This window comes from Impatiens glandulifera, chromosome 7, assembly GCF_907164915.1.
Source record: "Impatiens glandulifera chromosome 7, dImpGla2.1, whole genome shotgun sequence".
In the NCBI taxonomy this organism is placed as follows: domain Eukaryota; kingdom Viridiplantae; phylum Streptophyta; class Magnoliopsida; order Ericales; family Balsaminaceae; genus Impatiens; species Impatiens glandulifera.
In genome coordinates this window covers 50,353,673-50,421,254 of record NC_061868.1, presented here as the reverse complement: position 1 = coordinate 50,421,254, position 67,582 = coordinate 50,353,673, and the positions used below count along the sequence as shown (strand labels likewise).

The 67,582-nt window shown below is 34.6% G+C and overlaps 14 protein-coding genes and 1 pseudogene across 18 annotated transcripts; 10 read left to right on the top strand and 5 right to left on the bottom strand.

Annotated features, from left to right (window-relative positions):
• Nucleotides 1-581: 581 nt before the first annotated feature.
• LOC124944902 (caffeoyl-CoA O-methyltransferase 5-like) lies at nt 582-1,730 on the top strand. The gene is made up of 4 exons (XM_047485252.1): nt 582-743; nt 852-931; nt 1,013-1,157; nt 1,246-1,730. The coding sequence occupies exons 1-4, from the start codon at nt 666-668 to the stop codon at nt 1,669-1,671; spliced, it is 729 nt and encodes a 242-aa protein (XP_047341208.1). The 5' UTR covers nt 582-665; the 3' UTR covers nt 1,672-1,730.
• Nucleotides 1,731-3,614: 1,884 nt separating this feature from the next.
• Nucleotides 3,615-6,316, bottom strand: LOC124946060 (probable WRKY transcription factor 2). Of its 3 annotated transcripts, XM_047486619.1 has the most exons (6): nt 6,109-6,315; nt 5,850-5,922; nt 5,506-5,747; nt 5,240-5,422; nt 4,532-5,136; nt 3,615-4,445 (listed from the first exon to the last, which is right to left on the bottom strand). In XM_047486619.1, the coding sequence occupies exons 2-6, from the start codon at nt 5,857-5,859 to the stop codon at nt 3,707-3,709; spliced, it is 1,779 nt and encodes a 592-aa protein (XP_047342575.1). In that variant the 5' UTR covers nt 5,860-5,922; nt 6,109-6,315; the 3' UTR covers nt 3,615-3,706. The 3 variants fall into 3 exon arrangements, with proteins under 3 accessions (XP_047342575.1, XP_047342574.1, XP_047342573.1); XM_047486618.1 differs by having other exon boundaries at nt 4,532-5,103; nt 5,506-5,922; nt 6,109-6,316; XM_047486617.1 differs by having other exon boundaries at nt 5,506-5,922.
• A 1,854-nt stretch (nt 6,317-8,170) lies between these two features.
• LOC124945625 (40S ribosomal protein S16-like) lies at nt 8,171-8,922 on the top strand. The gene has a single exon (XM_047486089.1). The coding sequence runs from the start codon at nt 8,240-8,242 to the stop codon at nt 8,681-8,683; it is 444 nt and encodes a 147-aa protein (XP_047342045.1). The 5' UTR covers nt 8,171-8,239; the 3' UTR covers nt 8,684-8,922.
• Nucleotides 8,923-18,331: 9,409 nt separating this feature from the next.
• Nucleotides 18,332-20,758, top strand: LOC124910765 (wax ester synthase/diacylglycerol acyltransferase 5-like). Its single transcript, XM_047451442.1, has 6 exons — nt 18,332-19,331; nt 19,490-19,562; nt 19,698-19,765; nt 19,853-20,065; nt 20,142-20,279; nt 20,367-20,758. The coding sequence occupies exons 1-6, from the start codon at nt 18,576-18,578 to the stop codon at nt 20,517-20,519; spliced, it is 1,401 nt and encodes a 466-aa protein (XP_047307398.1). The 5' UTR covers nt 18,332-18,575; the 3' UTR covers nt 20,520-20,758.
• An 817-nt stretch (nt 20,759-21,575) lies between these two features.
• Nucleotides 21,576-23,636, top strand: LOC124945380 (CBS domain-containing protein CBSX1, chloroplastic-like). Its single transcript, XM_047485807.1, has 8 exons — nt 21,576-21,889; nt 21,949-22,036; nt 22,131-22,195; nt 22,417-22,465; nt 22,573-22,628; nt 22,930-23,045; nt 23,118-23,175; nt 23,254-23,636. The coding sequence occupies exons 1-8, from the start codon at nt 21,671-21,673 to the stop codon at nt 23,347-23,349; spliced, it is 747 nt and encodes a 248-aa protein (XP_047341763.1). The 5' UTR covers nt 21,576-21,670; the 3' UTR covers nt 23,350-23,636.
• A 6,733-nt stretch (nt 23,637-30,369) lies between these two features.
• On the top strand, nt 30,370-31,595 carry LOC124945385 (protein IRX15-LIKE-like). Its single transcript, XM_047485813.1, has one exon. It carries the CDS (start codon nt 30,443-30,445, stop codon nt 31,367-31,369), a length of 927 nt encoding a protein of 308 aa, XP_047341769.1. The 5' UTR covers nt 30,370-30,442; the 3' UTR covers nt 31,370-31,595.
• Nucleotides 31,596-34,511: 2,916 nt separating this feature from the next.
• On the bottom strand, nt 34,512-35,945 carry LOC124910626 (annotated as a pseudogene).
• Nucleotides 35,946-39,079: 3,134 nt separating this feature from the next.
• On the top strand, nt 39,080-45,585 carry LOC124945214 (phosphatidylinositol 3,4,5-trisphosphate 3-phosphatase and protein-tyrosine-phosphatase PTEN2A-like). The gene is given in 15 exon segments (XM_047485605.1): nt 39,080-39,195; nt 39,753-39,793; nt 39,851-40,203; nt 40,682-40,783; nt 40,869-40,925; nt 41,676-41,741; nt 42,413-42,589; nt 42,697-42,783; nt 42,869-42,933; nt 43,086-43,162; nt 43,919-43,965; nt 44,302-44,310; nt 44,312-44,433; nt 44,509-44,578; nt 44,672-45,585. Coding segments are annotated over 14 exon segments (1,575 nt in total). The 5' UTR covers nt 39,080-39,195; nt 39,753-39,774; the 3' UTR covers nt 44,996-45,585.
• Nucleotides 45,586-46,385: 800 nt separating this feature from the next.
• On the top strand, nt 46,386-48,084 carry LOC124910391 (toll-interacting protein-like). The gene is made up of 5 exons (XM_047451024.1): nt 46,386-46,721; nt 46,820-46,924; nt 47,001-47,127; nt 47,201-47,272; nt 47,375-48,084. Exons 1-5 carry the CDS (start codon nt 46,640-46,642, stop codon nt 47,775-47,777), a joined length of 789 nt encoding a protein of 262 aa, XP_047306980.1. The 5' UTR covers nt 46,386-46,639; the 3' UTR covers nt 47,778-48,084.
• An 843-nt stretch (nt 48,085-48,927) lies between these two features.
• LOC124910326 (cyclin-D3-2-like) lies at nt 48,928-50,622 on the top strand. Of its 2 annotated transcripts, none has more exons than XM_047450959.1 (4): nt 48,928-49,637; nt 49,714-49,903; nt 49,977-50,110; nt 50,173-50,622. In XM_047450959.1, the coding sequence occupies exons 1-4, from the start codon at nt 49,101-49,103 to the stop codon at nt 50,467-50,469; spliced, it is 1,158 nt and encodes a 385-aa protein (XP_047306915.1). In that variant the 5' UTR covers nt 48,928-49,100; the 3' UTR covers nt 50,470-50,622. The 2 variants fall into 2 exon arrangements, with proteins under 2 accessions (XP_047306915.1, XP_047306914.1); XM_047450958.1 differs by having other exon boundaries at nt 48,928-49,646.
• Nucleotides 50,623-52,685: 2,063 nt separating this feature from the next.
• Nucleotides 52,686-54,123, top strand: LOC124945482 (leucine-rich repeat receptor-like serine/threonine-protein kinase BAM2). The gene has a single exon (XM_047485928.1). The coding sequence runs from the start codon at nt 52,855-52,857 to the stop codon at nt 54,016-54,018; it is 1,164 nt and encodes a 387-aa protein (XP_047341884.1). The 5' UTR covers nt 52,686-52,854; the 3' UTR covers nt 54,019-54,123.
• On the bottom strand, nt 54,123-55,095 carry LOC124945483 (stress enhanced protein 1, chloroplastic). The gene is made up of 4 exons (XM_047485929.1): nt 54,944-55,095; nt 54,773-54,865; nt 54,461-54,636; nt 54,123-54,386 (listed from the first exon to the last, which is right to left on the bottom strand). Exons 1-4 carry the CDS (start codon nt 54,981-54,983, stop codon nt 54,282-54,284), a joined length of 414 nt encoding a protein of 137 aa, XP_047341885.1. The 5' UTR covers nt 54,984-55,095; the 3' UTR covers nt 54,123-54,281.
• A 63-nt stretch (nt 55,096-55,158) lies between these two features.
• LOC124945481 (sodium/proton antiporter 1-like) lies at nt 55,159-58,529 on the top strand. Of its 2 annotated transcripts, none has more exons than XM_047485926.1 (10): nt 55,159-55,538; nt 56,003-56,179; nt 56,256-56,384; nt 56,472-56,648; nt 56,726-56,832; nt 56,907-57,027; nt 57,241-57,302; nt 57,394-57,696; nt 57,785-58,079; nt 58,166-58,529. In XM_047485926.1, exons 1-10 carry the CDS (start codon nt 55,314-55,316, stop codon nt 58,286-58,288), a joined length of 1,719 nt encoding a protein of 572 aa, XP_047341882.1. In that variant the 5' UTR covers nt 55,159-55,313; the 3' UTR covers nt 58,289-58,529. The 2 variants fall into 2 exon arrangements, with proteins under 2 accessions (XP_047341882.1, XP_047341883.1); XM_047485927.1 differs by lacking the exon at nt 55,159-55,538 and adding an exon at nt 55,569-55,586.
• Nucleotides 58,487-61,799, bottom strand: LOC124945480 (probable LRR receptor-like serine/threonine-protein kinase At4g37250). Its single transcript, XM_047485925.1, has 2 exons — nt 59,828-61,799; nt 58,487-59,367 (listed from the first exon to the last, which is right to left on the bottom strand). The coding sequence occupies exons 1-2, from the start codon at nt 61,467-61,469 to the stop codon at nt 58,709-58,711; spliced, it is 2,301 nt and encodes a 766-aa protein (XP_047341881.1). The 5' UTR covers nt 61,470-61,799; the 3' UTR covers nt 58,487-58,708.
• A 1,674-nt stretch (nt 61,800-63,473) lies between these two features.
• LOC124945579 (PRKR-interacting protein 1) lies at nt 63,474-64,638 on the bottom strand. Its single transcript, XM_047486036.1, has 2 exons — nt 64,351-64,638; nt 63,474-63,893 (listed from the first exon to the last, which is right to left on the bottom strand). Exons 1-2 carry the CDS (start codon nt 64,606-64,608, stop codon nt 63,615-63,617), a joined length of 537 nt encoding a protein of 178 aa, XP_047341992.1. The 5' UTR covers nt 64,609-64,638; the 3' UTR covers nt 63,474-63,614.
• Nucleotides 64,639-67,582: the final 2,944 nt, after the last annotated feature.

The following is a 67,582-nucleotide window of genomic DNA, read 5'->3' as shown; positions in this document are numbered from 1 at the left end:
ATATTTAGGTACCATATGTATCTCTCTCTTTAACAAACATGTGTAGTAAATTAATCATATCATTTGTATACCAATTGCAATAATATGATAATTTCAAATACAACACATCAACATGGATAAGTGGCCACCAACTCCACTCCCATTTTCTCAACAAAAACAAATCATTTCACCAACTTTTCTTTCTATTTTATTACCCACTTCTTTTTCTCATTCCACCAACTAATTAGCATTTACCTACTATTTTCTCTCATAATATATATTTATCATAATTTAAATATATATATATATATATTTAGAAATAACAAAAAAATAAAATTTAAATTCCAAATTGAATTTGAAATCTGTTATTAATTATGTATAATAATAATAATAATAAAAACAAAAATGAAAAAGGATCCGACGGGCCCACATCCCACTATTGACGTCAATGATACATGGTCTCACCAACCGCAAGCCGGTCTCGGTGTGCGGGCGGGGGTCGGGAGGCTCACCAACTTTCAAAACCCGGTTCGAACCGGATCGTTCTTTCCCCCATATATACCCCCATCATCTTCGTCTTCATCAAATTGAACTCAGCATCTTTTCATTTCATATAGAGCTAAAAATACACAAAATTAATCAGCAGAGAAGAAGAGAGATCTTCATTCAATTCAGTAACATCAGATATGGCAGACAATGGCGAAAACATGAGGCACCAAGAAGTTGGCCACAAGAGCCTTCTTCAGAGCGATGCTCTCTACCAGGTTTATATCATCTCATGATTTTCTGAAATATATATATATATATAATCAATCTGGTGGTCTATGTCTATTAATCTTTCTGAGCACCATCTTCGTCTTTACCCTTTACAGTACATACTCGATACCAGCGTTTACCCTAGAGAGCCAGAAGCCATGAAAGAGCTCAGGGAGGTCACTGCTAAGCATCCATGGTAGTTTGATTGCCTTTTTTGATCAATATTGGATTTTGCATTTTGTGCTGAAAATTTAAACGAAAAACAATTAATTAACAGGAACCTAATGACAACCTCTGCCGACGAGGGTCAGTTTCTGAGCATGCTTTTGAAGCTGATCAATGCCAAGAACACCATGGAAATCGGCGTTTACACCGGCTATTCTCTTCTCGCCACCGCCCTCGCCATTCCCGACGATGGAAAGGTAATCAATCAATCGATCGATCGATCAATCAGATCTGGTTTGATTTGATTTGATGATGGGTTAATAATAAAATATTAAATGAATGCAGATTCTGGCAATGGACATAAACAGAGAGAACTACGAGTTGGGTCTGCCAGTTATTGAGAAAGCCGGCGTGGCACACAAGATTAATTTCAAAGAGGGACCGGCTTTGCCTGTTCTTGATGAGATGTTGAAAGATGAGAAGAATCACGGCAGCTTCGATTTCATTTTCGTAGATGCCGACAAGGACAACTACATCAATTACCACAAGAGGTTGATCGATCTTGTCAAGATAGGGGGAGTAATCGGCTACGACAACACCCTCTGGAGCGGCTCCGTCGTGGCGCCGCCTGATGCTCCCTTGAGGAAGTACATCAGGTACTACAGGGATTTCGTTCTTGAGCTCAACAAAGCCCTAGCTGATGATCCAAGGATCGAGATCTGCATGCTCCCCGTTGGTGATGGTGTTACCCTGTGCCGCCGCATCACCTGATTCTTTCTTTCTTTCCATTTCTTCTCTATTATTATTATTATTATTATTATTATTATTATTATTATTATTATTATTATTATTGCTGCTGTATCTTAATAAAATCATATGCCTACAGCTTCCCATTTAACTTTTTTTTTTACCTGCAATATAAATCATTAATTAATTAATATATTCACCTTACTTAAATATAATGAATTAATGGTTTTTAAGTTGTACAATATCAAGATCTATGAAAATATTTAATATTTACATCATATTGAAGATCTTATTTTGATGATTATTAATTAGTAATATATTAGCTATTTTCAAAAGACAAAAGAAAGGTAAGCTTTTTATTTTTTATTTATAAACTTCAAATTATATATATTTTATTATTATTTATAATAAGATTTAATGTAAAAAACATCCTTCAAGTTTCTAAAGATAAAGTTGAAAGAATCACTACTCTTCACTATTTCAGAGTCCTGGATCATGACAATTCCTTTATGGGCCATGTAAAGCCAAATTTCAAAAGACTAATAATTAAGTTATATATATTTACCTTTTAAAATAAAATAAATAAAGTGTACTCTATGATAAAAATAAATTTTATACAAATTGAGCTGAAATTATAAAATCTAATTCTTATAAATTATTTTTTATTTGATAATATATTTATAATATTTATACAAATTTTTATCATACATATATAAATATTAATTTAAAAATAATTTGTACACAGTGTATTTCAATTGTTAGATGTATAAATTATTTATTTAAGACATTATTAATCTAATCTAGTGACTTTGTTATCCGAATTAGGTATAAAAAAAGATTAAACATTATCCAAATTAGGTATAAAAAAAGATTAAACATTATCAAAAGTCTATCCCATAATAAAATTTTATTTTTTATAGGATGCAAATAAGTCAATGTTTAAAACAAAACGTTATACGTTTAACAAAACATTGATAATTTCAATATGTACATAGTTATAAATGATACATATATGAAAAAATGTTATATTATAGATAATCTTATTTGTCATTAAGAAGTTAAATCGGTAATTTATTTATTTTATTTTTTTCTATAGGTCACTAATATTTGGAATTTTTTTTTGAATATTTTGTGGAGGATTACTAAAAAAAAATTAATAAGGTGATATCTGAATTTTGTTGATATTTCATAATAGATTTGGTTAATGCTGCTTATATATAAATAATCAAAATTATTTAATTTAAATAACAAAATATTTTGTATCAGAGCTATTCAGATTGAATCCTGATACAGATTCACTCTGTGCCACATAATTTTTTATTTATTTTTATAATGATTATCACTCCATGTAAAACTAATTTATTTATTTATTTATTTATTTCAGAGTTATTGCTCATACCTAGGGATGTGTGAACGGATTTGACTGGGAATTGGATTTATTATTTTAATTATTTTTTTACTGCCATTCAATTTTGAGAATCTAGCTTAATATTATACTTTATTCTTAAGCTAATAAAAGTTTCCATGATAAAATTATCTTGATTATTTTTTACACATTTAATGTAGTTTAGTGTAATAAAATTTTAGATTATTAATAAGTTTAGTAGAGATTTGTGTAGAGAGGATTCATGACGGTGACACAAAGGCTGTCTAAAACTTAAACTTGAGAAAAAAATCGCTCCAAATTTGAGAAGGTTCTGGTTGGCTTTTTGGCACCAAACTTTATGTTTTTGTACCGTTCAAAACCAAGTCGACCCTACAATTCGCTAGAAGCCAATTTTGGGAATGATGGGAGTAGAACATCTTATGTTTTTTTTATAGAATTATTATGGGATATTATATATGAAGTTTAAGGAGTATGTTTCCCTGCCATTTTCTCCATAAAAGCAAGGGTAAGGTGGGTAGTGAAGAAACCAAAGTAGAACAGGATCAGTATCATGGCATAAAATATATGGGAGTGTTTCAAATTAAATCCAAAACCACTACAGCATCACAACATCAAGTATAATAATAATAATATGTTTTAAGCTTTTACATTAAAAAATCATGAAAGGAAGATTTACATTTGCGGTAGCCTATTCATGATCTGATGATAAACAGATGATCCATTATTATCTATATTATTATTATTATTATTATTATTATTATTATTATTGATATTGATGGGTTCCAGTTTGGGCACCTCTCCCTTGGGCATCATCATCATCAAGCCCATTTGATTCTGCCGTCCCCCCATATAAGCAGCAGCAGCAGCAGCCACTCCTTGGCTGTTGTTTCCCATGCCGCTGCCGCTGCCGCCTAAGCTCCCAATCCCTGTAGTCTGGTTCATACCATAACCATACCCACCATATGAGCCGAGATGGGTTGATGCTGCTGCTGCTGGTCTATTATCGAACCTGGACATTTCATTTTGAACCAGAGGGTACTCTGTCCTGTGAAGAAGATGATGATGATGATGAAGGGAACCACCAGCAGTTGATGAGGTGGCAGAGTTGTTAAGGTGGCTGCTGTTTCTAGCTGCGGGGACATCGTGGTTGTGCTTTCCCTCGTATGTTGTGATTACCGATCGAAGATCATGTGATGCCCTTTCAACATGTTTCCTGACAGTACAGCTGGGACTTGTGCACTTATAGTAACTCCTAGGGTTTGGATTTCCTTTCACCACTTTCTGTCCATACTTGCGCCAACGGTACCCATCGTCTAGGATATCAACTTCACTTGTGGTCTGGACTACAACTCTCGGCTCTCTAATAGCTCTTGTAGGACCAGTCAGTTCACTTGCATAAGCTTCCACTTTCCTGTTCTCAAAAACCAACACAGACAGGTTTTATTTGGGTCAAAACTTGAAAGAAAAAAAAGAAAAAAAAGAAAAAAGAAGGCAAACCTCCTCTTTGAGGTCTCAGATTCTTCTTGTTGGTCGTCTTCATCCTCGTCGTTAGTAGAGAAAGTAGAGGACCCATCAACCGCAATGCTTGAATCGAGGAGTGGCGCGCCTTTCTGAGCCTGCAAAGAGTTGTTATTGACTTCAAGATTATCAGGGCCTCCTCCATTTTGGGCGGTTGACCAGGGGGAGTCACCATCACGAACAGACTGCATCGAATTTTGATCATCCGATCCTACCGCCGACCTGCGGGCTGGAACAGTTACTACGGGTTCAGGGTGATTGTGGGATCCTTTGTATATAATCTCCGTAATAATGCCTTCATGAGATCTTTCAACCTTCTTCTTGACCCAACAGTTAGGATGTGTACACTTGTAGTAACTCCGAGGATATTCGCTGCCCTTCACTTGTTTCTGTCCATATTTTCTCCAATTGTAACCGTCGTCCTCACCATTTCTTACCTCCTCCACATCCCCGTCTTCTTTCGCACCTCCACTAGCTGCACCAATACTACTTGTTTCTGGCATCATAGAATTACTAAACTGAGGAACGTGAGGTGCAGTTCCATTTTCAGGCTGCAAAGAATTTTCAATACTCAATGGCTCTAACTGCACAAGTTAAAAGAAGAATAAAAAATCTCAACCGGCTATGAGTGACGACTATTTTGATCTTCAACCATGAGCAATCCATGTAAAAATAAAGTACCCTTACACTGTTTTCGTCACCATCAAAGACAGCAGAACCAGGATCCGCAACAGGTTTGAATGAAAATGGCTGAGAACCAGAATCTTCAAAGAATTGATCTTTGTTATTGTCAGAACCAAATGAACAGTTTTTGTTGTTACTACCAGTCGGGGCAAATAAGAACTTTCCTGTAGTCGGAGAAGGCTGAACCTGCAGAATCGTGAAGCAGGAGTTAAGAAAAAAACAATGATCAATAAACAGAATCAAGAACATGGTCTTGAATCAAAGCTCACCAGTGAATTTGAGAGGAAAACAGGCGACTCTAAAAGAGTGGTTGGACTCAAACCGGGAGGAATCGTCAAATAAGGAGACCGAACAACTTGGGATATAGAAAGATCAGACGGCCTCATACTTTCTGTATTCAATCTCAAAGCATTGAATCCAGCTCTGGCTGCTAGTCCTCCTCTTCCTCGTCGTGTCTTGGGCAAATCATCAGCACCATTATTCAAGTCTTCGCGGTTGCTATCAATATTTTCTATAAGAACATCGTCATTCAGAACAGGAGAGAAAAATATAGGACTTGAACTTGGAGATATCCAATCTTCAACTATAGAACCATGGTGGTGATCAAACTCACCCATCATCATTAGCACACAAATCTTCTTCTATCTGTAAACTGTATTTTTTTTTCCTTCAGCTTTCAAGAAGACCTGATTAAAGAATGAAATGAAATGAAACGAAAGCCATCTTATAGCTGCAGAACTCAATACCTGATATTCTTACAAATTGAAATGGAATCCCATAAAATCCAAAACCCAGTTTTAAAAGACCATCAATTTAGAAACAGCTAAAATTGGGGATTTACAAAGATTATAATTGTCTACATAATCAAATACCTATCATCTGTCATTTAGCGAAGCCAAAAGTAAATAAAGATCTAGGGATTTCGATGTGGGTTCGAAACCCACCAAAAATCTTGTCCGCCCTTCCGTCTCTTCCTTCCTTCCTTCCTTTCGCTCTTTCCTTCGTTTCGAGAGCTGCCCGCCTGCCCGGCCCTCTCTCTCTCTCTCTCTCTCTCTCTTGCAGAGCTTGAGCAAAGAAATCGGGTCTGTGTCCTCTTTCACTCCGCCCCTTTTACTTTCAGTTCCTCTCTTCTTTTCCTTTTTAACCGTCCATTTGTTTTTCACTTTTTCAAAAAAAAAAAATAAAGCAGGCCTGTTTGGAATTCGGGCTGGGCTTTCACAATTTAAAATGATTTCTCCTATTATTTAACCTAATCAAATTGAAATTAAACTCTTAACGAAATTTAATATTATTGAAATCTAACGAAATTTATTTAGATTTTCTATATACTTTTATAAATTTTGTGTTTTTTTAATAAATTTAAAGTTTCAATGAGAGTGGATATAGAAAATATAAGATATTCCTGAAATATTTTTTAAACTCTTTGAAGATCTAAGGAAAGAAACATCAAATATAAAGAGAAGCATGTTAATACATCATTATTATGAATTTAAAAACAAGAGTTATATAAATTACATCAGATATAATCCTTCCTTTTTATGTTTTTATTTGTTTAATATAGATAGAAATTCTTAAATTTGTTTGACTGGAAGAAAATAGTGAAGTAGTATTACAAAGTATTATTTATTACAAAATGAGAAACTAAACTAACAATTATTACAATTTATTATTATTATTATTATTTATAACATTATATAATTGTTTTTATGCATATAAATACTAATTAAAAATATATAATATTATAACATTGAGATAATTAAATTTTAATTAATATATAATACTTTTTCTAATAAATTGCAAGATAATAACACATGCAAGGTATAAAAAGTAGTAAATTATCAATAGTAATCAACAATTTTAGTTAGGAAGCAAAATTTATACGAAAACTATATAATATTATGAAAAAATTAAAAAAATAACGAAATTATGTTGCAAATATAAAAGTCACTTATCAGGAGACGAGTTAATTTATATATAGTATAAACAGATATATTTTATAAGAATATAGTAAAAATCAAAAATATTGTATAGTGTATACATAAAGTGATTATAAGAATAACAATAAATATTGATATGAAAACTAGGTAAGATAAAAATAAAAAACAAAAATATTGTATAGTGTATACTATTTTTTTTTCTTTTATTTGTCTATTACAAATTTATACTGATCTATTAATTTATTTTAGTGGTAATATAAAGATTTAGAGAGATACTTTCCAAATTTTGAAATAATTATTAAGAAATAAATAAATTTAAAGACTTTTATGATAAATAAATAATCATTTTAATTTAAACTGTTTTTAACTAGAATAGTCTCCTATTCATAATTGTTTTGTAGCAACAAATATTCTTATTCTCTCTAAATCAACCATCAATATTAATTAATGATTTTTTTTTTGTGGGAGGAGTAAAATGATCATTCACAATATTTACTTATAATATAATAGGATCAAAATAATACGGTAAACAAACTATTATATTATATATTTGAACTAATAAAAGTTAAATCTTATTGTTTGTAATGAGGTTAAATGAAAGAATAAACCAACATTTTTTGATATGATTTGTTATTTGTAGAGATTATACCTATTTGAATATTTTAGTCTGTTTTTTTATAATTAGTTCTATATATTTATAATATGGAAGAAATATATATATATATTATATTAAAAACAAATAAAATTACTAAAACCTTTTGTTTGAAAAAATGTTTTCTCTTAATCATTATTTTTTTTTATAATTGGTGTAATGTAGTAGAATATAATTAATTTTAGAAAATATTTACTAATTTCATATAATAAAATATTTTTAAATACTTCATTATACATTACATACCATATAAAAACTTTGGGTCGTATGGGCCATATCATAAAGCCCATTAAAGCCCAATACAATATTATATATAACTTTTTCTCCTAATGTAGTTTTAGGGTTTATTTGCAGAAGAGAAGCTAGGGCTTGTTTGCAGAGGCGAACAAGTGAGCAGAAAATCATCCTCAAAAGATGGCGTCGGCGGCTCCAGTTGTTGAATCTGTACAGTGTTTTGGGCGCAAGAAGACTGCGGTAGCGGTTACTCACTGTAAGCGCGGCCGTGGTTTGATTAAGATCAATGGTTCCCCGATCGAACTGATCGAGCCTGAGATCCTTCGATACAAGGCATACGAACCTGTTCTCCTCCTAGGTCGTCACCGATTCGCTGGCGTGGATATGCGTATCCGCGTGAAGGGAGGCGGTCACACCTCGCAGATTTACGCAATTCGTCAGAGTATTGCGAAAGCCCTGGTTGCTTTCTATCAGAAGTTCGTTGACGAGCAGTCGAAGAAGGAGATCAAGGATATCCTGATGAGGTACGATCGGACTCTACTTGTTGCTGATCCCAGGCGTTGCGAGCCTAAGAAGTTTGGTGGTCGTGGTGCCAGATCTAGATTCCAGAAATCATACCGTTAAGGAGGTACAAGAAATGTCATGCCAGCAAAAATGCTCCAATTTTCAGTTTTTATTATTTTTACTGTTTGAATTAATCTTCTTTCTATGTTATGATGTTTTCTGGAGACTTTGATAATCTTATGTTTTGTTATCTATGCTGGTTGATCTGAGAACTTGTTTTTAGTTTCATAATATCTGCTTCTAATTATGGACAAAGCATTTTTGATCTTATACAATTCGTATCAATTTTGTTTCTACAATGTGTTTGTTATGATCCTTCTATTGTGCATTTGAATATCCTTGATAGAAACATTGGTTCTTAGTCTTGAGTCATATGTTAACCATTTTATTTCTAATAGATTTGTTCATGTCCTAGTTATTGAAAATCTTGTAAAGTTCAGCACAAATGTTAGGTTTCATATGATGAACCCAAGGAAATCTGAGATGAACACGAATTCTTAAAATTCCTAAGAAGACAATCTAAGTTAAACACAAATTCATAAGCTTCCCAAGAGGGTATTCTATTAGGTAGGAGTTTCCTCCAAACTTTATGTTAGTCATTTTTCGTGATCACTCTAGATGGTTTTCTTGATGACATCAAACCATTCAAATTACTAGGTTAATTAATATAAAGAATTTGGAGAAAAAAATTATATGTTTAATATCTCTTTGAAATAAAATACAAGAGAAAAAATTGGAGACAATTTGCTCAATATTTTGGACAACAAGTTGGTGATTGGATGGATGTTCCGTTGAGGACATTCTTTAATTATGGTTTCTTTATAAGTTATTATATCCCTTATACTTGAAATGAAATAACAAGAGGTATTCTATACGGCTACTGATGTAATTTTAAATACAATTCAAACTAATTCCAGTTCTACAAGTTTTTGATTTAGAATAAGTGATAAGGAGATTAGGCTTTTCTTCACAACATCCTTATGCACCTATTTCCCTTGTTAGTCTTAAACACTATGTTTTTTGGTCATAGAGTATTATAAACAATTTTTATACATTTTTTTGGCTTAACTTAGAAGAAAAAAACAATCATATATTTTTAATATCTTTTTCATATATAGAAGATTACTATCCAAATCACAAAATTAATAAAAATATGTATATTGTTGGCTAAACGAAAACGAGCATTGGTTGACTAGTATTGTATATTGTATCTGAAAATTGTGGATTGATGGATGAAAGCTATGCTTTAAAAGATTGAGACAAAATAAAACTATTGTTTTACACTGCAACATATTGTTACATATTTCCTTTTTATAATATGCATGATAGATAATAATAATAAAAAAAAATGGGATTAATATTATATTAAGTTAGATATATTTAATATGACCAGTAAAACACACTAAAAGTAGAATGATTGAACTAATTACAATTCTGATATTAAAATTTTGCATACATTATTACAATCATGCAGGTTATTCAAAATTTCTTAGATCATCTCCAACATATAAACTCATTTCCAAATCCAAAATGCAATAAATGTCACTTCAAACAATAATTCATCTTCAACTCAAAAACTCATATCCAAATTCAAAAAAATATTCTTAAAATATTTATTTCTTACACTAACTTTTTAACTTTATTAATATTATTAATATATTTATCAATTTTACATATTTAACCTAATCTTTTCTCATTTATTTAATAAAATTAAAATTAATTATATATTAATAATTCATGCATAACAAAATAATACATTTTAAAATTATAAATTATAAATTCATAAAATTTAAGTTATAAAATATTATATAAAAATATAAAATAAATTATATATAAAAAAACTAAATATATAAAATTAATACACATAGATAATACTTTTTACATTAAATATCCTAAATAAAATAAATGCAAATTAAAAAAATGTTTATTCATATATCAAAAGTTACGGGACTTATTTATAATTTTGAAAAAAAAAATGGGTTTGTAAATAGTAAATAAGAGAGATAAAATGACAGTTTTTAGCGCAAAATAGATTTGAGTTTGAGTGTAGGTCGGGAGATGACGATAACTGGGGAAATTTGATGGAATAACCCTCATAAGAGGGTTATTTCCACTTTTAACATGTCATTAATAATTTTATCATTTTTGACCTTTTGCCAAGGCAAAAGGTCAGTTTTACCCTTTATTAAAAAAAAATAAAAAAAAAAATTGATTTTCATTCTCCCCCGTCGTTCCTTTCCCCAGTTCTCCTTTCACTCCCTCTCTCTCGTTTCTAACTTCCCGAAGACGACTGATCAACCCCGAAGACGACGACGACGACGAAAATCCTCCGAAACATCGACGACGTCCTCTCCCTCGAACCCTCCCTCGAACCCCGACGAGCTCCGACGACAAACAAGAGCCCCCGACGAGAATCTCAACTCCAGAACGTCGAAGGTGAGTTTATCTTCCCCGTTTCTATCCTAGTTCTCCGTTTTATATCCATGCATGCTATAATGGAGGAATGGTTTAGGGTATTGTTTAGGTTTAGGTATGTGTTTAGGTTTAGGTAGTGTTTATTGTTTAGGTTTATTGTTTAGGTTTAGTTTTGGGTTTAAAATGCTTCTGTCGAAGGCTGTTGCAGGGTTTTGGGTTTATTGTCGATGGCGACGATGCATTTTCGCAGGCGACAGTGCATCTGTCGCAGACGATGATGTCATATTTCCTTTAAATTAGTGGTATTTATTTTCATTATTCTGACTTATTGATTTTTTGCAGATGGCACCAACCAAATGCAAAAACAAAACTGTAATTGAGAACTTTCCTGGACGTGTTTCATGGAAATCTACTTGCACCTGCTTGTTAAAGACCAATGACAAGTTTAATCACTTTGGTCTTATGGAAAGGGATATGAAGAGTCAATTTCAGTATCTATTCAAAGCCCCGACTGTCATTTTCTCAGGAACAATAATCCACCAGATGTTGATCAGGAAAAGCAGCTCCAATTCGAAGGGAATAAGTTTCTTAGTCAATGGTCAGCAGCTTTACTGGGGCATGAAGGAATATGCCTGGGTAACAGGCCTAAATTTTGGAAGATTTCCTGTGATTGAAAACTGGCACGCTGAAAAATGTCCATCCCTAGTCCATAAATACTTTGGTGGCAAAACAGTTGTTAAAGTGACAGAAGTTCAAAGTGTTTTCCTCAACTGCTCTGAGAAGGAGGATGCATGGAAGCTTGGGCTCATCAACCTTATCTACTAGTGTCTCTTTGGATCTGATAATAGGAAGAGGGTATGTTTGAAGATCTTCAGCATGGTGGAGGATATGGAAATGTTCCTTCAATTTCCATGGGGAAAGGTGTCATTCAATTCAACTTTGAAGGGTATTGACAAGGACATGAAACATCTTCGGCAGCTATATGTGGAGAAGAAGGAAACTTGCAAGGGGAACTGTGATGTTGCTTATACTATTAGTGGCTTCGCCATAGCCTTCCAAGTTTGGACATATTTGGTTATGAAGACATTTGTCCCCAAATTTGCGGATATGATCGAGGAAAAACATACATGCCCAAGGATATTATTTTTTACAGCCTCCAGAAGCAACACCAACACTAGCCAAGAGGTATCCAATGCCCTTTTCAAATGCAATGTCTTTAACAAGATTCATGAGTCTGAGGAAGAGAAGAGGAACTACTGTGGGGATGACTTTGAAGAAATGGGAGATTACATTTATGATGATTTATTTGAGGTGGATGGTAGGAAGAGAAAGAATGAAGATGGTACTCCCAAACAAACGCCCAAGAGGAGAACAATTAAAAGGACAACAATTAAGAGGATCGAGTCTAGTGATGAATCTAGCGAAGACAACTCTCGGTCTACTACTCGTGAATCAAGCCATGTCCCTTCAGCAACGAGTCCTCAAAAGAAAGAAGACAATTCTCCTACTAGGCAAGACAAGTTTGACAATCCGGTGACTAAAGCCCAGAATGATGACAAGTTTGATGAGCTTACAAAGGATGTGAAGGAGTTGACAAGGGATGTGAAGGAGCTGAAAACTGAAATGATGGTAATGAAAGAGGATCAACGTGTTATGTTCAAACACATAATCCAATTATTGGGTGAAATAAAACAACAAAAGAATGATGTTTCTGCTGCTGATGATTTAGTGGAGAAGGATTTGGAAATCAACAAAGATGTTGCTGATGAGAATGATGATGTTGATGATCTGCCGAATGAAAAAGAAGATGTTGCTGATATGAATGATGTTGGGTTGGAGGATGCTGTTGTTGATGGGTTGGAGATGATAAACAATGATGATGTTGGGTTGGAGGATGCTGTTGTTGATGGTTTGGAGATGATAAACAATGTTGCTGTTGTTGATGATGACAAAGATTCTTCTGCTGTTGATGGTTTGGAGATCAACAAAGAAGCTGTTGTTGATGATGATCAAAACAAGGATGCTTCTGTTGTTGATGGTTTAGAGATGAACAAAGAAGCTGTTGTTGATGATGATCAAAACAAAGATGCTGCTGCTGAAACTGTTGTTGTTGAAACTGCTGCTGATGAAGAGGCTGTTGATGAAAAGGCTGTTGATGGTTTGGAGATCAACAATGAAGCCGAGCAGAATGAAAACAAAGATGAAGAGACTGTTGATGAAGAGGCTGTTGATGGTTTGGAGATCAACAATGAAGCCGAGCAGAATGAAAACAAAGATGAAGAGGCTGTTGATGGTTTGGAGATCAACAAAGAAGCCGAGCAGAATGAAAACAAAGATGAAGAGGCTGCAGCAGTTGTTGATAAGAATGCTGAGTTGGGAAAGAAAGAATTGGCCACGAAGAAGAAGAGGAAGGTGGTTTTGGCCAAAAATAGGTTGCAGCAGTTGGGCAAGAAAAGGAAGATGAATGAAGAGGCTGACATGGGAAAGATGAATGATGAAGAGGCTGACATGGGAAAGAAGAATGATGAAGAGGCTGACTTGGGAAAGAAGAATGATGAAGAGGATGAGTTGGGAAAAAAGAAGGATGAAGAGACTGAGTTGGGAAAGAAGAAGGATGATGATGTATTGGTATTGACTATGATAAAACCAATCTTGTCATTTGATAAAACCAATCTTGTATTGTGAATCTTAAATAGTCAGCTAATGTTGTTATGGGATATTTCCTAGCTTCTCTGCACTGACTATTAAAACTCTCAGCGTAATTACTAGGGGTGGCCAAAAAATCCGATCCGTTGATCCGGCCGATCCGATCCGAAAAAATCCGTATCCGATGGATCGGATTCGGATATCGATCCGATCCGATATTTTTACCGGATTTCCGGATCGGATACGGATCGGGCAAAAAAGATTTCGGATATCCGAAGCCGATCCGGTCATTTTTAAAATTTATTAAATAAACAAACACAAACAAAAATATAATTAAATAAAATACAAACCCAACCAAAAATCTCTCTCTTCCTATATTTTCCTTCATGTTTTTTTTACAAACTCAAATAAAAATATTATTAAACAATTACAAACTAAACAAAAATCTATCTCTTTCTTTTCTTTACAAACCCAAACAAAAATACAAAATCTCCATCTTTCTTATGTTTTCTCCCATTTTCCTTTACAAACCCAAACAAAATATGTCTCTTTTATTTGTTTTTCTTCCCATTTCCCTTTAAATATGTTCTCAAATCGTCATTATTTATAATTGAAATCCTTAATAGAACAATTTCAATTTTCTAGTATATAAAAAAAATTAAAATATGAAAAAAAAATCGGATCAGCGGGTATCCGGTTGGCCGATCCGATCCGATCCGGTATTTTCGGATCGGATAGTGGTCGGATACCGGATCGGATACGGATCGCAATTTTTGAAAAAAATAAAAGCGGATATCCGATCCGTAGGTTTGGCCACCCCTAGTAATTACTTGTCATTTGATTGTATCGCGAACCGGGGAAAAAAGCACGACTCCATCTCTCCACTCCAATTTGTTCCAAATATTGAGCAATCCTAGGGTCTTTAGTTCTGATCTTGTCAAAATGCTTCTGAAACGTGGTCTCGGTGTATGCACGAGAAGCCAAATCAAACTCAACATGACAGTTATCAGTTTTAAATTTGGCCATTATATTCATTTTGATGTGGTATGTGCATGCACCGTGATGTGCTTCTGGAAAAACCGCGGACAAGGCGTTGGCAATACTTGGGTGTCTATCGGATATGAAGACGAGATCCGGGACTGATCCAATTGCCAACCTTAGTTGTTGCATGAAATATGTCCAAGAGTTATTATTCTCTGAATCAACGACACCAAAAGCAACGGGATATAGTTGCTCGTTCGCATCCAATGCTATCGCAACCAGTAGTTGACCTCCAACTTTATGCTTAAGGAAGCTGGCATCGATGCACAATACAGGACGACAACATCCTATGAAACCCCTAATTGAAACCCCTAAAGACATGAACATATACCTGAAGTGTCCTTCCTCATCCGTCTGGATGTCAGTTATGGTACCTGGGTTCTTCTTCTGCAACATGAACAGGTAGGATGACAATTCACCATAGGAATCCTCCACAGTTCCTCGCACCGCCATTAAGGCCTTTTCCCTTGACCTCCAAGCCTTATTATATGTCAAAGTTAACCCATAACTTGTATGCATGTCTTCCATTATTTTTTTAGGCATGTGGTCATGGTGATGGTCCATGTATTTACGTTTGATACACTCCGCAATTACCCATGATGGTGCTTGCCTCACATTGTCTTGTCTCGTCAAAATTGAGCATGTGTGTTCTTTTACAAATTTTCTGATCTCAAACATCTCCGAGAATTTTCCTTTCATAGCACGCAATTTCCACTTGCAGTTCTCAACCATGCATTTTACCAACCAAAGATTTTTTGTTGACTTCACCACTTTAAGGACAAAGTGATTAGACATCGCATGTCTATGCAACCTCAATTGTATTTCTTTTTTGTTATCAAAGAACGTACCCACTTCCAATGAATTTTCAATTAATGGAGCAGGAGTTTCGATCTCGAGTGGTTCATATGAGAAGTAGTGCTTGGTTCCCTCAGTATGGCTGAATGTATTCCTAACATGGGAAGTGCTTGGTTGACTTGGGAAGACATTTTCCGGCTCAAAAACATTTTGCTCCTCACATACATCTCTCTGCTCAAAAACATCTTGCTGCTCAAATATATCTCGCTGCTCAAACACATCCTGCTGCTCAAACACATGCTCAGATACATCTTGTTGCCTTAGGAATACATCTTGTTGACTTGGGAATACATCTTGCTGCTCAAACACATCCTGCTGCTCAGATACATCTTGTTGCCTTGGGAATACATCTTGTTGACTTGGGAATACATCTTGCTGCTCAAACACATCTCGATGCCTTGGTAAGATATCTTGCTGCTCAAATATGTCATTTTCTGGTCTTTCACTTTGTTGAGTTGAAGGTATTGACTTCTCTACTAAGGAGACACATAGCGGGGCGCGATGATTGGGCAGTGAAGACGAGAGTTCCTTGTAAATAGAACGCCACATCGCTATCTCCAATGATTGTTGCAGGAGGAGAATTGATCATTAGCATATTATACTTTACCTTGAACACTAAGTCATATCTTAGTTTGTCCACACCAATAGAATTATAGACAATTGAAGCTAACTCTTCATATGTAGCATTTCGGGGTACATTCACACCACGACACGAACTTGAGACAAAAGAACTAACCCCACAATCATCAGTTTTCCAGTCTCCATCAAAGAGTAGAAAAACACCAACATTCATGTGATCTGCAATTGAAAAAAATTCAAAGAAGTCAGTGACAATGACCAGTCAGTGTTAATTGCAAGGAGGAAAATGCAAGGAGGAAAATGCAAGGAGGAAAATGCATCTGTCGCAGGCGATAATGCATCTGTCGCAGACGACAGTGCATCTGTCGCAGGCGGGAAATGCATTTGTCGTATGCGACAGATGAACTGTCGCCTACGAGAGATGCATTTCCCGCCTGCGACAGATGCACTGTCGTCTGCGACAGATGCACTGTCGCCTGCGACAGATGCACTGTCGCCTGCGACAGATGCACTGTCCCTTCGTCACCTTCGTCGGATGTATATTTCACTGTAAAACAAATCAGCCAAGCTCTAAAACCATTATTCCATGACCTAACCTACATCCTAGACTCTAAACGACAAAACCCTAAAACGACGAACGTCTAACCTGAATGTTGAAGACGTTCCAGTTTTGTTGATGATGAAGGAAGGATCCGTTGATGATGAAGGAAGCTTGATGATGAAGAACCTTGATGAAGGAAGCGTTGATGATGATGAAGGAAGGACGGGGAAAGGACGGTTGGTGGAGAGGAGGGAAATGGGAGAAGAAAGTGACATTTCAGTAACTGAAAGGCGCACTACTGAATTTAATTTAATTTTTTTTTTTTTTTTAATAAAGGGTAAAACTGAGGTCAAAAATGATAAAATTATTAATGACATGTTAAAAGTGGAAATAACCCTCTTACGAGAGGGTTATTCCATCAAATTTCCCTGATAACTGTTAGATATTTTAAGCGTACATATTTTGGACCTTTTGGTAGTATAGGTTTTTTTGTTCAGGTTTCTGGTGACTTAAAAGTTATAAGTTTTTTATTATTTTTGTTTATGATTTTATTATTATAAATTATCTCTTTATCAAATATTATCATTATAATCTTATAATCACCGAATTATTTATTTTATCAACTATTTTTTATTATAAATAAATTAAATTTTAAATACAGAAAGACATTATAATAAATTAACAAATTCAAAATTCAAATAATTTATTTTTCATCATAACAATTGTAGATATTTTTTTTGACAATCCTATCAAAAATAAAATCCTAACAAAACATTGATATGGACAAAACCAAAAAAGTCATTTCAAAAGATTTTGGACCTTTGTTAGTACTAGATATTTTGTTATAATACCATTAAATGATGTATTTTATTTAGTTATATTTTTAGAAATATATGTTATTAAATGTATTAATATATATATATATATAATAAAATATATTTTAAAACATTATTTAGTCTAAATTAATATTTAAATGAAATATTTGATAAAAAAATTCAAAAAAATTTATAATCTCTGTTATTCGAACATCAATTGAACTCTTAATTTAGTGTTTTTAGCTTTGTTTGAAAAAAATTAAATCTATTAGATTGGTTGATATATATATATATATATATATATATATATATATATATATATATATATATATATATATATATATATATATATATATATATATATATATATATAATTAATATATATTCCTTAATTGTTTGTGTTTATATGATTTTTTTATTTTTAATATATATTGATTTTTTTCAAAATAAATTAAAATAAAATATATATATATATATATATATATATATATATATATATATATATATATATATATATATATATATATATATATATATATATAGATTCCTTAATTAATATATTAAGTAATATTCTAAATAGTTTATTTTTTTATATATATAGTTTCCTTTTTTGTTCCAACCTATATCAAACGCTTTAAATCCCGAATGTTTTCAAACAACTTGATGTCTTTGACTTCTTACTTATATTTTATTTACACAAATAGAACAAATAAATGGATAAGTATTTCAAAATGAAAAAAAATGCATTTTTTATTTTGAAAACACACCATTAAAGGGGTGAAGTGTAGCAATGGCAAAATTGATCATGAAAGTTGATAGGGCCAGGATGTTTGAGCTTTAAATGGTGATGTCAGGCAATTTAATTAGGTCAAGAAAATATCAAAATCAAAGATAGAGGAATCATAAGAGCGACAAATCTCTTTATCCTTGGTTTGCTTCTCCTTAAAAAGCAAAATGGAGGCCAAACAACTCCTAGATTTTCTCTATGTTCATTTCTGAATCTGTTTCAGCCACCATTGTTTCTGTCTCATAAATATAAACTCCAAACCAAACTGCAACGATGGATGCATTGGATGAAGCAGACGAACCACTCACCCCAACCGGAAGAATGTTACTTAACCCAGAAATGGATCAAATCATCCATTCCGTAATCGGCGTCGATTGTCCTATTGACGTACAATCAGTTAAAGACGAAATCTCCAAATCCGTCATGATTCAACACCCCAGATTCTCCAGCCTCCTCGTCCGCGACGACCACGGCCGCGAACGCTGGCGCAAGATCCAAGTCGAAATCGACCGACACATCATCGTTCACCAACGACCCATCACCGGAGATTCTCTTTCAGGTTTGACCGACGAAGAAGCGGTCAACGAATACATCGCCGATCTAGCAGTTTCCTCTCCTCTCAGCACCGACAAACCCCTCTGGGAGGTTAACATTTTATTGGCTCACAAATGCGCCGTCCTACGCGTCCACCATGCGCTCGGTGATGGGGTTTCTCTCGTCTCCCTTTTTCTCTCTTGTTGCCGCCGTGCGGATGACCCGTCTCAGCTTCCGACAATTTTAACCGTCGGAGAAGGGTCGTCGTCGTCGTCGTCGACCGCGGGTTCTAATCTGAGTCTGGGGAGGTTATTGAAGACGGTCTGGCTAACGGCTCTGTATGTATTGGAGTTTGTCCTGAGAAGTTTATTTCTCAAGGACAAAAGGACCGTCATGAGCGGAGGCGACGGCGTTGAGCATTGGCCACGGAAGGTAGCTACCGCCAAGTTTAATCTCGAGGATATGAAAGCGGTCAAAAGAGCCGTCACCGGTTCGGTAAGTCAAAAATACCCGCCGACTTTTTTCTCGATTGGCTTTGCCGGCCGGCCGGCCGGCAGTTCAATTGATTTTCTCTCAAGAGATTAGTAACTTTTAGGGTATTGATCATCTGTGTTTTAGTTAGATTAGAACTGAAATGAAATTTAGAATCGCAGACAATTAACGACGTGCTTCTCGCCGTGATCTCGTCCGGCCTGTCCAAATATCTTCAACACCGATCTCCAAAAGGTGGTGAAACTTTGATTTGCTTAATTAATTGCTTATTATAAAGTGTTATTTATGGCCCACCGATCTCCTAAAGGTGGTGGTGATTTGATCCTTTTCTCTATATAATATAATAATAATAATTTATATAATGATCAGCTGTTGAAGAGGGCCTTCGAATTACTGGGGTTGCCTTTGTTAACCTTAGGAAACAGCCCGGCTTGCAGGTCAGTCTTCAAAATGAATGACCCATTTCTTCTTCTAGATATGTTGATGTCTGTTTCTGAATGAAAGACCCTTAATTCTTCGATCAGGAGCTATCGAATTTGATGAATAAGAAGTCGGGATCGAGGTGGGGAAACAAGTTTGGAATTGTTCTCTTGCCCCTTCATTACCACACCGATGTGACTGACCCTTTGCAACATGTTCGTCGGACCAAGGCAATGGTGGATAATAAGAAACTGTCTATGGAGGCTTGGTTCTCTTATATACTTGCCCATCTAGTCACCTACTGTTTTGGATCAAAGGTATGTTTTTTTGTTTTGTTTTGTTTTGTTTTGTTATCATGGATTCAACCGGACTGGACCAATGAATTATCAACAGGTTGCGACCAAGTTGATTAAGAGTGTCGTGAACAACACAACTTTCACGATATCGAATGTGTATGGGCCACAAGAAGTTCTAACATTTGCAGGACACACCATAACCTACATGAGGGTCAACACCTCTAGCCTTTCTCATGTATGTAATTTACTTCCCTTTTCTTTTCTTTTCTTTTCCTTTCCTTTCTTGATCATATCATGGATTTAAATTTGTGATTTTACAAAGGCAACCACAATGCACATGTTGAGTTACGCGGGCAAGGCAGAGTTGCAAATCCTGGTGGCAAAAGACATCATCCCTGATCCTCATGTGCTTGCCAATTTGTTCGAGAATGCCCTTCTAGAAATGAAGGAAGCTGCTTTAGAGCAAGCCGAGTAGAAGTTATCAAATGTACCATTTAGTTTACTCGTGCTACTACAAACTGATGTAAAACCAATTGATCTAGGGTTTGTTGTTGTGTTAGTAGTTGGTGTAGAACACATGACAAGCTCACATGCATTTTCAACTTTCATAGTAGAAGGTGGAAAAACATTGACTTGGTCTATTGGTTCTTCATTGGTAGTTGATTTGATCTATGTCCGGTTATGATTATTGATTCCATAATGTCATTGAGGTGATCTGTTCGTATCCAGGATCTACGACCCTTATTATTACCCTTTGATCAATGTTTAAACTATTTTTTTTTATCATTTTAATATACATGGACAATTTTCAAAAATAAAATTACGATTCATGCATCCCATTTTTAAAGGTAATAAATGAAATTAACATTCATTTGCATCCCATTTTAAGAAATTATCTTATTTAAATTTAACAATATTTTATTTTATTTTTTGAATATTAAATTAATAATCATTTGCATATCATTTCAAGAAAGTATCTTATTTAAATTTAACAATAATTGTAAGTTATTTTAGTAATTAGTGTTTCAAACTTACAATCAAGCCTAAGAAAAAGAATAATAACTGCTTCAACCGGTCTACAAAATTGGGCGCCGGATGCTTCAATTTAACGCAATGCTTTGATTTGATTGGTCCAATTGAGAACTCATAGACTTTTTTATGTATAATCCTTAATTATACCCTTTAACTTTAACAATTTTATTATATAACTTTAAATTCAATTTAATTTCATATAAACTCTACAAAATTACAAATGGTCAATATTTCGCTCTTTATGTGTACATATATATATCGAATTATTGAATCAATTTCAGGTTATGTATAATAGTTAGGGTATATATTAACATATTTATCAAATGTAAGGATATATTTGAAAATAATATGAATATAAAGTTGTATATATATAATGTAAAAAGTTAAAGGGCATATTTATGATTTCCCCGAGCTCCATTTGGGCAGAGCACTTGGCGCGTTCTCATTCCCGGGCAACTACTTTCCATCTGTCACGGAACTCTTTTCTCTCTCTCTCTCTGCAAATACTTCTCTCACAAGCCCCACCACCTCTATAATGTCTTGCACAGTCCATCTCTCTCTCTAGATCTCTCTCCAAGTTCCATAAACAAATCAATGGCCGCCATTTCCATTTCCATTCCTTCCACTTCTCTCCTCCTTTTAACGGCCTTTTCCGCTCCTTTCAACCGTCGCCAATTGCTCTATAACGATGCGCATAGGACCACCTCAAGGCTACAATCGACTCGCGCCGATTATCGCTCTTGCTGCGGCAGACCACTACAATTTCGCAACTCCGTTTCGGCAGTGCTTCCTTGTTCGACTAATTCCTCTACGGTAAGAACGTATTATTACTATTCTCTATAGCAAAACATTTACCTGCTTCTGATCTACAGACTACGGCCGGGACATGGACAGTGGGAGATTTTATGACGAGAAAGGCGCATTTACTTGTTGTGAAGCCAACTACAACAGTTGATCAAGGTAATTATGATATGCAACTTCTCTGAAATCATTATGGATTTTGTGGAGATTTGTTTGAGTTTGCATCATCATCTCATTGCATTTGTTTCAACAGCTCTGGAAATTCTGGTGGAGAAAAGGATCACTGGTCTTCCTGTCATAGATGATGACTGGAAATTGGTAATTCATCAGTATTTTTGCACATATTGCCTCTATTGAATCATGATCATGGAAATATTTGGATAGATATATACGATCCTTTTACTCTTCTTAAGTTTCATGAGTCAGTTATTAGACAAGTTCAAAACAGAACAACAACGACTAGACCTTCTCAATTGCTTATTTTAGTATTGAATCGGTTGATGTCTTAAGATAGGTTAACCATTTTGCGTTGGTTGCAGGTTGGTGTTGTTTCTGACTATGATTTATTAGCACTTGATACAATCTCAGGTACTAGTACATTTCCTATTATTAGAATATTTGGACATTACTTTCATCATGATCCTGAACCTTCTGATCATCATATTTGAGGCTTGTTTTTTTCACCTTGCTCATAGGGGGTGCTGTGCATGCTGATTCTGACATGTTTCCTGATGTTAATAGTACTTGGAAAGTATGTAACATCATCCTCTTTATTAAATATGATTATTCTTATCTGTTATTTAAAGTAGTTGATATCTTATTTAGATGGATATGGTTGTGTGTATACAAATTAATCTCCAAATCAACATGCAGAAATGGATTGAGTCAGATTATTATAATCTTCATTTGAAAATAAAACTGATATATGAGTTGCTGATTTTAAGTAGGGTGGCTAGCTTATATTGATGTATGCATACTTGTTACTAATGAAAGGTGCTTTGAGTTCAATTTATATGTGCTTGACCCTGTTTGATTATGGGGTATGGATGCAGGTGTTTAATGAGATCCAAAATCTGCTGAGTAAAACTAATGGGAAAGTGGTTGGGGATCTGATGACGCCTGCTCCACTAGTTGTTCATGAAGAAACAGATCTTTTTGAAGCTGTTAGGTAATATTATTTGGTATCTAAAAAGAAGGGAATGTTTTGAAAAAGAAGAAATTATAATCGAATCTCCTGCAGGCTGCTTCTTGAAACTAGACATAGAAGACTACCAGTTGTAGACAATGAGGGGAGGCTGGTAACTACTTCATCATCTTCTTTTTCATGTCTGTCTGTGTTCCAAATAATATTATTGTTGTTATGTGAAATTGAATAGGTGGGAGTCCTTACGAGAGGAGATGTGGTGAGAGCTGCACTTAAGATCAAATGGGCAGCTGATGATGATCATCATCATCAATCATCATCGTTCTAACTCACAGATATTTGAAGCCACCTCTCTCTCTGGTAAACAAACACACTCTATCACGCCTTCTCTTTCAATTGTCTCAATAGAAAGAAAGTGTTAATTGATATATTAGAGTCAAACATGCATGTGTAGTAGAAGCAGCCAGCTTATATATAGAATATTGTATGATTTTTACTACATTCTTTTTGCCCCTATCCAAAATTCCATGTATAAAATTGTTTTTCCCTTCACCCAATCAGATGTGGGTGGGTGGGTACCTGATACCTATGCATCAGGATTTTAGTAAATTTGTAGTATCTCACTATAAAATGGTGGATTATTTTATATACAAATATGATTATTTTGTTTATAGTTAACGAAATGATCTAGTTAAGATATTTGAACATGATAAATATTGTCCTTGAACTGTCATCACATTATATGCCTTGTTGATTCTAAATTTTTCCTGGTCATTAATGGCCTGTTAAATTCCCTGTTTTCCCTTCAATTTATTACGTTGCCAATCAAAGTTTCAAACACTTCCCTTGCACATGTCTTCCAACAGTCTAGAAAAAACAGTTTTCCCAAAAAAAAAACAGTCTGGAAAAAGCCATTTCAAACCTTGTAAGTTAAATTCAACCTCTCAAGTCTCCTCTCCTTTAATAACCCCCAATTTCTGCACTAGCGGTGGGTTATTTTGTTGCTACATATCTTCACCCAAAAAATTCATACTCTTTTCACATCTTACAAAAAGATGTTTAATGGAGGTTTCTATCTTTTGATAACAGAATTAGCTACTGAGATTATTCACAATTCTGAGTTTCAATTTGATTTCCAAACATCAACAGGAGAAGGAGCATTAGAAACAGAATAATGAAAATTTTAAATTAGTTTGAAACCTAATACACTCCGTCTCCAAATACTAACACCATTAATTTAAATATGAATAATCAAATCCACAACATTTAAATTACGGGTGGGTAGTTGGTGGTAGTGTAGCACTATCTTTCTAATAATCAAATTATTTTGATGTAATTATTTTTGCCTCTATTATTTGAGTGATATTGTTGTAGTGTGAGCCAAAAGTTGGCAATGAAATAAATATTCGTGAAAAACAGTTTCATCATGGGAAGGAAGAGGGAAGTATGAACTTTTGTCAAAACAAAGTTCTCAACAGTGACTTAACGATACTTTTCTTCCCAACGTCATTGATTCCATAAACGTTCTAAACAACAATATTTCTAATCATCGACGAAAAATAATTAATCAGAATAATCTTTTCTCAGTTTCGAAACACTGTTTCCCTTTTGCATCTAACTCTGATATAGATATAGAGTATTTAGTTTGTTCTCTGATATAGATATAGAGTATTTAGTTTGTTCTGGTAACGTTTGTAATTGTTCGACGAAAAATAGTTTGAAGGAAAATATACACAAGGGTATAATCTCACGCAACACTTTAGTCTCTAATTAAAAGGGAAAGATCTCTCTTAAAGGAGATTTATTTTCATTCAATGTCATATTATGTGTTGAGATTTTTTTTTTATAAAGATTATGTGTCGAGAATTTTATTAAGATATTCTTATTGTGATAATGAAATTGGCAATTCATGATTTTTAATTTGGATAAAGAGTTCTAATATGGGTGGTTTGGACAGATGACCAAATTACTTTTCTACTTAATCAATTGTTTCTTGTTTGGATAACAAATTCAAAATAGGATGGATTGGTGACCTCAACTTTTAACATTCCATCACCTTCAACATTTTACACGATCTCTTGCCTAAATAGAGTCATCTGAAGTTACAATTAGATCAGATTCGTCAAAGTAAAAGGGGATCATTCTTGGTCCTTAGCAATCACCTGTCCTCACTCTTTTTTTCGACATATGAGGTGACATCATAACCCAAGATTGTGAAGATGGATACTTGATCTTAGCACGAAAACTTGTTGACTCATTTAATCTCTCTTCAGCATGCATGTCATCTTTTTGTCCATATCAAATCTCTCTCTGAATTTGTCTTCTCAACAACTAGTCTTTCAACATTCACAAAGTTAGCCATACGAATCCAATCGACGTAAAATAAGGTTATCACCTACTCTCTTATTTGCCTAATAAAAAGTCGATTGTTCCGACATGAGTGGATTTGATGTGTTTGTTTCCGATGAAAGAGAAACGACATGGGTGGATTTGATGTGTTTGTTTCTGATGAAAGAGAGACGACAATAGAACATTCAAGTCATACCATCACCTTATACACTTGTGTTTTGTTATCAACACAAATGAATTCCGGGTAACGAACATGTGAATTGGAATGATGCAACATCGTTCTAACCTAATCGGTCTTCTGCAATAGTTGAGTGTTCTCTCGTTCAATAAAACCCCCAAAATTATTATGGCCGAATAAAAAGATAATGATTTCACATATTTTTTTGGCATTTCAAACAATCGAATCATGTATCATCCCTATCTACGTGAGTTTTTGTGATGTGTTTGGCGCAACAACACGTGTATTCTTAATATTAACCGATAACCATCAATGAGTCGTCGGATTCTTTTATTGACTAAGGGTCTAATACACTTATCATTTGACGGGATAAATATTGTTTTAAATTTATTTCATAGAGCAACCTATCATTCTCGAGAATTGAAGGCATACAAAAAGATGTCTTGATTAGGTCTAAACTTGAGATGCCTCGGTTCTAAGGCGAATCTAAGCAGACGCAATAGCTTTAGTTAGATCAAGTCTATCTTAATCGCTCTTTTTCTCCATTCTTTATTTTCGAGATAGCTACAACTCTGGGATGCGCCTCTAACATTTGAAATTTAAAAGATTTGTGTTTGATATGAATCGCGTCTAAATAGTCAGCCTCCTGACGCTTACCACTATTTCAAAAGTTCTGGTTGCACCTTTCCGGGCTAAGTTTACTGTATTAAGTTGTGTGCCAATCGGAGACTTCATCCTCTTTTGGTTTTGGTTGTGAAAACGGAGTCTAGTTGAGAACTGATCCCTTTCTGGAGTCTTCCCTCTACCATCAATGACATAACCTCCCTGGACGTGTTAGGCGCCTTTAGGCTGAGAAATCCGATTGAAAACCAATGATCGTTGTGACCTTTCGACTCTCTCCGACCCTGTCACGATGTTATGCGTCCCATTACTCCCAAAACTCACGTTGTCTGGTTGTCCGTTCACCAATCGAACTGTAAGACCGTATGGTCATAAAAATCAGTCTTCCTTGTGAACAACATGCACATAGAAGATAAACTTCCAATAATTATTTTATTTTGAGGGTGTTGCTTTACCCTTCTCATTTCCTCTTTTAAATCACTTGTTGGAGGAAGTGGTTATTGAGTTTTTTTTATTTATTTTAAACTCATTATATCACTTCAACTATATAATCAATCTCTTTATTTATTAAAAATCCAAATTATCTTCTTAATTAATTTTTTTAATTATATTCATTTTTAAAAGATATAACTGTTATGGGTAATTTGGTCATACATTTTTTAAAACAGTTTTTATTTTAACTAGATCCCGTGCATTTGCACGAGTAATAATATAAAAAATATTATTATAAATTTTTTATGGTGGGTCAACCCACAATCCGACTCAAATATCCATTTATTCTCACATATATATCCAAAATCCAAATTAACCACATCTCTCGATCCGACAATTTGGACACTTTAAAAATTAAGCATTATTATTATTATTATTATTATTATTATATATATATATATATATTAGCATCAAATTTTGTGTTGAATTTAAAATATAAAGTATTATTAGCCTAGTTGGTTAAAAGGTTGTATTTGTTTTTGTTAGATTGCAAGTTCGAACCATATTTATAGCATTTTTAATTTTATTTTTAACCGTTTTAAGTTTATGGGCGGGTGAACTCACAATTCGATCCAAGTATCCATTTACTCTCACATATATATCCAAATTAATCACAGTTCTCGACCCAGCAATCCGGACACTTTAAAAATTAAGCATCATTATATATTATATATAGATATATAGATTAATTAGATTGTACCTGGATTTTTTAATTAGAGAAATTTTATTTTTATTTTTATTTTAGAGAGAGGAAGTTAGTATTACAATCATATAATCTGTGAATTTTTCTTGCTCGTTAATGGCCTGTTAAATAAATGTCCTGTTTTCCCTTCAATTTATTACGTTACGTGGCCAATCAAGTTTCAAACGCTTCCCCTTTCCTTTCACATGTCTTCCAACAGTCTAGAAACAGCAATTTCAAACCTTGCAAATAAAATTCAACCTCTCATTTGGACGTCTTTATTTTCTTGAGTAGGCTATCCCCACACTTTAATCAATCAAATTAGGTTTCAACGAGATTTCCAATTAAGAAGTCTTTTGTCTGGGGAGGCGCTTAATCATCAATTTGAGATAATGATTTATAAATTAATTTGAAAACTAATACACCAACACCTTTAATTTAACTATGAATAATCAAACCCACAACATTTAAATTACGGGTGGGTAGTTGGTGGCATTGTGGCACTATATCTTTCTAATAATCAAATTATATATATATATATATATATATATGAGAATATTGATGTAATTATTTCTGCCTCTATTATTTATTTGTGAGCCAAAAGTAGGCAAAGAAATAAATATTTATGAAAAGCAGTTTCATCATGGGAAGGAATTGGAAGGTATGTACTTTTGCCTCTCTTTTCTTATTTTTAATTTTATTTTTTTATTTCTCCATTTCAAAGTTCACATATCAACCAACCAAAACATGAGTGAGAGAGGTACGTACATGTTGATGACGCTGACATGTCTGTCTCATTGTTTATTTCCATTATAACTCTCTCAACCATCCATCTTCAATATTATGCCTTTCTTTTAAATGTAAGGCATATATATATATATATATATATATATATATATATATATATATATATATATATATATATATATATATATATATATATATATATATATATATATATATATATATATATATATATATATATTATTAACCTTTATTTTTCACTTTATTTTTCACATGGAGTGTTTTGGTTTGGATCATCATCCTTCAATTCCTATATTTATTTTGCTCAAATTTATCCACTTCTTTCTAATATTCTTAAATAACACTTTTCTCACTAACTCAGCCACCCAAAATTAAAATATCAAAAAGGAGAGACCACTATAAACTTTATTTTAATTTTTTAAACTGGTCTATTCAATTATATTATAAAATGATTAAGTCTTTTTTTAAGTATAAATAAAGACAAAAGCAAGTAAAAATAAATTAAAATATTATACAAAAGAAATGTTGAATAATTACATAATGACCTGATTTTGCAATTATTGTAAAGAAGCCAACTTACACCAAACATGAGAATACGATTAGATGGTGTCCACATCTTTTGGATTGGATTTGAGCCAACAACAATATATAAATGGATTCTTAATTTCACATGGTTATTATTATAACACTTTAGCTTTACCAAGCCAAACAACACATTTAAAGGTTTATGCTGAGTTTTTAAAACCACCTATAAGCCAGAATCAAACTAATTAACAAAGAGTCCTTATATGTTATTAAACATATAAATTGTTGGTTTATTTGTTTTTACTGTCACGCAATTATTGTCTGTCTTAGTTTTATATTATTAATTAGAGCTTGTTTGAGCATATGTAGCTAATTAAGTGATTTATATTACTAATAGCAACATTTAGTGGCAAACATGTTAGGTTGTTCAACTTTAAGTCAACTTCTATTTGATATCTTGACTTGCATAATAGGAGCTGTTTGTTTCATAATAACTAAAATTTCAGGGTTTTATTTAAATCAAAATAAATTTTAAGTATTCAATATAATATAAGTCATGAGTTGTTTGTATAAAATATGGGTTTCTCAGTTTCAGCTCTTGACCCATAAACGTTTACAAACAAGGTTATGCGTATTTAATTTGCATGTTTATAACTAGTTTGATTTAGTTTATTTGCAGCTTATTCATTAAACACTAAAATATTTTTTATAATAATTGCTTCAACTTATTCTTCTTCTTATTTGCTGTTACACAATTATAAATTATTGCATCCATAAATTGAATCAATATAGCCCTTAATTTCCGGTCTTAGAAAGAAAACACAAACCTCTGTCTATTTTAAAAGATTGGTTCTCCTTTAATTTCTGCTTAATGAAGGGTGCTTTCTTTGTCACTTGATGCTGACATCCTTTCCTTTGAACTATTTATTATTTTAACTATTGTTTAAAAAAAATTAGGCTTAATCCCATGTTAATTAATTAAGTGGAGATTATTAATTCATTCTTTTTATAATTCGTTTGGTCAAAATCATATCATTCTTTTTATAAGAATGAAAAAAATAAATGATTAAAGTGGATTCCTTTAAATTAAGATAGTACATAATATAGGAATCACTTTCAAATTTCAAAAATATTCTTATATTGTTTGTCTTTAATGCAATATTGAAAAAACAATTCAAAATATCTCTTTTACCACCAGTAGAATCGCGGAGTACCTAATTATTTTTTGTTTTTTTAGAACTTTCTATCATTATCTTTCCTTTTTTTTGTTATGTTGGTTGAAGTTAAAAATGATTACTTGCATGACCCATTTAAAAAGATAAATTACCTGGATAAATAATGAGACATGATCACATTTAATTTAATTTAATTAGATAAAATGATTGTTTGGTATATACATAAATAAAGATATAGATCTGTTTAAAGAGAGTAAGACCAACAACCAACAATCCCGTGGAGTGGAGGGACCCTAATGGTTTTCCTAACTGTTGCACGTTCGATCTCTAATTATTATTCTTATTATTAATAATATTTATTTATATATCTCTAATTATTATTATTATTATTATTTATTTTGATTGGGGAGTAAAAAAAGGTGTAGAATTTAAACATTTGAATGAAAATGGGTAACGGACCCACGAGAATTAAAATCAACATCTGTCAATATAATTTGAATTACAAAAAAAACAACAAATATATATAAATATTTGGAAGCTTTAATAGATTCGTGTGCCTCCTCCTTCTTCTTTCTTCCTCCTTTACTACTCCGCCATTAACGATCTCTCTGTCTCTCTCTAAAGAAAGAAAGAAATGAAAACGAGCACAAAGCTGATCCTGGTTCACCCTTCTTCAATCCACAAGCAAGGACCTGCTGCTGGTTTCCCCCACCGTCTCTGGCTTTTCGTTTTCGTTTCATTCTTTGCATTCGCTTTCATATGCACTCTCATCACCTCCAAGGACGCCGCCGCCGTCGCAAGATCCGGAGCTGCCGCCGCAGCTTCCAACGCCCGTCTTCCAAAACCCATCTTCGACGCCCTCATTCACTACGCCTCTGCTAATTCCACCACCTCCACAACCGCCAGAATGTCTTCCTCCGAGCTCAAATCCGTCGCTTCCGTTCTCCGCCGCTGCGCTTCCCCGTGTAATTTCCTCGTTTTCGGTCTTACCCACGAAACCCTCCTCTGGAATTCGATCAATCACAAGGGAAGAACTGTAATCGTGGATGAAAGCTCGTACATGGTTGGGAAAATTGAAGAGAAGCATCCGGAAATTGAAGTGTATGATGTTCAATTCACGACGAAGGTGAGCGAATTGCACGATCTGATTGAACACGCGAGGGAGCAGGTTCGTAACGATTGTCGACCTGTACAGAATCTTCTGTTCTCCGACTGTAAATTGGGAATCAATGACCTTCCAAATCACATATATGAGATCCCTTGGGATGTGATTTTGGTTGACGGACCAAGAGGGTATTATCCGGCAGCTCCGGGGAGAATGTCGGCAATATTTACGGCGGCGGTGCTAGCTAGGAGCAAGAGAGGAATTAGTGGGTCGACGGGGAAGACGGATGTATTCGTGCATGAATTCGAGAGAGAGGTGGAGAAAGTGTGCGGAGAAGAGTTCTTATGTAGAGAGAACTTGATCGAAACAAAGGGTTCGTTGGCGCATTTCGTGGTGGAGAAAATGGGGGCGACAAAATCAATAGAATTCTGTCCAAACAATCATTCTGGGTCGTGATTGATCTTCTTCAGATTGTCACTTAATTTGCTTTGTTGTCGTAGAATCATCGGTCATCGTCAACGATGATGAACCAGAGAGAAGAAGACGACGACGACGAGGTGGATTCATTTGGCAAACCCCCACCCCTGTCCTTGTGTATTATTTTTATATAATAGTTTCTCTACTAATTAAGGTTTTAATTTTATACTAGTTAATTAATTTATTATTGTTAGGCCGCTACTTATATTATCATTTTGTTAATATTATATATATATATATATATATATTCCTCATTTTAGTCTCACTTTTCAAATAATGTCTTATTTCATATTTTCTAAGTGAATAGTATTACTTAGGATGTTAAAAGTTAATCAACACAAATCAAATTTAGCTAATTAAAATTGTATTTTAAAATATAAATTTTTTTATTAAATCATGAATAGTTATGATTTGACTAACACAAAATAAATATGTATATTTAATGTACAAAATGAGTATGGCAATAAGAATTGAATTTGTTAATTTTGATCCAATTAGACATCTTGAGCTGAACTTAAGACTAAGTTATTATATAAGAAAAATTTATGTATCAATTTTAATTTTATTTTTTTAATATAAGAATAAGACATCTATAGCGAGGGCGTATCTACGCAGAAGTTCGGGTCAAGAAAAGAAACAAAAAACATTCAATTCCCAAATTTTAAAAAATAAAAAAATTAATATTTATTTTTCTAATTAATATAAAATATGATGGAAAAATATTATAGATTTTAAACTATAATATTTGGGATTTGTCAGTCACGAGTATGTATCAAAAACTTTTAAAAGCAACCTACTAATTTATTAATTTAAAGATAAATAGTATATATTTTTTTTTGTCCATCATCATCATCATCAAATGAGTGTTGTGTTTAATATGAAACTTAAAATATCGGTTTTGAAGTGATTAATCATATTATAGGTTTTAATAATAATATTCATAAACATTGACAAATCCCAAATAAAGTTAATTAATGGATGGATGGACTCTCTTCTCTCGACCGACCGGCAGGCAACCACCGTGAGGGAATTCTGGGACATCATCATGCCCCCAAACGCATTTATATCACGCGCTTCCTCTTTCGATCTCTATTATTATTAATTAATTAATTTCTCTGTTCAGTTCTATATATATATATTATATGTCAGTAACAGTAGTAGCCTTCTTCACCGCCGCCGTTAAATTCTCCAGCGCCACCGTCTGACAAAGGTGAGCTTCCCCTTTCTCTCCTTCCTTTGCACGTGACTAAAGGAGGTGACATCAGATCAAGTTGCTTTCTCAAAGCCCATTCAAAATATATCTAATGGATGGTCCTTATCAAAGCAAAAGCATATACACTAATTTAAACATGTTTTCTCATATTTTTTCATCTTAATTTACACTAATTTATATATATATATATATATATATATATATATATATATTATATTTATATTTACTCAAACGCACACATATATATTTAAAATTATTAATTTCTCATCATCCCAGAAACATATATAAATATTTATAAAATCAAATATATATATATATATATGTGTGTTATAAATGGATTGGAAATGGAAGGGAAGGTATTTTAATTTACAATATGTTAAAAAAAATATATGCATACTCGTTTGATTAGTCGTTGTCATTTGCTGCAAGAGTTTGTATCTTGTTTTATTGTCTAGCTATTTGTTGATACCATTTAGGGTTATTTATAGAATATTTTTAAACTCAATAAGAAAATAATAATTGACCCCTCTTATAATCAAATATTTGACTAGACTGAAGAAGAAGATCACAGAACTGATGTTTTATTTGCTTGGTTTTGACTGTTCAAATTGATTGTTTTCTTTCCATCTTGTAATTAATTAAATGTATTGTTGTTTGTTATATCATATATATATATATATATATAATATAAAAAACAAAGAGAGAGAAGAAGTAATAATATAAACATATACTAATAATGGCGGGTCCTATAGCATAATTTGTTTATTTCTACAATATCGTATATAATTCTAATAATCTCCAATTGACTTACACAGATACATATAAGCACAAAAATAAAAATAATTATATACACACAAAAATATCATTATTTGAATGGTAAGATATTACACTAATTGGTACAAGGTACAAAAATAGTATTACACTAATAACATTTGAAATAAAATAATAAAAATGTTTTTTTTATCTTTATTTCATATTTTATATATTTAATGTTGAAAACTAACCTAACCCAATATTAGTATCAATATAGAGCATTTTATGTGGATATCTTTGGTTAAACACAAAATTATTATAATTCAAATGAAACTATAATAACTTATCCAATTTATATTATCATAAATTAACTTATATAATTTTGAAATGTATATCTTATTAATAAGAAGAGGTGGTGATAGAAGTGAAGGGAGGGGGGGAGGGTAGGGACAGTGGTAGTGTCGGTGTGTGGTGATAGAAAAAGAAAGAGAAAAAAATGGTGTGAGTTTCACACATGTACAAATCACGTGAACATCATTCATCACTTCGTACAATAATAAATTAATAATAATAATAATGAGAATAATAATTCAAAGTACCAAGAAAAAATATATCCACTAATTAATCGTGTGCGTTGTATGATGTCGGTGGTGGTATGGTGAGCGTGAAATATTGAATTCTCCTTTACCCCACTTCATTTCTCCACCTCAATTTTTTTTAGATCTTGTTTCATGTTGCCTTATTTGTTTGTGATATATATATATATATATTGACAAAAATGTTAAGTTATTTGGATTCCATTCAAAATAAACTACTTGTTCACGATGCAGCTCTTTCTTCAAGGTCTTATTTGTATAATTTTAAAATTAATACTTGTTGTATTAAAATGTAAAATAATGTATGATAAAAGTAGATGAGATATCTAAAATTGAAGATCCAAATTTTACTTTTTTTAATCACTTGTTTGCTAGCTAAGCTAATAGTAATAGAACATTCTATTTGGACCAAGTCATTTTCAATTATTTGATTAATCTTTACTTATTTTATCATTTTAACTAGTTATAGGTATTTTATAATTTTTTTGTAATATATATATATATATTAAAAATACAATAATATTAAAGAAACTGAAAGCAAAGCAAAGCAGATGAGAACTAAGGCCGGCCGGCCGGCCCATCCCATTCCATCTAGTGGACTGAAAGAATATTATTATTGTTGGATTGGATCATCTATATTTGAGGAAGACTAAATGGGTATTCTATTGGGCCGGCCCCAATACAGGATCCGCCTTCTACGGTTTACGAGGATCCAGAGCACTGTAAGTCTTGTGAGTCGGCGCAGCGGGCGGAGGACTGTACGGATCCGACCCGGAATGGGAGGTAATGCTACAGGGTATCCAATACTCATCGGGGCAGTATTTGGGTACTGGCGGGCTCCAGAAGAATTTCACGCATTCGGATTCGGGTCGTTGGTATGGGAATCCGAAGATACAGTTCTTCTTCACGTGAAGAATCTTTCTCTCGATCAGTTTCATGCAAGCTGGTCCAACCTCTGTGAAATAGTTGCCGGATAGCGTTATATTTCGGATCTTTTTCAGCTGGCATAACACTTCTGGTATCGGCCCCGACAGTTTGTTCTTACCCAGGTTAATCTGCTCCATTTTCTTCAAGCACCCGAACGAGTAAGGTATTGGCCCGCTCAAATTGTTACGACCCACGTCCAAAACCCGGGCTTTCTTCAGGAGCCCCATCTCCGCCGGCAGACAACCCGACAGACCGTTGTTCAATAACAACACTTCTCTGAGACGTTTTCCCGCAGTCCCGATGTTTTTAGGGATTTCCCCGACGAACCGATTATTCGCTAGGGTCAAGAATACGGCACGGGTCGACCAGAGGTTATCCGGTATTCTATTGATAAACCCGTTGTTGTTGATAAAGAGTAGGTCTAGATCCAAGTTGAAGACCCGGGATGGAACCGACCCGGTGAACGAGTTGAACCGGAGATCGATTATGGTCAAGTTGGGGGCGGAGAAGATTTGGTGAGGAAATTCGCCGAGAGCTTGTTGTTGCTGAGATCGAGCTCGAAGAACCACCGGAGCTTGTGACCTTTTCCGGGATGGTACCCGTGAAATTGTTGGAGTTGGCGTGGAAGAAGGAGATGTCCGGCAACTCTTCAATGAAGCCGTTGAGATTAAGGTCGGGTCCATCTAGATTGAAGCCGTTGAACTTGACGCCGGAGAGTGCCTTCTCCTTGAAATCTGGTACGACATCGCAAAAGAATCCTTTGTACTTGCCGCAAATGTCGGTTCCGACCCATGTATCCGTTACTCCATGTGGGTCGCACGTGATCCTTTTCTTGAATCTCTGGATAACCGGGTAAACAAGTTCGAGTCTTTTGCTTTCGAAAGCAGGGGGACATGGCGGTGGTGGCGGAGAAGAGTAGGTGTACTCCGGCAGAGCGGTTGTTGTTTGTACCCCGCCGCCGGCTTGGGATTCCGGCAAACCCCTAAAGGCATGATGGGGGATTGGACAGAGGATAGAAAGTAATAATAATAGTAAGAGGAAGAATGAAACACAAGTCCCCATTATTGTTCTTCTCACTCACTTACTCTGGCTATAATAATGAGTTAATGATCCCCTTTCTATCTGCTAATTATATATCAATCCATTGCTGATTTGAATTAATTAATTATATAAAAAGATTAATTAACAATTCATATATATGAATATATTTATACCAGTAAGTAGGATATATATATATAGGTATAGGGTATAATGTCTAATTTAGAGAGAAAGAGCAACCACAATGATAAAATTAACAAGGAGACAGAGAGGCAGTTGCCATATCATTTTCTGATATATATATTTCTTTAATAAGATTAATTAATAAATTAATAGTCTGTTGGTATGCTTGCTTAGCGGCCTTAATCTTGTACTTACTTGCCTAATTCCTCCATCATCCTATCTTTAACATTGCCTTTTTTTTTTTTTTTTTTTTTACTTTCATTTCATCCCCCAACAGGCCATTTTAAATTAATAAAACCATATCCTGGCTAGTAAAAAACAAAATGAATACAATCATTTCATATACTACAAATAATATTAACTTTGAGCAGGTAGATTTTATGTAATTTGTTTTATCATGTTAATGCATAACTCATATTTACTTTGATTTCAATACTCAAACATCTTCATCTTCAATGTCTTATTGATTTTGGTTCATTCAAACGTGTCATTTTTTTATCAACTTGAGACATTTGTTGTTTTTTAAGTGTTTAATGATGTAAGACTAAAATATCATAAATTATTTTATCTAACATGCATTTAAAAAAGAAGATGATCCAAAATCAGTATTTGTTTTCTTTGGCGAGAAAGTAATGCAAAGAGGAATATGAGATGACAATCAATTGGTCAAAATTGCCACACAATGCAAGATTGCGATGGTTTATTATTTATTTTTTCTGTTAGGCGGTAGTTAGTGTTATTATTATTTTAGTTTGGAATAATAATCTACCAGCCTTAATATTGAATTTCAAATATGAATGGTATTAATATTATTGTCATTTCTTATTTTATTTTAATTTAGGAAGATGGACACTAGGGGTGTGAATCGGTTCAGATATTCGATTTTTTATATTTTTTTTAGTCAATTCGAAAATCGATCTAAATTCAAATAAATTTTAATAAAATCGAACCGAATTCAAATTCGAACCAAATTTAATTTTTTTTAATATATTATACAATAAATTATATTAAATTTAATTTTTTAAATATATTATATATAATTATATGTAATAAATTATATAATATATAATAAAAAATGAATACGATTTTCAATTTTGTTTTCCAACTCAAAAATCAAATCGAAAATCATGTTTGAATTCGAAATGGTTTAAAATTTGATTCGAAAACCGAATATATGGCCCAAAAACCAAGCATCCAGGGCAACAAATTTTCTTAAATTTACCAGACAAAATTCGGTCAGATATTAGGTTTTGAACACCCCAAATTAACGGCACATAATCATGAGTTCTGTGATCGATTTTTTTAATTTAAAACATTTAAAGTAAAAATTGAATCAGTATGAATGTTGCTCGAGTAAGTTGAGTTACTTTAGTGGGGGGTATTATTGACATTTTTTTATAACGTGTGAGAAGTAAAATATATATAGTTTTTAATGGTTTTGTGAGATTTGCCTGGACATTTGAAAATGACAGAAAATAGTTGACTTGTCATCATTATGTCTCCTACGGCCCGACCTCTACCTCGAAAGCTACCATGTCTCCGTCCTTTTGAAGACTCTCCATAGGTAACTTTTAAGGCAATGTTCCTCGTTAACATGTGTAGTCATTCGTTGCTCATGAACCAATAAGTTGTTTTTGTAGTTCATCAATTGAAATAATGCTGAGATCTTTTGACTTTTTAATTGAACAAACTACATAGACAAAATTATGGGTAATTGATCTTAGTATTTTTTTTAACAACATCCTCATCACTTAGCTTGCTCTTATGTAGCCTCATCTTGTTTTACAATGGTTAAGGTACACTAGTATGCATTCATCGACTCTCCTACTTTCATCTATAACACCTCAAAATCTTTTTTTGAGAGTTTGTAGTTGTGATCGTTGAACACGATCAATTCCTTTCCTTGATGCTTTTTCTTCATTATAGAAGTCAATTTTGGGAGAAATAGGAGGAGAACACTAATATATTAGACTAACCACTTCATCAGTGAGTAGTTTTTCTTTGGGTTGTCCTATATCAGTCGGGTGCGGAGACATATTTTTTAATTTTTTTTAATTTTTAGGGTCTTGATTGTACATAATTTTAATGGTTTGTTTCAAATTATTATATTTTGTTTGCTTAATCTGATTTATTCTTGATGAACTTCTCTTCTCTTTTATTTTTTATTAGAGAAATGATTAGGTGAGGGAATTTGGTGAGGGAATTTGGTGAGGGAATGACATGGCATAATCTTCGCTAAAAAAATCAAATAATTTCTCTATTTTCTCTCTTTCCTCACACTTTTACATTTTCCAACCAATGAAGGTGATGCCATGTCATTCCCTCACCAAATTCCCTCACCAAATTTCCTCACTCTATCACTCCTCTTTTTATTATTTGTTTTTTAACTCTTTTGTATTAAACAAATTTTGTTATTTTTTAAACATATCTATAAAATGTTATTGTAATTTTGTTATAAAGAAAAGAAAAATATAAATCTTAATGTTCAAGCTCTGATTTAACCTCTATCTAAACAAAATATATTAAACACCTATAACATAATAACTTAACAATTTATTGACATTTTCCCCAAGTTTATACATCATCAATTGTATACAATCATGTATTAACAATATATATTATTTTTATTGTATTAATTATGCGTACTCATGTTTATAAGTTAATATGAAAATAATTTGTTTTAGGTCAACAAATAAAAAATTTAAAAATAATTATATCAGAATAAAATAATTTTCCTTTCAAAAGAAAATCTAATTAAAAAGTTGATCTATCAAATAAAAAAATAATTTAATTTAATCACACATTTTCATATTAAATAATAAAATTATTCTTAATATTCTTATTAACATTTTTAATTAAAATTTATTAGAATATATATATTAGTAAAAAAAAAAATCGATTAAATCGAAATAGTAGCTAGAATCCGAGAATTGGTTTTACTTGAACTATTTTCAATTAAGGGCTTCAACCTCACTCTTGTATTTATCGAGTTGAGAGAGAGAGATAGATAGAGAAAGAGCTGCAAGCGGCTGACGACCGAAACTTTCATGCCACCGCTCCCACCGATCTGTCAAATCACTTGCTGATTTTTCCAGGTTATCTCCTCTCCATGCTTATCTGAATTGTGCATTCCAGTATTCCGTTTTCCGCATCTGATTCATGCGACTTTGATGCTTCTTTGTTAATTGGACTCTCTAATTCACTATCAGAAGGTTGAGATTTCTTCATTCATCTTCACGCCATGTCTATATGAATCTGGATTATTATTTCGGTCTGTTCTATGTCGTGCAGACCGGCGATTCCTTAATTTCACTTGTTAATCGTGTTGTATTTTGAACTGACTAAATTATCATACGACTCGCATCGCTTTGTAAAGTTATTTCTTAAGTTGGAATTGTTTGTGAGTCTTCCGCATACTGGAAGGAAACGTTCCCTTAGGGTTATCCCCATGGGATACTATTTCTTAGTTCATGTTCGATCTTTTTCTACCAACTGTATTATTCATATATATCTGCACGATGGCAAGGTTAGAAGACTTAGAAAGATGAGTGTTGACTTTATTTTCTTTATCTGTAAACCTTATTAATACTCTGTTTGGGATAGGAAACCATTCTACTTCGAATATGCTCTAATGATTTGTCTTTTTATGTAGTTGTTATTGCTCCCCTGATAGTATGGATTTGGGATCTGCTGGTATGCCAACATCTCAACATAATAAGTCTCCAGATATTCGAACTAACCCTGCTACAGATCCCGAAACAGATTATTCTTCAAATGAGTCATCATCTAGGCTGTCTGCTGCTGGCATATCCATGTGGGCCAAGAGTTTAAAAATTCCTCAGCCATTCAGTTCTACTCAAGAGGAATCATCCCCTGGAAATGCTGGAAAGTCTGCACTTGCTCGCTTTACAAGTGGGATAGGACTGCGTCTGTCCCCAAAATCTCCTCCCACAGATAATGATTCTGATGGAGCATCAACAACAGCACAATCTGGTTTTATTGGATCCATCACTAAAGGGTTGGTGGATTCCTCAAAGAATGCAGTGAAGGCTGTGCAGGTCAAAGCTCGCCATGCTGTTTCCCAAAACAAGAGAAGATATCAGGTGCGTCTGTCAATGCTTATTGCCTTTCTCTTTTCTTGAGTTGTTCTGAATCCTGTTTGATATTTTATCCTTGCCATTTGTGGGTGGATTTTTTTTTTCTTAGATTAAGGAATGGGTTTGGTTCCATATTTACCAAAATCTCTTCTCTGTCATATTCTCATGTACTCAGCTGAATCCTGAATAATACTACTCATATTTAAACTATCAGGGATGTCATGGAACTTGAGCTTTAAGTCATAGACACTTTGAAAATGATTATGAGATTTTATCATATATTAACATAAACATAGTAGCTCCGAATAAGTTAACAAGATGTATTTGTATCATAGTCATTATAATACTTTGAATTATTTGTGTTCCTTTCCCCTCTTGAAATCATTAAACACTAGATGTCCTAATTCATTTGTCTAAGGTGTGTTATTATGTACAATTACAAACATTTTAAGTTTCTCAGATTTTTATCATTTCTTCATCCTAGGAAGGAGGATTTGATTTGGACCTGACTTACATCACAGAGAATATAATTGCTATGGGGTTCCCTGCTGGTGATATGAGTTCCGGCATTTTCGGATATGTGGAGGCAAGAAATTAATCGTGGCATGAGCTGACTTCTTATTTCTTGTAATTGATGGATTTTGACACATACTCTTGGCAATATGATGCAGGGATTTTATAGGAATCACATGGAAGAAGTCATCAATTTCCTTGAAACACATCACAAGGTCAAATTTTATATAAGTATATAAGTACAGAATTTTGGCCTTACTTTCACTGCTTAGAATTAATAGCTGCATATGAAGTGTTGTGGATACAAAGAATCCAATTCCAAAGATAAACTTGTCAATATTGCTTAAAAGGTTATTTTCACTAATCAATGGCACATCCAAAGCAATGTAATATTGTGTTTTGATCTCAATCATTGCTAAATTTTATTCACTAATCAATGGCACATCCAAAGCAAAATAATATTGTGTTTTGATCTCAATCATTGCTCAACTTCTATTCACTAATCAATGGCACATCCAAAGCAATGTAATATTGTGTTTTGATCTCAATCATTGCTCAAATTTTATTGTTGATAACTGTTTGCCTCTAAAAGACCTGTATTGTCCCAAGGTCTTATTGCTCTTGTTCATGTCTAGATGTGTAAATTTAATTGATTTTGGAAATGAAATTGTCCACACAAGGGTTGAATTTTCTTTTGATTACACATTCTTTTCTCGTCTTTTTTTGGCCTTAAAATAAGCTTACTTAGAAGCTGTAGTTCGTATATTCACATATGTGAAGGTCCTATATTGAATTAGAATTTAGAATTTAATGCAAACGTCTTGGTAGGCGTGGATTCCAAATGGCCAATTGTTTGTGCTAATTTTTTCAAGAAATCTTTTGTCAGAAATAGAGAACTCTTATTTTTTCTTTTTGATTATTGATTCCCTTTTTGGGGTTTGATCTGACTTGACTTCTGGGTGCAGGAAAAATATAAAGTGTACAACTTGTGCTCTGAGAGGTTGTATGATGCATCACTTTTTGAAGGAAAGGTGTGTTTTACTCTTTATGATTTGATGAGCACACAACTTATGTTTTGTTGGTGAATTTGAAAAGTGCACCATAGATTTTGGAGCTTTTTAAGTGATGCACTTGTAACTATGGTCTATTTGATTCCCTTTAAGCTATTTGGGTTAAATGAAACTTCCAAGCCAACTATGAGTGACTGAACTATACCTATATTTGCTCAATTGATACAATCTGCTCATGATAAAACTTCATATGGTTCTTCGTATTACTTTCGTAAGAGTGATGATGTTCATAGAGGATTTAAAATATACTCCTGTTCAATAAATAGTCTTGCTATTAGATTTTAGTCTGTCACTAATTATTGATGCTGATACATTTAAAAGTTATAGATCTGTTAAGCATCTCGCAATAAAATTTCTGACGGATTATTAATTATTGGTAACAATCTTAAGTTGTCAAATGCAAGTCTTTCTGTGACTGTTTCAATGTAATTTCCATCTCTTAATATTTGCTCCAAGGAGAAACTATAAGAACATAATAAACTTAATTTACCCGGATATTGTGTCTTAAATTCTTAATGTGTATCATTTATAGTATATAGCCTTCAATCATTTTAATCAAAAACATATTTTAGCATTGATTTCCTCTTCTTACTATGAATTGTAATTCAACTTGTTTCTTACCTTTTCTATAGGTGGCTAGTTTCCCATTTGATGACCATAATTGCCCCCCTATTCAACTCATAATATCCTTCTGTAAAAGTGCATACTCGTGGTTGAAAGAGGATATAGAGAATGTCGTAGTGGTGCACTGCAAGGCTGGAATGGCCCGGACAGGCCTGATGATATCTAGTCTTCTTTTGTATCTGAAGGTTGGTTTCATTGTTTTATATGCAGGATAAATTATAGTTCATTTTTTCAGTCTATTTGGTAATTTTACTCTATAATTTGGATGCATGTCCTTGTTTCTCTCATGCAGTTCTTTCCCACAGCTGAGGAATCCATGGATTATTACAACCAAAAGAGATGTATAGATGGCAAAGGGCTTGTGCTGCCAAGTCAGATTGTTAGTCTCCATTATATTTATGTCATTTTTCTTTCTTGCTATTGACATCTTGATATTTGATCTGATGACTTTCCTGCTTGAATAGAGGTATGTGAAGTACTTTGAACGAACATTTACATACTTTAATGGAGAAAACCAGCCGGGAAGAAGGTATATACTCTGTCTATTTCCATGTCTTAAAAACTTGTTTATTTTGGTCTGAGTCGGCATTATCCTTCCAGAGTTCACAAAGTTCTTGATGAAGTTAATTTTGTTCTTAATGTTATTTTTATCTTGATTGTGCTGCGAATTCTGCTGTTCAGGTGCTTACTCAGGGGATTTCGGCTTCACAGGTGTCCTTACTGGGTTAGGCCATCCATCACTGTTTCTGATCACAATGGTATCCATTCTGCTATCTCTATATGCTGTTTATCCTATCATTGAGTTTACTTCTTTCTTGACATGTTGCCCAACAGCAATATCTATGGATAGAGAAAAATATTAGGTGGTGAATGCAATAAGGGATTTTTCTTTCCTTTTCGTCCTTATTATTAGAACAAACAATTGAGAAGCTTAGAAGAGAGATATGTCTAAATAAAGATGAATGTGTGAATACTGAATACCCTCCACATGTAGGATAATACGTGGTATAAATAAATTTTAATTACTCATTTCAACAAATAAAATGTTAGTTTCAATATGTGAACATTGCGTCTATTTGGAAACTAGTATTTTGTCACATTGTCAAAATCATGATCCAATTGGAAAATTGCCAAAAGTTAAAATTGAAGGTGATCATATGTTTTTACGTTTGGTAATTTATTTTGGATGATGAACCGATTATTTTTGGATCATGATCCCGATTACAGCGTTTTTGTTTTAGTTGGTATACAACTTATTTTCTTCATCATGATCCAAATTATAGAGTAATTATATTTTGCTCCTATTTGGTATACAGATTGTTTTGGATCATGATCAAATTGTTATTTAGATAATTGTGCTTTTTGACAAACTTAACAAATATAGATTTTCAGATCATTGATTAAGTATTCCAAGAAAGCCTTTTACTTAAAGTAGTCCATGGATTTAGTGTTTAGGATTTCTGTGCTTCTTGAGTTGTACTATGCACAGCTGCTAATCTTCTTCTTGCTTGCAGGTGTTCTGTTCTCTTCAAAGAAACATCCAAGAACCAAGGATCTCTCTGTAAGTTTATCTAAAAGTTGTTGTACTGGTTTATAGAATATTTCTATTTCTATTGGCATTTAGCCTTCTTTCTCTCTTTCATCTGTAATTCACTAAACGCATCTTGCGGCTTTTTTAATGAAAAGTTTACCTAAAAAAATTTATATTTCTGTTTTGGACAAAGATCATGCACCAAAGCTGTGGTTTAAAAAAGAAGGAACGCTAACTTTGGGAAAGCCATGAAAACAAGTTAAAAGAGAATAAGATTTTTCACTATCCCCATATACTAGTTGAATATGGTAGATATCTTCCACCTATAATATTAGTGTTTGATGTATGGTTGATGGTGATTTGCAGTCGGAGGATTTTTTGGTTTAGTGCTCCTAAGAAGGGTGTGATGGTTTTTGCTTTGCCTGGAGAGCCTGGACTTGCTGAACTTGCTGGTGACTTCAAAATTCATTTTCATGACCGTCAGGGAGATTTTTACTGGTAATAAATAATAGTCCAACATTTGACCTAATCTTCCTCTTTTGAGTTGTTAATAAATGTGGGGGGATTCTGCAGTTGGTTAAACACAACAATGATTGAGAACAGAAAGATCCTATCAACAAGTGATCTTGACGGGTTCGACAAGGTGGGGGAATGTATTTTTATTAATCAACCCTTTCTTTCCTACTATCTTGAATCCATCTATCTAACCTCCTAAAGTATTTACTGTACTGCACAGAGGAAACTCCCATCTCCTGGATTTCAAGTTGAGGTTGTACTTCTTGATATTAACGCACCTACAACTCCCACTACTCCTGTTGAAGAACCTGCTTCCGATAAACCAATTGAGAGCACAGATGCTACTCCAGTCCCTATTTCAGGTGAAACGACAACTTCAAACAAAGATGACGTCTTCTCCGACAGTGAGGCTGATGAATCGGGATCTTCAAGAGGCAGGAGAACGGAAGAAGCAGCAGCAACCCCACCTAAGGTTGCTCCTCAGGAAGTCTCTAATACTCCTCCTGTTGATTCTACTACAAAAGCAAATAAAGTGGAAGATTGACTCGCGAGACTGCTCGAATCAGTATAGGAAAGGCAAGCGAAAACCATCCTAATAGTAAGAATAGTAAAGAAGGGTCATTTCCTCCTGCTGCTACTACTACTACTGAATCATCATCACCTTCTGCTGGTGCTGGGGAGGAGAGTTATGATTTCAAGGCAATGGCTGCCGATGCATCTGTTTTCACATTTGGAGACGAGGAAGACGACGAAGACCTTCTATAGTCATTGACTCTGTCCTCTTCTATCTGTAAATATATTATATGCTTTGTAAAAGAAAAAGAAAGGTCGCCACCACCACCACCACGTCTCCACCCATTGTCGATACACCTCAGCTCTTTTCCATTGATTTTCATTTGTGGGCTTTTTCTCCAGCTTCTTCTTCTTCATATTATTCATGTTAAAATAGGGGCTGCGGAGTCCTCCAAGGTCAGCTGGAGTTGTTGCTAAAAGGAAATTCATGGTTGGAGTATATTATCTTTATTATTATTATTATTATTATTATTATTATTATTATAATTGCTGTTGAAGTGAAGTGAATGATAAATTTGTACACCTCCTCTTTCTATGTTGAATGTTTTTTTTATCAGCTAATTTTGTGTTTGGGCTTTCTTTTAAAGATTATTTAAAAATTGATGAGGTTTAGATTATAAGAAATTTCTTCCATAGGGTCAAAAAAATATTATATAATTATAAAAGGTTAGAGGAAATTTGGTTAAAGGTAATTCTGTAGTTATGTTAATAAATGGTTGATTTGTAAAAATTGATGTATACATTTGTGCTTTTGCTTGTAATTTGGGAAAACGTCTTTGGTTGGATTTGTACAATTGCTTAACCGTGTAAATGAACACCAACTTTTATTAATTATATATTTTAAAACACGGTGGGAAAAAGTCAAACATGGTTTCCAAGTCCGCTCCAATATATCTATATATATTAATTATTTGTTTCTTTTACGTCTTCTAATTTAATAATGCCAATCAATTACAAATGGGTTGGTTGAATATATATTTATTGATAATTGATTTGTTAATTAAAAATAAAAAATTAGAATAATATAAGGCATCAATTGATGATTAGTGATTAAGTTTGAAAAAGTCAAAACATAATTTTCGTCCACTAGCAAACAGAATAGTCATAGATCTATCTATCTATCTATGTTTTGTTTATAAAAAAAAGATGGTGAGCAAGACCAAACCTTAATTAAATTCTTAAACCCCATTGTTAGGATTGAGTCAACCTTAATTCAATTGATTAACATTGAAAATTGAAAGGTATTTCATATTTATTTAAAAAAATCTTGATAATTTAATTAATTTTGTAAATGAATTAAAAAAATAAGGGAGACCTTATAATGGGTTGAATAAAAAAATTTCAAATAACTCGGTCGGTAGATGGGAAAAGGAAAGAAGGTTTGATTTGACTCCTCTACCTCTAATAATAAAATGATTTGGGTCTGCTCTTTCTTTTCCATTCCAATTCTATTTCCACCACGTAATTTCTGATAGTCAGCCGCTGCCTGCAGCAGCGCAAAATCAAATAGCGTTCCCTAACTAAACCTTTTTTCTCTCCTCTTCATCAATCCAATCCAATCCAATTCTAAGTTGTATTTTATCCAGTTTGAACTCAACGATTAAGCCCCTAGTAGATGTATAATCAATATCATTCAACTCCTCCTCCTCCTCCTCCTCCTTCTTCCGGCATCCATGGAGGTCTCTTGGAAGTTACAGGTACCTTACATCTTCTTCTTCTTCGTTTGTATGATATTAGTTTATTTGATGTTTGATGATGATGGATGGGTATTAAATAAATAAATATAAAAATACAGTTGTGGGTTGTACGAAGCTGAAAGACACGGAATGGATATCTCGGCAAGATCCATACGTTTGTGTGGAGTACGGTAGTACCAAGTTCCGCACCCGCACCTGTACAGGTACGTAGTAGTTAGGTGCTAATTCAAACTTAAATCTTTTTAAATCTAATTAAATTGAATTGAATTGATGATTTAGATGGACATAAGAATCCAACTTTTCAAGAAAAGTTCAATTTGAAGCTTATAGAAGGGATAAGAGAGATTAACGTTCAAGTCTGGAACAGCAATACCCTTTCCACCGACGACTTCATTGGCTCCGGAAAGTAAGTATGTATATTTTTATTCATTTTACTTACCTTACTTATAATATTAATTCATTCATTCATTCTATTGTAGGATTCAATTGCAGAAGGTTCTATCTCAAGGCTTTGATGACAACAGTTGGACACTCCACTCCAAATCTGGCAGGTAATTAATTAATTAATATACATTAGTAAGCAGAAGAAACTAATCATTCATTCATTCATTTCCTTAATTAAAATATTTATGAGAATTAGTTGTTGCTTGCAGGTATGCTGGTGAAGTTAAACTTATAATGCACTTTGCAAATTCTCATTCTCAGAAGCCAACTGCTGCATCAGCTCCTCCTCCTCCTCCTCCTCAGCCGCAGTACTATAATTACTCTGCACCACCACCACCATATCCTACTCATATTCCGCCACAAGTTCCGACTAATTACAATTCATACCCACCAGTTTCTTCATCATCATCATCATCAGCTTATAATTATAATAATCCACCAAATTACCCTTATAACCATTCTCCTCCAGTAGTAACACAACAACCCTACTATTATTCATCATCATCAGCACCAGCAGCAACAGCATATCCTCCTCCTCCACCACCTACTGCCTCACCAATCTACCCCCCTCCTTCAATCTATCCTCCTCCTCCTCCTCGTCCTTACTACTAAATCATCATTCATCATTATCATCTCAGTATGATTCTGTGTTTGTTAATATTGTTTTGCCTTTTTTTCATCATTTTGACAGCTAGCTAGCTAGCACAATCTGTACTCTTTACATTTGTTTGTTTTTTCTTCATGTATTAATTATATAATATACATGTATTGCTGTTGATCATTAAAACCCTTTTTTTCTTTTCTTTTTTTGGAGCTGGGCTGGGCTAGGGGGGGTTAAACACCGAGTGAGTTATGTAATAAGAGAGAGCTAGCTAGCTAGTTCCTCTCCAATTCTTCTTTCTTCTTCTTCTTCTTAACATTAATTCCATGCTGCAGATATTGTCTGGTTTTAATTGAACCACTGATTTCAAGGTTTTAATTTTGCATTTCAATGTGAAAGTTAACTGATAAGATTGGAATATATAGATCATCAAACCCATACATACACTTTCTAAAAAGTAAACAAATGCTGCAGCAAGACCCTGAAGAGCCTGGCTTCGGTTGAAACTTGAGTCCACGTACCAATTAATTAATCCCTTCTATTCTCCACCAAATCAACATTTTGTTTTCTTTCTTGTTAACTTGTATTCTTATGGGTTGAATTTTCTCCACAACTATTCATTCAGAAAGATTCTCAAAAAAAATAAACTTAATTTATAATATACAGATAATTGGATACTTTGACTTCATTTGAGACATGAAATAAGGATCCATGATTAATTGTATAGCTAAGCTAAGCTTAGCTTAGCTTGCTAGCTGGTTTACTCTTAACATATCTTAATGAGTAAATTATGATTACTTCTTCACTTTCTAATCTAACCCTCACCAATTGCTGCATAACTTAACTAACCTCAATTATATATTATTATCATTCATTTTTGTTTATGTGTGTGGCTGAGCTCTGCTGGTCAGATCTGTTTTAGGAAATTAAGCTGCTTATTGACAGTTTTTATCTGTTGTTTGGTGCGTGGTTATTTAAGTCCCCAGCAAATGTAAACAAAAAAATGTTTTGATTCTTCAAATTTGATGATTCCACACAGACACTGTTACACCTTTTCATCCTACCATACCAGATTTTGAATTCATAATTTGGATTTTATTCAAATAATCCAAAACAAACTACTAGTGCCAAACAAGGTCCAAGAGTGAAGAGTATGTTTTAAGGGATACCAAACGGCTCCTAACTACACTGCCTTAACAAATATATATGCTGAAAAAATCCCTCATTTTTCTTTCTGTTTCTGAGGAGAGAGACAAATAAAATGTCTAAAATGATGTCCGCCCTACTTTTCTTATTTGTACAATGAACAACAATTCTCTTCTTACGGGAAGAAGATGGAAATAAAACATCATGAGCATCATCATCATCAACAGGACACAGGTCATCCTCAAAATCAGACCATGTTACCGCTTGATGCTCTTTACTGTGAAGAAGAAGAAGAACATTATTGGGAGGAGAATGGGGTAGTAGAAGTGTCTGTCGACAATAATAATGGCCCTTTGCTCTTTTCGGAACAAGATTTGTTCTGGGAAGACGAAGAAGAGCTCTTCTCTCTCTTCTCAAAGGAGCAAGAGCAGCAGCAGCAGCAAGTTCATCCTACTAATGGACTCTGTAGCAGCAGTAGTACTATTATGGACTCTGTTCTCATTCTTGCTCGAAATGAAGCTGTTGAATGGATGCTTAAAGCAATTGCCTTTCATGGATTCACTCCCCACACTTCCATCCTCTCAATTAACTATCTTGATAGGTTCCTCTCTAGCGCCCATTTTCAGAAAGACAAGCCATGGATGATTCAGCTCTTAGCTGTGACATGTCTCTCTCTAGCTGCTAAAATGGAAGAAACCCAAGTACCTCTCCTCTTAGACCTTCAAGTATGTGAGGTAAAACAAGTGCTCTGTTTTGATTTACCCTCTTCATTAATTGATTAGATTGTTCATTTTCATATAGGTAGAAGACATAAAGTATATGTTCGAGGCAAAAACAATAAAGAGAATGGAATTGCTTGTGCTTTCTGGTCTCAAATGGAGGATGAATCCAATCACCCCTCTCTTATTTCTGGATCACATGGTGAGGAGGAGATCACTTGGGTTGAAGATTCATCTTCAATGCCAGCGCCTCCTCGTCTCTGTTGCTGCTGGTAATGAATGTATGAATTAACTAGCTGTTTGATGAATAATGTTTGTATAAACTATGTATATAAATCGTTGTAGATTCGAGATCCGTTTATTTTCTACCATCGATATTGGCAACTGCAACAATGCTTCACGTTATCAGGCAAGTCGAGCCTTGGCATGCCCTTGCACATCAAAGCCAGCTTCTGGGTGTTCTCAAGATCAGTGATCAGGTAAAAAACAAATTCAGTTTATTTATTTCAAGAAGGGGGAATTGAGTTATTTGATTACACAGGAGAAGGTGAATGATTGCTATCAGCTGATAATAGAGATTTCAAACAGAGGAATCAATGGAAATGACGAACAGAGGAAGAAGATGGTCAATCCTGGGAAGCGGAAGTATCAAGAAATTATTATTACAGGCAGCAGCCCGAATGGAGTTATTGATTTGTCCTTAGTCTCTGATGAGAGTGATCAGAGCTCCTCCTCCATTGAAGACGACTCTGGAGAAAAGATGGGTCCCTCTGTTTCTTCTTTTTCTTCTTCTCCAGAGCCTCTTTTGAAGAAGAAGAAGAAGAGCCTGCATGTTTAGTATCATTCATGCCATCAATAAAGATTAATAGTATTCATCTCAGTTATAAATGCCATGACAGTCATCTTTTTCTAAGCTTTTCTCTTTCTGGAGATTTGTTATTTGCATGACAAATGTCTCTCATAAATTCAACCCATAAATATTTCTTAATTTCTGACTGTCCTACTACATAAAAAAAATATATATATTTACTTTATTTTAATAATATTCAATACTAAATCTTTCTAAATAATTGAGTGAAAACTGAAATTAACTTTTAACATGAATATTACATTTTTTTTAAATTTTATTTTGAAGATGGTCCATGCAAATGCAATGATATTATAAAAAAATATTAAATTTATCTATTTTGGCTGAATATGACTATTGCATATTGGTTGTTGCTTTTAAGGATGGTGGTGGGCTCCTACTGTTGTGTTAAATGATACCAGTAATGTGTTGTCTCCTCAAAACCAATAATTGTAGAATAATATCATCATTAATTTTTTATTTTTCATTTTTTCAAATTAATAAAAAACATCATGATAGAATCAATATCATTATGCTTGAGTCTTTGACTATAACATTTTGACCCAATGTTTCATTTGCTATTCCCATTAATAATTCACTAATCTTAACAAAGTCTGTATTCTTATTTAATATTGAACACTTCTAGTTTGATGAAATGATTACTTGAATTTAATCAGAATAACCTCTTTTTCATTTCATTAGTTAAATAATCAGTATTTAGTGGTATGAATAGTATGATGGTGGGTTAAGGCAATTAGAATCAGATAACTTATTGAGGATGGTAAGCCCTTTATTAGAGGCATCTTTGAGCTACTTAAGATATATATAGACTAACATTCAATTCATTCATCAAATTACCCTCAAATAAGGAAGTTGAGGATCTCAAAGGATGATTGAAATAAAAGGCCTCCTCTACAACAAATGATCGAGCTAATTTGGTTAGTTAGTGAAATGTAAATTAAGATGTTTCATTCTTAGTGCAATTAGTCTCCTATTATCTCAGGGAACGATCAGAGCCGACCCTTAAGTTAGCCCAGCAAGCCAATGGGCTAGGACAGACCCAACCCAGGACAGACCAGCATCTCAATCCTGTTCAAATCCCTTTCTTTCTCTCATTTTCTTCCAAATTAGGTAATTATCTCAGATTTTGCTTTCAAATCTTGACATTGAACACTTTTTATGCAATTCTGTCAATCTTCCAACTGCTGTCTTTTAATGAAAACCTAAAGACATTAGCTCTATGTTTATTTAAAAAAAAAATTTGAGAATAGGGCAAACCAAACACCAGGGCCGGCACACAGGCAATGATCAGCACTAATCATAATCTTAACTAATAATGGAGATAATTAACACCCTCACCCTTATCTTCTGTGTGAGTCTCATAATTGCAAAAATCATATCTTTTAAGTCACATCCTCCATATAAACATTGAATTAATTGCATTAAATGATGTCACTTTCTGTTGTATTGTAAATCTTAATATATAACTAACTAGCTAGGAAAATCAATTATGTATTTGTTCCTCCATTTTTCAAGTCTAAGTAATAATAATAAGATGACAATTCACTCCTAACCTTAATAATGAAGATAACATCAGAACCATTAATCCACACATATGAAGAAGTTGAACCTACATAAGATTAGAAGAAGGAAGCAGTCTAAGAATCAAGAGATGTATTAAAAGCAATAATAATGATTGAAATGAAGCAGCGGCAGCAGCATCATCATGGTTCAATAATATGTGAGTATAGATGAAGCTTCTTCAATAAATGAGTTGGTAAGTTATGGTACGTACTTAGATAACAATTAAATAAGTAAAGTGTATCAGACTAGCAAGCAGGCAAAAAACAGAAAAAAAAAAAAAAACCCATTAAATTTAGCTTTAGCTGTAGGAGAATAAGCCTAGCTAATGAGACAAGAACTATTAACCTTAAATAATGTTTCTTGTTTCCTTTAAAAGATGAATAGAAACCGTTTTCTGCATTTGAAGAGATAAAGGAAGACCGGATGCATTAATTACAGTGATTTGGGCTGATGTGGTCCTGAACAGAGACCGAGTAGTAACAACTGTAGTAGTATTATGAGGAAGATGGATTCAGATTTTTGTTAAAGGAGGTAACAATCAGCTTGCAAATACCATTACTAACCTTATTGGGTCTTAACGGCAATCCTAACGAGGACATTATGTGTATTTTTTGCAAAGACATTTCTGGTTTAGAGTCAATTTTGTAATGTGTACAGCTCTTCAGGGGCTTAAATTATTAAAAGGGTTTATTTCCATCAAAGAATACCAGTTACTGCAGTCCGATCCAATGCCTTGAGGCAGGCAGGCAGGCAGCCGGCAGCCATTAGAGCTAGCTGAAGAAGCAAGCAGCCATGTCCAATTTCTCTTTCTTCTCCATCTTCATCATTCTCATCTTCAGAGCCATCACTGTGCAACCTTTCACTCTCCCGTCTGACGTCATTGCCCTTCAAGCTTTCAAGGCTTCCATCACTCCCTCCTCCATTTCACACTACTCTTGTCTCTCCTCTTGGAACTTCAGCTCCGACCCATGTTCTTCTCCCCGTGTTACCCATTTTACATGCGGTCTCCAATGTCAAACTACTTCCATCCCATTTCGCGTCACACGAATCACCCTCGATTCCGCCGGCTACTCCGCCGTCCTCTCACCTCGGATCTCTGATCTCACGCAACTCCTCGTTCTTGATGTATCCTACAACAAATTCACCGGTTCGATTCCGTCTTCTCTTTCTACCCTCTCCAACCTCCAATCTCTTGTTCTCCATTCTAATTATTTCTCTGGTTCTGTCCCTCCTTCAATTGGGTATCTTAAGTCGCTTCAACTTTTGGATCTCTCTCACAATTCTCTTTCAGGGTTTTTGCCCAACACATTGAATTCACTCTCTTCCATGACAAGACTCGACATTAGCTTCAATAAATTTACTGGGTCATTACCCGCTCTTCCCCGAAACTTAATTGAACTAGCAGCTATGAGTAACTCTCTATCTGGGCCACTATCCAAATCGTCCTTCGACGGGTTAACTCTGCTTGAGGTAGTTGAACTAAGTGCGAATTCGTTCAACGGCGACTTAGAAGGATGGTTCCTACTCTTACCTTCACTGCAACAAGTAAATCTTGCTAATAACAGCTTAACAGGGGTTGAGATCAAGAAGCCGACCGCCTTAGACGGCAGCAGCCTTGTAGCCATTGATCTGAGTTTCAACAATATCGACGCGGCATTGCCTGCAGAGCTCGGCAATTATCCTGCTTTATCGTCTGTGTCTCTAAGATACAATAAGTTTCGCGGGCCGATTCCTTCGGAGTTGGGGAAGGATTTAAGTTTGAAAAGGTTGTTTCTTGACGGGAATTTTCTAAATGGAATCCCACCGGAAGAGCTATTTTCCAGTAATAGGACGATTTTCGGTAGCTTAGGGGATAACTGCTTCCAGAACTGCCCTGCTTCTACGCAGCTCTGTTCAAAATCGCAAAAACCTCAGTCGATTTGTCGGCAGGCATATGGTGGGAACAAACTGTTTTAGAAGATTAAGGTTGATTGCGGTTGCGTTTGTACTGTATTTTTGTTGAGATCAAATTCGGGTTGTAAGCATAGTGTATCTTGAGTAATGTCTAAGATTCTGAATTCTGACCACAAAAAGCTTCTTAGGTTTTCATTAAATAAATTAATGAACATGATTGAAAGTAAAAGCCATTGAAGAAGTTAACATACAGATTCTATTGTATTCAACAAAACAAATCATATTATGTAAATTCACAAGTTTGCTTGCTTGCCTGCCTACCCTCATCAGCTCTTTGAGGAAGATTGAAAGATAAAAACAGCCGTTAAAACTCCAACCAAGGCAGTGACTGATAGAGCCACGATTGGTAATGGTCCTGTTAGCCCAAAATTCTGCATGAGAAACGTCAATACACTCAGTTCAAACAAGAGTTTCATGATCATCTGAAGAAATCCACAAAAAATACCTCCAAAAGGCCCTTGCCGGTGGCTATCTCAACTGAAATAGCAACAGCAAAGCCAATCATTGCTGATCTGCCTAGCCACACATCTAAACCATTGCTGGTTTGCTCGGATCTTATGGAAATCGGAATAGCCTTGGACGCTGCAGCATAACTTCTTACTTGAGATGCTTTCCAGGTCACTGAAGCAATACATGAATCGATCTATTACTATTACAGTACACTATGCCATACCCAAAACCCACAATTCTCAAACTCTCTAGCAGACATAAGAACAGAAGGCCTATAGAAATAATACAATTTTATATGATAACATACCAATTGGAGAACCAGTGGAAAATGCCGTCCTAAACCCTGCGAAATTCGTCAGTGGAAGTCGAGGAAGGGCAGAGGATCTTGCTGAGCAAATGCCTGCAATTATGAGACTTTCATATTATTAAAACAAAATTACATAAGCACGGAAAGAGAGAGGGATGAGGGTGGGAGAACCATGGACAGAGGTGTACAAGGAAGACGAAACTTGAGCCATGGACAACGTCGGAAAGAAAGAGAAAGAGATGAGGTTTGGGGAGTCCGAATTCTGCAGTTTTAAAGGCCAGTTGAGAGTAGACGTGTCAAAATTTGAATGGAGCAAGACGATATCTTTTGCCTTTGTCCACTCTAAATATCATTCCTTCCAGTTAGAATGGAGTGGAAATAGTCATTACACCTTATCCCCTTCAGCAGAACTGTTGATCAACCAGCAAAGACTGCATTAGACCAACCATTGCATTTCAAATCTTCTCTCTCTCCACTGTGAGCGGCCGGCTGAGCTATTTCCTCCTCCAACTCCAAACCCATTCCATAAAATACAGCCGTGATGTCTACATCTACATGGATGCCAATCAGGACCCAATACCTGCCTGAGACCCTTTCATTCAGTAAACACCCATCTATCTCTCCTTCCCCGGCCTTTCACTCTCATCCTTATCTGGGTACTAATTTCTTGAAGCTCAGAGGTCATGGATTGCTACATCGCCATGGCATACTCATGCGAGCCGCCGAGGACAAGGCTCGAGGAAAAGGGTTGGAGAAACAGATTCAGGTTCAATAACAGCATCTCGTCCTTTTTTTAACCTTGATCACGCTAATGGTAATAATTTTTTAATCAATGTTGCCTAGAAGTACCCTAGTATTAAGTTTGTCTTATGTTCAATGTTTAGGAAATGGGAAAAGATAACCTCTTGGCATAAAATACACTTTCACTATCTGTTGGTAAACGTGAGGAAGCTATTTTCATGTATATAATTCACCAATCATGTAATCTGGGGTTGGTAATGTTAAGTTTACTCAAAAGAAAGACAAAGACATGCCTTGTATTATTGTTTTCTTGAGATTCATTCCAGTTCAAATAATCCAATTCGTTTTGTCTTTATGATATTTCTCTTTGCAAGGACAGAAGCTTCCTAATTGTTAATTATCCAAAGAAATGGAATGTGCCTATAAATTATGCATAAATTTTTCAGAATAATGGGTTGCTGTTTCACCATGATCAAAATTGATATACAGGAATTGACAACATCTTATGGGGAATGTGACCCGTTATGTTCAGTCGACGATGCAAGCTCGCAATATTTTGAAGACACCTACCAACCCAAGTCCGATTTTCTTAAAGCTCTTGTAATTTTCGCAGCAGCCCTTACTGGAGCACTTGCTATTAATCAGTCATGGGTTGCAGCCAATCAGGTCCTTCTTTCCTTCCTTCTTCAGAGAGATGATTCTTGAATAATGTACAAATAAATTGACTAGGTTTTCAATACAGGATATTGCTATGGCATTAGTATTTGGACTCGGATATGCAGGTATCATTTTTGAAGAATCTCTGGCCTTTAACAAAAGCGGAGTGGGCTTAATAATGGCTGTGAGTCTGTGGGTTATCCGTAGCATTGGGGTATGTACGATCTGATTCGAATCTAAAATCTTGTAATGGTGAAAGCATATATATATGATCTTCTTTTTTTTTTTGCTTTTGTTGCAGGCTCCTTCGACGGATGTTGTGATTTCAGAGTTGTCTCGTGCTTCTTCTGAAGTAAGTGAGATTGTATTTTTTTTACTTGGTGCAATGACTGTTGTGGAGATTGTGGACGCTCATCAAGGGTTTAAGCTGGTTACTGATAACATAACCACTAGAAAGCCAAGGGTTCTCCTATGGGTGGTTAGTAGTTTCAATAAATATAGTGCTTTATTCTTGATTATCTGATTTGTTTAACAAAACAAATAAAATAAATGCAGATTGGCTTTGTGACTTTCTTGCTTAGCTCAGTCCTGGACAACCTTACTTCGACAATTGTAATGGTTTCCCTACTTCGGAAGCTGGTACCTCCATCTGAATACCGCAAGTATGTTCAAGTCTCTGTTTGTTTGCTACTATAAAAAGTAAAAAGGGTTTTTTAACGTGTTGATGTATTTGTAGATTTTTGGGTGCTGTTGTTGTGATTGCGGCTAATGCAGGTGGTGCTTGGACTCCGATTGGTGATGTCACGACTACAATGCTATGGATTCATGGTCATATTTCCACTCTACAGACAATGAAGGTCTGTCTCATCTTGTGTTAGAAGAATTAATCATAACCATTGCATTCTATTGACAATTTCAAAAAACATCTTTTTTTATGAATCTTTTCTTTGTAAGATAATGCAAAAATATATCAAGATGGCTCAATCATCGTTATCTTGATCCTTAAACGCATCTTGAATCCTCTTTTTCCCTTGATTTGGTTTGATCAAGCTTCTTTCTTTCCTCCACAGGATTTGCTAGTACCATCTTTGGTTTCTTTGGTGGTTCCACTTGCTCTTATGTCACTTACAAGGTGCAATTTCATTGTCAGAAAAGGGGGATTTGAAAACCAACCAGATTATAACTTATTAAAAGAAATGAAACTTTTTGAATTGTGGTTATAGTGAAGTTGATGGGAAGGGACAAGAAGTTGCGTATGAATTGACATCTGAAAAAATGGCTCCTCGTGGACAGCTTGTTTTCGCTGTTGGAATTGGATCTCTCATTTTTGTCCCGATTTTCAAGGCTTTAACCGGCCTACCTCCATTCATGGGCATGCTGCTTGGACTGGGAGTCCTTTGGATTCTAACCGATGCCATCCACTTTGGAGAGTCCGAAAGACAAAAGCTTAAAGTACCACAAGCTTTATCCCGGATCGATACTCAAGGAGCTCTTTTCTTCCTCGGAATCCTTCTCTCTGTCAGTAGGTATGCACATATATATATATATAGTTTCTATTATGTCTGTCTATACTCAGCCATCTATAACTCTGTTTGTCTGTCTGTCTGTACACAGCCTGGAGGCAGCTGGGATATTGAGGGAATTGGCGAACTATCTAGACTCACACATTTCCAGCGTTGAGGTGATAGCAAGTATCATAGGGGTGGTGTCGGCTATAATAGACAATGTTCCATTAGTTGCAGCGACAATGGGTATGTACGATCTGAACACATTCCCGCAGGATTCAGAGTTCTGGCAGCTTGTTGCATATTGTGCCGGTACTGGTGGATCCATTTTGGTTATCGGCTCAGCTGCTGGAGTGGCGTTTATGGGAATGGAAAAAGTCAACTTCTTGTGGTACTTGAGAAAGGTATATTATTATATGCTTCAGTTTGTTTGGTTTGTGTTTGGTTTCTACAAAGGTAAGCTGGCTCTTAAAATTTGTTGTTTGTGCAGGTGAGTGGATTTGCCTTTGCTGGTTATGCGGCTGGAATTGGAGCCTATCTGGCTATGCATAATCTTCACTTATCCCTTCTTCCAACCACTGTAGCTCAAATTCCTTTCCTTTTTGGATCATAATAGCTATAGATTGTCTAGGAGAATAAATTTCTTGCAGAAGATAAAAGCCATAGGAATGGAATTGGAATGGATTGAATTGGATCTCGTGGGTCAGAGAGCTAGCGAGCGAATGCATATTAGATCATTGTTCGCCACCATGATGAAGACTTGTCCAAGATCCATGTATGAATGTAAAAGAACCCATTACAAGGAAGAATCAATAGATGATGCATGTTGCTTGTGTTATATTGTCTTTTTAACATATATATCAGCAGTCAGGGTTGGATCATATAAAATTTGGAGTCCAAATGTTAATAATACAATGAATAAACAGACCCAAACATTTATCTGGGGGGGGGGGGGGGAAGAAATTGCAATCCTCCCCTCTTTAGTCAAAAAGAAAATCACAATTGTTCGATCCACCTTTTGCTTTCATCATTTTTAAGGTAATTTGTCAAGGACTTGTACAATTTCCCTCATGGAAGGCCTTTTCTGTGGGACCAACGAAACACAGTCCAAACCCAACTTAAAGCATGTCAAGATGGCATCTTTCCTCCCTTCCACCTCACCCCTGATCGCCACGTCAGCCATCCTCAAGACTCGGTCACCTTCCTCCATCGTCACCGAACCTCCGGCCCACTGGGCCAATTCTCTGTCGGAGATAACCCTCCCGGTTAGAAGCTCCAGGATTACAATTCCAAAAGAATAAACGTCCCACTTAGCATTTGGTTTGAGATTCTCAAGGGATTCCGGCGCATGATAAGGAGAAGTGCACCCCACAAATCCCGCCGAATACGGGCTGCTTGCCGCCACAGAGAGATCGTCGTTTGAGGCGGAGGATCTCTTGCTTCCAAAGTGGCGGGTGGCTCCGCCTGTCGCGCTGCTGCGACGGTGGTGGCGGCCACCACCGGTGATGAGACGGTTAAGGCCAAAATCGGAGATGACGGCGTCCATGTCGGGTGTTAAGAGGATGTTGCTGGACTTGACGTTTCCATGCACGTGTTTCTTATCGTGAATGTATGCTAACCCACGACCTATCCCTCTTGCTATCTTGAGCCGCACTTGAAACGGTAGGTAGCTCGGAGAAGATCCCATTTTTTCTGACAAAAGATTTATTAACGTAAGATTAGTTTTTTTTTTTAAGAATATATTTGGAAACTGTGTCTGAAATCTATTCAATATAAAACATGATTGATTAATATATTTAAGATTACCAGCAGGTGGTGGTACCACAATCACGTGACTGTACTATTATTATTATTAGATGTGATTCAAATGGAGGTAGGTCACATGAAAGAAAGAGACGGAGAAGAATAAAGGCAGCTACAGTCCAACCAGACCGGCCGGCAATGGAGGCTTATGGCAACAAACAGAAAAAGGCAGCTACATCACGTGCTCTCTCTCTCTCTCTCTCCATATCAATGCTTCAGAAATAAGTGATTTAGGAATTTGTTGTAAACTAAAAATTTTCAAATAATCAATTGAAATCGGAATATTTGAATGATTGCAAGCAATTTGCATGTTGTTAATGGAGGAGATATAAGAGTGAAGTGAGCTTACTATAACCAGTAATGGTGGCGAGACTGCCATTGGAGACATAATCACTGATAACGAGCTTCTCATCTTCTCCCCAATAAAACCCACGAACTTTCACCAAATTGGGATGCCGCAACTTAGCTATTGCCCTGACGTGACTCTCGAATTCTCTCATCTTCACCACCACTCCTCCCTCCCCGATTCTTCTGACTGCATAAGCCGTCCCATCTCCGAGCACCGCCTTGTAAACTATACTTGGACCCATCGACCCTAATATATAAGCAGACGCCTTCAGCAACGTCTCCTGATCCAGCTCTGTTTCTCCGTCCACCATGACCAGCAACCTATCGTCTTTCTTAACAATTTCACCGTCGTTGGTGGCATTACCGGCTGGGACATGAAAACTATCAATCCCATTGTTCTCATCGCTCTCAGAGCCTGTTGCATCCGATGTATCCTCTCCGTTTAACATGCTCAGGCAAGACCATCCTGCGATACCTTTTGAATCTTTTGGCGGATCTTCTTTGACTTTGCCATTGCCATTGCCATTGATTTCCTCTGTTCTATTCTTCTTCTTCCATTGATAGACGTAAAAGATTACAACAACGAGCAACCCTATTCCAGCTAAATCTCCGACGGCAATTCCGACTATAGTACCTGCTTTCAACTTGCTCTGTTGCTGCTGAGAGCCCTGATCAGTGCTTCCCGATTGAATCGGCCTAGGAATGGCGGCAATGGCTGGAGAACTAGAACTACTTGAAGTGACATTTGGAGGAACGGTTAGAGTTGATGGAATTGTACATTGCTTCTTCAGCGGCCTTCCGCAAAGATCCGCATTTCCGGAGAAATACTCTGTCTTTTGGTTCAACAATGACAAAGCATCCGGGATTTTACCGGTAAGATTATTGAACGAGAGATCAATAGAAGCATTCGCCGGAATCTTCTTTGCGAAATCCAAAGATACGGATCCGGAAAGCCTGTTACTAGAGAGATTCAAGAATCTTATATTTTCTCCTCCAAAACCAGTAGGCAAAGATCCGTTGAGCAGATTCGAGGAAAAGTCCAGAACCTCGACGGACCCAAAACCTGCCGGAATACTGCCTGAGAAATAGTTGCTCCTGAGAGAAAGAACTGTCAGATTCTGAAAAGAAGCCATCTTTTGGGGAATACTTCCACCCAATGCATTGTCCGACAGATTGAGTAATTTCAAGCCGGTTGATTCTCCGGCTGGTTCCGGGATTTCGCCGTAGATCATATTATTAGCTAGAGAGAGAATCTGGAGCTGAGAAGAGTTGAAAAGTGTGGCAGGAAGAGTACCGTTGAGGAAATTGTTGGAGAAATCAAGGGTCTTAAGATTAGGGAGAAGTCCTAAATCTTCCGGTATTGAGCCCAAAAGCTGAGAGCTTGGGAGGGACAAGCTGATGACCCGGAACATGTCTGACCACCCGAGTGGACCCTGTTGTACTTGGACACATATGACACCGGTCCAGCTGCACGGGGTCTGATCGGCGTAGTTCCAATTGTTAAGGACAGAGAGAGGGTCACTAAGAACAGAGTGTTTGAAAGAGAGCAAGATAGTCCCATCGGAGTTTAGAGCGGATGAATGAATCAGAAGGAAAAGGAAGAAAGCCAAGGTCCTCCAATGGCTGGAGATCTCCCACATCATATCGTCACTTGAATTGATCACATTATTTGATTTGATCTTCTCTTCTCTTCGTCTACATATAACCACTATCTGTGATTCAGTTTGGAGCAAAGTATGGGGGAGAGTGATTTGCAATGGTTATGAAGAAAAGTGGAGCAGAGAGAGAGAGAAAGAGAAAGAGAAAGAGAGAGAATGAAAAAGGTTGTATCTTTGATTTCTTTTAATTGATGGGTCATATAGTATAATGATAGGGGTTACTTTAGTTGAAGTAAAACAAGAGAATTTGGAGTGAAGTGAAGTAGGGAACACGGGCATCTCATGGTTTCACATTTCCTAATATATCTTTCACCTACTGTTCTATTTCTTATAGGCATTTTAGTCGGGCTTATGATTTTAATATTTTATGTCAGAAATCTCATATAGATAGATAGAGGTTAATATAATGGTAAGTTTCTGACATCGGGAAACTGAGAGAGAATGCATGTCTGTTGTCAATGATCTCTTCTTCACTTAGTAGTAAACAACTGTTTTTTATGGCTTACTGAATAAGTAAGAAACAAACTAGACATTTGTAAAAGAAAGGCATGGAGAGGAAGAGGAGGGAATCTTGAACATGATCATCAGCTACAAGACAGACACTTGGCTCCTAAATGAACTGGACCCTCAACAAAGTCTTTCCACTATGTATATAATAATGTTCTCTGTACCTGTAATTGACTTATGTTTTTATACTTGTAGTTGTACAAATTGCATTCATCATCAAAACTTATATAAATAAGTTCCATAGTTTGCCCTCTTACAAACGGGAATGAGAATTCACGATTATTGGCGAATTCTATACATGATCACTATATGAAACAAGCCGATGATCTAGTCAAGGCAGTAGCAATACCAATTCTCTCAACCTAGCTAGCTCCTTTCTTGTGCATGCAATGTCAAAAGTTAAAGATAGAAAGAATGATGGTCATGTGTTATTTTCCCTCCATTTTAGGCTTTTACGTATCTAAAGGGATCCCAAAAGCTAAAGTAGCTAATAAAGCTTTAAGTGGTTCAATTCCACCAGGATGACAGCCTTGGAAAATTTTGTTTTAGAAGGAAGATCAAACCCACTTGGGTTCTCAAAAAATAAATAAATAAGAAACCCATTTTGGGTAGTATTATATGAAACTTAAGTTCCTTTCAGAGAACAAGTTTTTGCCATGTTCAGTCAATTGATGGTGATTCTATCTGAATTTTCCGCCTTGGGTATTTATGCAGCGTTGTCTGTGAGATCATTATTCGGGTTCATCCCAGCTCTCGTGGAGAAATAAGAGGTGGTTAGAACTTAGAACAACAATGCACCACCATGACCTCCCATTTGAGTCTTTTGTTGTAAATGTGAATAAAACATTGGGAAATATCCCAAATAAATAAATGAACTAAATGGGTCATAGTAAATATTGTAGTAAAAGGGGTAAAATCAAAGGACATTATTATCTATAAAGTCCAATGTCTTGGGAAATGGGCGCCATAGTGAAGGATGATGGGTTGGCCTAAACCAATATGAATGATTAAAACTTTACTGATAGTGGTGTTCCCCCTTTTGTCCTCCAAAGCTAAGAAACAAGACAATAACCTGAAATGGTAAACTTGTTTTCAATTTAAAGACCCAATAATATCAATTCCCTTATCATTCCCTGCACCTTTTTTAGCCAACAGCCCCCCCGTGAACTACACAATCTCATCACACCGACGGAGAGAGAGACCCTCTCACCAAGAGGCAAGAACACTATCCATGTAGCCGGGTCCCCCTAACTTCTGAGTCACATGTAAACACTCATATGATCTTGAAATCCATTAATTTTTAAGAAACCAAAATAATTAGACATTTAGACTATCACTAAATCCTCATCATCATCATGTTGTTGTCCAATGTGTGTTTTGTCCATTCATCCCGAGAATAGCCCATGTGAGAGTTTGTGTTTAATCTGAAGTCTCAAATCTCTCCTCCAACTACAAGTCTTTAAATTATATTAGTTCATCATCTCTTGAAATATTTCATTTATGTCATCAACAACATTTTAACAAACCTGATACTTTTCATTTGACAAACAAAAAATGTCTGGAAACAAGATTACAGGATCCTAAAAATGAGAGCAGAAGAACTAGGGCAATTACCATGACTCTCTAATGCTTTGTCCCTTCACCATCATCTGAATCCAAATCATCATCCGAAGATTCTTCTCTCTTTTGTTCTTCCCCACCAGCAGTATCAACTTTACTCTTCTTCTCCTTCTTCTTTTGCTTCTTCTTTTGGCGTTTTAACCGCTTCTTTGATGTCCTTTCCTCAGCAGCTTTCAGTCTCTCATCCCTTCTAGCGTTAAATTCTGTCACTTCTTTTCTTTTCCGATAGTCTGCATCCATCCTAGCCAGGCGGTCCTGTTCTTTCCTTCTCATTTGACGATACTGCACAAAATAATAGTATTCTATGGCAAACAACTTCTTTGATATGGAAATAGCAACTTGTATGCTTGGGTGAAAACAAAATGAACTACTAATCTAAACAATTGAAAGGTGAAATCTTGCAGTTTGACACTCATTTTAATCTCACAGGCTTCAATTGAAGATATCCAGCAAATCAATAACTCCAACGAAATCCCTTTCTATGTAAATTGTGCTATATTTCAAACATTAGGTTCTGCAAATTTATCCCCCAAATCATATCAAAAACCTGCAATTTCATAAATGGTCGGGGGCTAATTGAATGTGCATCAACAAATTCATGAAGTTCAGGTGTATGTCAAGCTGAATACGATAGATCACTCAAACCAATGATATATTGTTACGCATACAATAGATAGCTTACTTATTCATGTCGTCTAGATTGAATAGATCAAGAGAAAGAATTTGTATAAATCTGTACCTGATGAAAGTCTCCGGAGCCTGAACCGGCAGAACTTCCAGAAGTATTGTTGACGCGAACTGGAACATGTTCAAGAATCCGACGAAGTTTGATCTCCAGGTCCTCATCCTCGGGAGCTGGCGCCGGAGGAACATACTCAACAAGAGCGCTCGAACCGGACGTCGGAGGTTTCGGAGGTAGTGCAAGCTTACGGTTTTCCAGATTCAAATCACCCTGCCCTCCTCCTGCCACCACCAACTGTCTTCCCGATGATGACATACTGTTGTAGAAACCCTAAATTCCTAATCTACAGATATAAATCACCAAGTAATATTATTTATTTATTTTTTAGCTAGAAACTATACTATATTATAAAAATAAAAATAAAAACATTAATAAAATTAAATAAGTTCGCTTTTTGATCAAAAATAAAATAAAAAACTATAATATTTATCAAGGTGAGCAAAAACATTTAAACCCAAAATTGGGGGACATTTAATCTTTAATAATACTTCAAAATCATACCCTTAACAAGGGTTAATCTTAAAGATCAAACTTACTCATGTAAGTCCAGATAAGTCATTTTTCTTTTATTTAAATAATGTTCATAAATAATCAAAGTTTATAAGTATTATGTTTAATGTGAAGTGTATTTTTTTTATATTAGTTTAAGTTTCTTAAAAAAAATTAAGTTAGGCTAAACTCGAAACTCTCTAATTCACTAATAATAACACAAATTTGAAATGTGAGCTAAAGACATTTTGGCTTTGGTTAATTTTGATTTGCTTATTTAAAAATTAATTTTAGATTGTGTTAATTTTGATTTGCTTATTTAAAAAATAATAAGTTAACTGAATTATCTCAATAAAATAGGTAAGTAGGGGGTTATCTCAATGGTTTAGATTCACGGTACAACTTTTATTTTTTAAATAGTTCTCATAAGCTTACAAACATTGAGTTATTGTAATACCAATAAGCTAATAAGTGTTCATAAAATCATTCATTTAAGTTAATAAAAAATATAATTATAGTAATATATTTTAATGGGCTGAGTTGGGTTGAATAATTATAATTTGGGCTATTAGATTCTTGGACTAGATAGCTTAATGGATTAAAAAAAAAACATTAAGAATTATCTAACATTTAGACTAAGTTAAAAATTATCTTAATTTGTCTCTAAATTTTTCTTCGTGAAAAATTATAAAAAAAAATATTACTCAACTCTCAAAATAATTTGATGTGTGACACTCTCTATCAAAACTCACAAAATATATGTGATGAATGCATAATTTTACAAAATAAAAGGGTAAATTAATATGAAAATTTGAAAGTATTCACAAAAAATAACCGATTGATTTTGCAATACTAAATACAAATGAAATTATGAAATAAACTTACAAGTGTTCAAAAAATCATTCATTTAAGTTAATAAAAAATATAATTATATTAATATATTTAAATGGGCTGAGTTGGGTTGAATAATTATAATTTGGGCTATTAAATTTTTGGTCTAGATAAACATGTATGGCAAAAAAAAAATAAGGTCTAGAAACTAGATAACCATGGATGAAAATAAATAAATAAATAAGTTAACCTTTAGACCAAGTTAAGATTAATGATCTTATTTCTTCTCTAAGTTTCTCGTGTTGTGAAAAGATTATAAAAAATATATTACTTATATCTTAACTAGGTTCAATATCCGATTGAATTCAAATTAATCGAATTCGATATTTTTTTTCCGGTTTTCGAATCGAAGTTTAAATCGATTCAAATTCAAATACGGTTTTCGATTTGATTTTCGAATTTGGGTTTTAACACGAAAACCAAACCAAAAACTGAATTAATTTATTTTTATTATATATAATTAAATAATTATATATTAAATTATCACGAGCCACCTAGTATATCTATAAATTACTCTTCGATCTCTAATATTTTTATACAGGCCAATCAAACCATAACCCTTCATTCTCCTTTTCATCCCTCTAGGCGTCCACTTTCCTGGTCCTTTCATTCACTCACCTCATCTCTAAGACTCTTCACATATTTAAGTAATCTCATCAAATTACTTCATTGTTCACCAACAATGTTTTACTTCTGTCGTTCAACCGAACATTGAAAATCAAAGGTAAGTCACTAAAAATAGTTTGAGTGATTTTTTTTATAGTTTAAACTTTTGGTAAATAAGATCTCTCTAACTTGATTTATTATTCTGAGTACGAATTTTGATTTGACAATAAAATTATAAAATAAAATTGAATTTGGTTCGGTTTTAATAAAATTTATTCGAATTCGGTTCGGTTTTTGAATTGGCTAAAAAAGTCGAAGAAACCAAAAACCATTAGTTGTAGTTATCTCAAAATTCGACAAAGACTAATTATGTCGGAACCAAATGTTTGGAATTTTAAACTTTAGAGGCACGCCCTAGAGTTGTAGATAGTTATCTCAAAAATAAAGAACAAAAAAGGAAGAACGATTGATAAGTGTATTAGACCATTAGTTGAGGAAGGAATTTAACGCCTCATTAATTGTTAGTCGGCTAATATTGAGAATCAATAAGTTGTTGCGCCCGAACACATCATAAGACCACACATAGTAATGGATAGTACATGGATTCAATTGTTTGAAATGCCAACTAACGTGTGGAATCATGATCTTTTTAGTCGAGCCAATAATGATCTTGAGAGATTTAATGAGCTCAATGAGAACACACAATTATTGTAGGAGACCGATGTTAGAATGGTGGTGTACGACTCTGATTTACATATTCGTTACTCGGAATTATCCATCTGTGTTGATAACGGAACACACACGTATAAGGTGATGGTAATGTTCTATTATTGTGTATTTTTCATCGGGAACAAACACATGAAATCCATCTATTTTAGAGTCATCGAATTCGTTTAGGCAAACGAGCTAGTCGATGATAACCTCATTTTGTGTTGATCGAATTCGTATCGCCAACATTGCAGATGTTGAAAGGCTAGTAATTGAGATGACAAATTCATAGAGATTTAATATGGGCGTGAGGGATGTCGTGCAGACTGAGGAGGGATTAATGATTCAACGAGTTTTTATGAAGATGAGATCGAGTATCCATCTTCACAACTCTCGGGTTGCGATGTCACCCGGATGTCGAAAAAGGAGAGTATGGGTAGGTGGTGGAATATCAAAAGTTGAGGGCATCAACCACCATCCTACTTCGGATTTGTTATCCAAACAAGAAGTAATTTATCAGGTAGAAAAGGATATT

Excerpts from the sequence above, each read along its gene's own strand:
- LOC124944902 (XM_047485252.1), top strand. The coding sequence starts at position 666 with ATGGCAGACAATGGCGAAAACATGAGGCACCAAGAAGTTGGCCACAAG. Across the intron at positions 744-851 it reads AGAGCGATGCTCTCTACCAG|TACATACTCGATACCAGCGT; the intron begins GTTTATATCATC and ends TACCCTTTACAG. Across the intron at positions 1,158-1,245 it reads CCATTCCCGACGATGGAAAG|ATTCTGGCAATGGACATAAA; the intron begins GTAATCAATCAA and ends AAATGAATGCAG.
- LOC124946060 (XM_047486617.1), bottom strand. The coding sequence starts at position 5,859 with ATGATGATGGGTGAGTTTGATCACCACCATGGTTCTATAGTTGAAGAT. Across the intron at positions 5,423-5,505 it reads TTTTCCTCTCAAATTCACTG|GTTCAGCCTTCTCCGACTAC; the intron begins GTGAGCTTTGAT and ends ACGATTCTGCAG. Across the intron at positions 4,446-4,531 it reads TCTGAGACCTCAAAGAGGAG|GAAAGTGGAAGCTTATGCAA; the intron begins GTTTGCCTTCTT and ends TTTTGAGAACAG.
- LOC124945625 (XM_047486089.1), top strand. The coding sequence starts at position 8,240 with ATGGCGTCGGCGGCTCCAGTTGTTGAATCTGTACAGTGTTTTGGGCGC.
- LOC124910765 (XM_047451442.1), top strand. The coding sequence starts at position 18,576 with ATGGATGCATTGGATGAAGCAGACGAACCACTCACCCCAACCGGAAGA. Across the intron at positions 20,066-20,141 it reads CCTACTGTTTTGGATCAAAG|GTTGCGACCAAGTTGATTAA; the intron begins GTATGTTTTTTT and ends AATTATCAACAG. Across the intron at positions 20,280-20,366 it reads ACACCTCTAGCCTTTCTCAT|GCAACCACAATGCACATGTT; the intron begins GTATGTAATTTA and ends GATTTTACAAAG.
- LOC124945380 (XM_047485807.1), top strand. The coding sequence starts at position 21,671 with ATGGCCGCCATTTCCATTTCCATTCCTTCCACTTCTCTCCTCCTTTTA. Across the intron at positions 21,890-21,948 it reads GTTCGACTAATTCCTCTACG|ACTACGGCCGGGACATGGAC; the intron begins GTAAGAACGTAT and ends TCTGATCTACAG. Across the intron at positions 22,037-22,130 it reads AACTACAACAGTTGATCAAG|CTCTGGAAATTCTGGTGGAG; the intron begins GTAATTATGATA and ends TTGTTTCAACAG.
- LOC124945385 (XM_047485813.1), top strand. The coding sequence starts at position 30,443 with ATGAAAACGAGCACAAAGCTGATCCTGGTTCACCCTTCTTCAATCCAC.
- LOC124910391 (XM_047451024.1), top strand. The coding sequence starts at position 46,640 with ATGTATAATCAATATCATTCAACTCCTCCTCCTCCTCCTCCTCCTTCT. Across the intron at positions 46,925-47,000 it reads CCGCACCCGCACCTGTACAG|ATGGACATAAGAATCCAACT; the intron begins GTACGTAGTAGT and ends TTGATGATTTAG. Across the intron at positions 47,128-47,200 it reads GACTTCATTGGCTCCGGAAA|GATTCAATTGCAGAAGGTTC; the intron begins GTAAGTATGTAT and ends ATTCTATTGTAG.
- LOC124910326 (XM_047450958.1), top strand. The coding sequence starts at position 49,101 with ATGGAAATAAAACATCATGAGCATCATCATCATCAACAGGACACAGGT. Across the intron at positions 49,904-49,976 it reads CCTCGTCTCTGTTGCTGCTG|ATTCGAGATCCGTTTATTTT; the intron begins GTAATGAATGTA and ends AAATCGTTGTAG. Across the intron at positions 50,111-50,172 it reads TTCTCAAGATCAGTGATCAG|GAGAAGGTGAATGATTGCTA; the intron begins GTAAAAAACAAA and ends TTGATTACACAG.
- LOC124945482 (XM_047485928.1), top strand. The coding sequence starts at position 52,855 with ATGTCCAATTTCTCTTTCTTCTCCATCTTCATCATTCTCATCTTCAGA.
- LOC124945483 (XM_047485929.1), bottom strand. The coding sequence starts at position 54,983 with ATGGCTCAAGTTTCGTCTTCCTTGTACACCTCTGTCCATG. Across the intron at positions 54,866-54,943 it reads CTTGTACACCTCTGTCCATG|GCATTTGCTCAGCAAGATCC; the intron begins GTTCTCCCACCC and ends TCATAATTGCAG. Across the intron at positions 54,637-54,772 it reads TTCCACTGGTTCTCCAATTG|TGACCTGGAAAGCATCTCAA; the intron begins GTATGTTATCAT and ends GTATTGCTTCAG.
- LOC124945481 (XM_047485926.1), top strand. The coding sequence starts at position 55,314 with ATGTCTACATCTACATGGATGCCAATCAGGACCCAATACCTGCCTGAG. Across the intron at positions 56,833-56,906 it reads CCTCCATCTGAATACCGCAA|ATTTTTGGGTGCTGTTGTTG; the intron begins GTATGTTCAAGT and ends ATGTATTTGTAG. Across the intron at positions 57,697-57,784 it reads ATCCTTCTCTCTGTCAGTAG|CCTGGAGGCAGCTGGGATAT; the intron begins GTATGCACATAT and ends GTCTGTACACAG.
- LOC124945480 (XM_047485925.1), bottom strand. The coding sequence starts at position 61,469 with ATGATGTGGGAGATCTCCAGCCATTGGAGGACCTTGGCTTTCTTCCTT. Across the intron at positions 59,368-59,827 it reads CGCCACCATTACTGGTTATA|AAAAAATGGGATCTTCTCCG; the intron begins GTAAGCTCACTT and ends ATCTTTTGTCAG.
- LOC124945579 (XM_047486036.1), bottom strand. The coding sequence starts at position 64,608 with ATGTCATCATCGGGAAGACAGTTGGTGGTGGCAGGAGGAGGGCAGGGT. Across the intron at positions 63,894-64,350 it reads GCTCCGGAGACTTTCATCAG|TATCGTCAAATGAGAAGGAA; the intron begins GTACAGATTTAT and ends TATTTTGTGCAG.